Source organism: Oryctolagus cuniculus, chromosome 1 (genome assembly GCF_051225735.1).
Source record: "Oryctolagus cuniculus isolate XC-2025 breed Fujian yellow rabbit chromosome 1, ASM5122573v1, whole genome shotgun sequence".
Lineage (NCBI taxonomy): Eukaryota > Metazoa > Chordata > Mammalia > Lagomorpha > Leporidae > Oryctolagus > Oryctolagus cuniculus.
Genome location: NC_142867.1, coordinates 184622290 through 184693221, shown reverse-complemented (window position 1 = coordinate 184693221; position 70932 = coordinate 184622290). Strand labels below are relative to the sequence as shown.

Genomic DNA, 70932 nt, shown 5'->3' with positions numbered 1-70932 from the left:
CAGCAAAAAATAGTAAAGAAGTAGACTTTATTATGATGAATGTACATAACTTTAAAAAATTTAATAGATAATAAGCGCAATATTTCTTGAAATGGAAATGTGAGCCTGATTTCCAATCTTAATACAATGTAAAAGTGAACATCTGCTATGTGAAAAGTATGTCTTATAAAAATAGGATACAATAATAAATAAATAAGTAAATAAATAAATAAATAAATAAATACATTCAGTAAATAAATAATATCAGAGCTTTCATCCCCTAGGAATCAACACCCCAGAGCTGAGTGCGTTTCGCATATACTTCCTTAATATATGAACAAAGTGGTTGCTGAATTAATTCAACAAGTTCCCTGATGTGACTAAAGCAGAAAGAAGAGCCTTTAGAAATGACCGAATACACATGTACAAGTGTGATGGGGCGATCAGTCAACGAGAACCATCTCAGGATGACGCCAGGTCTCCATCCTTGCTTCTTAAGCTTTCCTGCAAGTCTGCTGTTGACGAGAAGGCTCTCCTGATCTCCATTCTGACGAGTTCCCAGGCACAGCCACTGTGTTTCTTCTCGTCCAGGTAGAGACGGATTCTCTGGAAGTACCTCTTCAGCATCAGCGTTGGGCTGTCAGCCGTCAGGACAGAGTCTTCCTCTCCCATGGCCTGTACCAAGCAGGTCTCCAGGCCTTGCAGCTGCTGATGAAGTGCAGTGTGCAGTTCCTCCAGGAGGGTGTTGTTCCAGGCAGCAGAGGAGTGCGCTGTGTGGAGGAGGTTGAAGATCTGCTGCAGCATCTCGTGCAGGACAGACACGGTCTGGTTCTTCTGGAACTGGCTGCCGTTCACCACCTCCCGCGGGAACTGGAAGTCTCTTCTGTCCTTGAGACACAAGACAGGGGAGACCCTCCTCATCTGGTCCAGAAGCACCAAGGTCGTCCTGCTCAGAGGGGCAGAGTTGTGAGGCAGGTCACAGCCCAGAGATCCAACAGGGCCATAGCTGCACAGCACCAGGGCCGTCAGCAGAGGGAGTAGCTGGGCCATGGGGAAATGAGGCTGCTGCTGTCCTGGCTGGGCTGGGGTCTGGGTGAACCTTGGACCCTAGGTTCTCTGAAGACATTCTGTCTGTGCAGGGCTTTTATATCATAAAGAAAAGATTTTCATTTTCTGGACATTTCTCTATCTGTGCTTTTACTTCCCTTTTTTGTTTTCATTTTTGTATTTTCCATATGGCCTAATAAAGTGACATCAGGCTACATCATTATATTCTCAATAGAAGTTTAAATTTTCCAATAAACTTCAGGTGTGGCAATCCAAAGAGAGATGTACAGAGAAAATTTGAAACATCAGTTAGAATTACGTTTGTCTGTAAACAGTGAACGAGCTTCTCCACTGTTTCTCTTCCTTCCAGAACACACTCATGTAGGTCCATGTGGTTATGCTTTACTGGAGCTTCAAGTTTAGGAACAGTGTAGACATTGCCCTTCTTTGTAGTGTTTGCTTACTGCAGATTGGCAGTGTTCCTAAGGCTGTGACAATGCCTTTAGGAAGAATCTGGTTGTTTTGAGGAACATATGATGTAGTTATTCTAAACCCAAGATAATACCATTTCCCAAGAATCAACTCATAGAAGAGGCAGTTATCAAGTTATCACATCAGATAATACTCTCTCCTCTAGAGTGTCAGGGTTGACTTACAGATGCATTCACTGATAACAGCTTGCCACATCTTGATGACTTTAGAATGCCTCTACTAAGGAGGGAATTTTTTCTCTATTGACAGAATAATAAATACACCAAGATGCTTGCTCTGCCCCTAGAGATTTGTGTGAAGGACCCTGGCACCCAGAAGTGACCTCGTCCTCTCCTGACCCCATGTTCTCAGGTATCAAAAATGTCAACAGCCTTCAGATGCTAATAGCTAACATTTGTTCTGCCTATGTAGTTGGAAGACTTTCCCAACTATACTGATTTTGTAAATAATTATTCAGTAGTGCATAATTTTTATTTTGTTAAATATGGTGTTTGCTGTCCAAAGCTTTTACTTAAACCACTGAGGCCAGTGTTGCGGCTCAATAGGCTAATCCTCCGCCTTGCGGCGCTGGCACACTGGGTTCTAGTCCCGGTCAGGGCACTGGATTCTGTCCCGGTTGCCTCTCTTCCAGGCCAGCTCTTTGCTGTGGCCCGGGAGTGCAGTGGAGGAGGCCCAAGTGCTTGGGCCCTGCACCTGCATGGGAGACCAGGAGAAGCACCTGGCTTCTGTCTTCGGATCAGTGCAGTGCGCTGGCCACAGCGCGCCGGCCGCAGCGGCCATTGGAGGGTGAACCAACGGTAAAGGAAGATCTTTCTCTCTGTCTCTCTCTCACTGTCCACTCTGCTGTCAAAACAAAACAAAACAAAACAAACAAACAACAACAAAACAAAAACAAAAACAAAAAAAAACCCACTGAACACTTGTTACCCTCAAAGTGTCCTCCACCTGCGGCGCCGGCATCCCATATGGGTGCCAGATTCTAGTCCCGGCTGCTCCTCTTCCAGTCCAGCTCTCTGCTGTGGCCCGGGAGGACAGTGGAAGATGGCCCAAGTGCTTGGGCCCCTGCACCCACATGAGAGACCAGGAAGAGGCTCCTGGCTCCTGGCTTCAGATCGGTGCAGTTCCGGCCGTTGTGGCCATTTGGGAAGTGAACCAACAGAAGGAAGACCTTTCTCTCTGTCTCTCTCTCTCTCACTGTCTATAACTCTACCTGGGGGGGGGGGGGAGTCCATGTTACAGAAACCAGAGGCCTTTGGTTATTCCTCCAGGCAGTGTGAGTCTATTGGTGACTTCTTTACACATAGTGGTTTACTGGGAAGAGCTGGTGGTGCTGCTGTTGTATCATCTTCTACTTTTTCTTGAGATTAATGCAGAACAAAGAAAAGTCAAAGAAAGACCAAGGGAGCTGCACCATTATGATGTATTATTTCAATACCTTATATTTTCATTTCTTTCTTATTTCAACTTTCCTAGAAAGCAAAACTTGCCAGTTGTTTTTGAGCAAAAGGAAAAAAATGCAACTCTGATAGTCATGAAAATGAAATAAGGGAAATGATCTATGATGACACAAGAGCAAAGAATAAATTAGTAGAATTCAGAACTACCACACTGGGAGCAGGGGACCGTGGGGGGGGGGGTGGTGGGGATGGAGCCATTGCTGATGAGCACAAAGGCAGGAAAGTAGCTGCTTATGCCGGAAGTTCCAAGATGAGTCCATCCCAGATCAGGGGACAGCCATCAGCTATGCAAGGCCAGCCTGACTCTACTTACATTCAATCCACCTGATATCAGCTTTGAAAAGAAAAGGTAGGAGTCATACCAACCACCTTGCAAGAGACTGAAAACCAGCCTCAGTCACTAGATAACTAATCTCTGGCAGGCCAGTGGATATTAGCCCTGTCTGAGCACTCTACCTGGTTAACAGTCCTCCCAGGCAATGAAAAGACTGTCTTGTGAAATCTAGAATTAATGTAGAACTGCATGATCCCAAGAGTCTATTTTAATCTGGAAAATAATAATAATGATAATATTGAAAATTATAGCACCAATATTTCTTGTATGTTAAAATTTTGTATCAGACATCCTTTTAATCTTTGGAAATATTAACCCTTTCAATAGTGCTATCAAGATTACATTGTTTATATAATAGGTTGGAGATAAATATATGTGTAGAGGGGTAGAATACAGATCTGAGGTCAAAATCTTGGAGAGAGTTGAGGTAATGACTTGTTTGGAAGAACTAATTATACAAATTGAAGAATAGATATGGCCATGGAATTTGTAAACCAAAGAGGGTCCATGGCACTAAATCCATAGAACAGAGAGGGTGAGTGACCAAGGATTCTGAGTTCTACTTCCAAGACTAAAGGTTCATTATGCCAGGGACTAGCGCTATTACATAGAAGGTTAAGCCCCCATTTGCAGTACTGGCAACTCATACAAGTGCCTGTTCAAGCCCTGGCTGCTCCACTTCCGATCCAGCTCCCTATTGATGCACCTGGGAAAGCAGCAGAAGATGGCCCAAGTATTTGAACCCCTGCACCCATGGGAGAGACCTAGGTGAAGCTCCTGGCTCCTGGCTTCTGCATGGCCCAGCCAGTGGTCATTGTGGCCATTCAGGGAGTAAGGATGGATGGAAGGTCTCTCTCTTTCTCTCTCTGTAACTCTGCCTTTCAAATAAATAAATCTTTATTAAAAAAAAAAAAAAAAAAGGTTTGCTGCCCCCATTGAGTGGAACTGCCTTTTTGTTATGTGTTTGTCAATCTTGGTCAGTAGATGGCGGTCCTCCTCTGTAAATCTAATAGTCTGCACAGTACAAGGAACTCTCTTCTCTTTCCTTTTTGCTGCAACTTCTGTTACATCACAGAAATATTTATCAGGAGGAAAAAAGGCATCTCGTATAGGAATTTCTGAGAAATGAGAAATTTCACTCAAATTTTGCTTTCAGTTGGTGTACAATGGGCATCTGGAATCCACAAGGAAACTGGGAGCAGATGTATGACTGGGCACCTAACAATCCAGAAACAGAAGAAAATAAACATAAAATGTACCAGAAGAAAACAATAGGGTTACAAGTGAAAATCAGGGAAATAGAAAATAGAAAAACTGTAAAGCAAATTAAAGGATCCAAAAGCTTGGTTTGAAAAATACATCCCCAAAAGCAAATATCATGATTTCTCTATTAGTTGCAGCTAATATAGAGAGAACAAAAAAAGTAATGTATATTGAGCTAAACTGACATCTTGTGATTTATTGTCTATAACTCTTGTTTATAGCCCTGTGGAATAGTGATCTATTTACATTTTACTTGTAGAGCTCTTTGTATAGAGCCTGTGATTATAAAATAAATTGAAAGTATGTTATTGCAAAAAAATTATTTTAGAAAAGGAAAGAGTAGGAAAGGAGGAAATTATAATTGTATTCTTGGAATTATATCTATGAAATTTATGAAATCTGTTTTCTATATATTAATAAGTTAAAAATGTAAAAAAAATTTTTTAAAATCTTAGTAACTTACAAAACTCTACAGGAAAAATAAGAGAAGAAATTATTTACCATATTTCTATTATTCATCCTTCCATTTATCCTGTCTTGTTTCTACCCCATAAATTCTTCCCAACTAGAAATCACTGAAGTAACCAGCTGTGTTTATGTTTCCAGATCTGCTGGATAGCTTAATCCTAACCTCACCTAAATGTACCACTCTGTTTTTGAACAATTTGTTTTCTTCTTCAGTGTTTTCTAACAATCATTTCCCCCGATTGCCTACTCCACCTGCATGCCATTGACAGATTCTGCTTGTCTCCCTTGAACTTACAAGTTGAAAATCTCATAAGATTTAGGTCATCTTCTCATTGCACACCCTACTCATAAGTAAATATCCATTACCATGCTCTAATTTCCAAGTATGTAACACACATTGCAAAGTACTATCTCTGGGTCATACACTGTTGAGGATTCCAGATCCACCACATATACATCTACCAATGGTATGTCTATCTGTAAATGCTTCATAGGAACTTTGTAGGGTACATCTGCTGTGTTCCTCTATTGACATCTCTCTTTCAAGCTTCTGGTGAGAGAATCCCTTGTTCTTCATGCTGCAATGGACATGAAACATAATAGAAATTCATTAAGCATGATTATCATTTGGTCCAAGGGGATATATTTAGCATGAAAACAATCACATAATCTTTTCCAAAACATGCAGTTTTTTTTAAAGTTTTTATTTATTTATTTGAAAGCCAGAGTTACACAGAGAGAGGAGAGGCAGAGAGAAAGAGAGAGAGGGAGAGAGAGAGAGAGAGAGTCTTCCATCCGATGGTTCACTCTCCAATTGGCAGCAATGGCCGGAGCTGTGCCGATTCGAAGCCAGGAGCCTCCTCCAGGTCTCCCATGTGGGTTCAGGGGCCCAAGGAATTGGGCCATCCTCCACTGCTTTCCCAGGCCATAGCAGAGAGCTGGATCAGAAGTGGAGAAGCTGGGACCCGAACTGGCACCCACATGGGGTGCCAGCACTTCAGGCCAGGGCATTAACCCGATGTGCCACAGCGCCAGCCCCGGCATGCGGTTTTTAAATATATCATATCTAGGATGTCTTAAAGTAAATAAATGAATATATGAATATACTAGAGTTCTTAAGCATATTAATTATAGTACCTTCAGGCCGGCACTGTGGCTCACTAGGCTAATCCTCCACCTGCGGCGCCGGCACCCCGGATTCTAGTCCCAGTTGGGGCGCCAGTTCTGTCCCAGTTGCTCCTCTTCCAGTCCAGCTCTCTGCTGTGGCCCGGGAAGGCAGTGGAGGATGGCCCAAGTGCTTGGGCCCTGCACCCACATAGGAGACCAGGAGGAAGCATCTGGCTCCTGGCTTCAGATTGGTGCAGCACGCCGGCCGTTGAGGCCATTTGTGGGGTGAACCAATGGAAAGAAGACCTTTCTTTCTGTCTCTGTCTCTCTCTCTCACTGTCTAACTCTGCCTGTAAAAAAAAAAAAAAAAAAAGATAGTACCTTCAAATTCTTCATTTGATAATATCAAAATTTCTGCCAAATCTAAATCCAGTTATAATGCTTACTTTGTCTTTTCAAATTATGTTTCACTTTTTAGTAGGCTGTAAATTTTCATTGAAAGTTGAACATGGTGGACTGAGTAAAAGGAACTGAGGTAAATCAGGTTTTTATGTATGATTTTGTATTTGTTTTCCTGTGAGTTAGGCTGAGTTTTGTTGTCATTTCCCTGCAGACTTCTTCCTAATAAATTCTGAAACTTGCAGTTCTTTTCAGTTGTAATCCCATGTAACGTAATTCCTGTCTTATAGGGTTGCTGTGTGGGTTAACTGAGGAAATCTATAATCAGAGCTTGGGACATAGGATGTGTTAAATAAAATATCTATGCCTATTTAAAAATACTAACAAACCAAATTCAACAGTATATTTAAGTGAATATATTACATGATCAAGTGGCATTTATTCCTGGAATGCAAGGATGGTTCAACACATGAAAAAAATCATTAGTGTAATACATCATAATAACAAAATGAAGGAAAAAAACACATAACTATCTCAACTGGTACAGCAAATGAATTTGATGAAATTCAATATCCCTTAATTATAAATACACTCAATGAACATGGAATGGAAGGAGACCACCTCTTTTAAACCACATATGTAAAACCTACAACTGCTGTTATACTCAGTCATGAAAAACTGAAAACTTTTCCTTTAAGATCAGGAACAATGCAAGAATAGCACTTTGTCTCCTCGTATTCAACATAGTACTCAAGATCCTACCCAGAGCAATTGGCAATAAAAATAAACAAAAGACATTAAAATTACAATGGAATAAGTAAAATTATCCATGCTTACCGGTTATACAATCTTGTATGTTGAAACTCTTAATGAGTCTAAACATACACACAGAGTCTGGTAGAACTAATAAATTAACTATATAAATGTGCAGGAGACAAAATGGACTCATGAAAATTAGTGGCATACCTGCTACAGTTTTGAGTTCCAAGTTCCTTGGTGCTGCAGCCCAGCCCAGATGTTGTAGACATTTAGGAAGTGAACAAGCAGATGGGAGTTCTGTCCATGTCATCAAGTCTTCTCTCTTTCTTTTGCTCTGTCAGTCTCTCTCTCTCTCTTTCTCTCTCTCTCTCTCTTCCCAAAATAAATACATAAATAAATACATAAAATAAACTCCAAAGTCTTATATTAATGGTTAATGACTTAATGTTAATGTACTAAAGGCAGAAACTTGACCTAATTATGTAGCTGGAAGGTGTGACTAATGGGAGATCTTTAGGTCACTGGGGACTTTCCCTTGGAAGGTAGTTCACATAAGAGGGTTTTTGTAATCTTACATGAGCATATTGCTTATCTCTGCTGTTTCATCTGCCAGATGCTCATTCCTCTGCACACACTCTGGCATTGTTAACCTCCCCCAGACACCAGCCTAATGAAGCCACTTGATCTTGGACAGGGACTTAACAAAGTGCAAACTAAAATATATATCTTCTTTTCTTCTGAGTTGCACCTATCAGTTATTCTACTTAAAATAATGAAATCCATCTATACACTAACAATAAACAATCTTAGAAGAATTAACGCCATTTACAAGAGCATCAAAATGAACTTAGGAACAACACTTAGGAACAAATTTAACCAAGGAGTAAAAATATTTCTATATGGAAAAGCATCAGATGTTTCTGAATGAAACGAAAGATGATAGAAACAAGTGAAGAGACGTTGTATATTCATGGATTGGAAGACAATATGTAGATGTTCACACCATCCAAAGCAATCTACAGATACTGTGCAAGACCTTGGGTTTTCTGAGCAAATGTGAATCCCACTCCTGCTGCAGTCTGCTCCTTGTGGAATCAGAAGGTGGATGCTCCCACACGGAGTCACAGAGGAGCTCTTGGGTTCTCCACCCGCTCACTTGGTTGGTGTAGTCGTGTGTACAGTGCTCCCTCTCTTCCTATGTTTCTGTACCTTGAGGGACGATATTGACCGCTGCAGGGCGGCGCTTGGCAGATAGGAGGGCCGAAGGTTCTTTGCGGTCAAACTGTCGCTGCTTCCACTGGTGCTGCACGGAGATCCGGCGCAGGTCCTGCACGGACACCGGGCGCCATTCCTGCCTCTCAGACTCCCTACCTCACAAGACCCAAAGCTCCTGGCTGGGGATAGTGTCCAGGCCAGCGGGCGGCGCCACATTCCTCCCACTACCATAGCCCTGGCCTCTGGTTGTCTAACACTTGTATATGGTTAACAAGTTAGAAACTCCAGAATATAAATCAAGATGCTGAAATAGAGATTTTTCAAGGCAAGGAGACAAAGATCACCAACAGCTCCACCTCTGAGACACAACAATTACAGCAAATCCCAACTCTTAATCATGCAACCATTAAAGTATGATATCAGAGTTTAAACAGCTGCATAAATTTTGGAGAGACAAATCCTACACAGCCTATATCATGCAGTATAATCTGCTCTTTGGGGAATCCACTAATGTTCATGATTTCATGAAGGTAATAGTCTCTACCCTACAACAGTTCTAAACTTAAGAAACAATGAAAAGTTCTAACATGACCTTCTAAGCTCAGCCAGGGAATTAAATGATTTTTGAAGTTCCAGGGGCAAAATGAGTGTAGTAGTGACTAAAGTTTAGAAATAAGACTAATAACTTTTCCCTCTGCTGCAGCCATCATGTATACCAGGATGGGTGCATACAAGTACATCCAAGAGCTATAATGAAATAAGCAGTTGGATGTGATGGTTTTCCTGAGGGTCTCCTGTTGGCAGTGCCGCCAGCTCTCCATGATGCACAGGGCGTCCAACAAGGCGCACAGAGTGGGTGGGATACAAGGCCAAGCAAGGTTATGTCACAATGTCACATACAGGATTTGTGTAAGCTGTGGTGGATGTAAGCGCCCAGTTCCTAAGGCTGCAACCTATGGCAAGCCTGTCCATCATGGTGTTAACCAGCTACAGTTTGCACAAAGCCTTCAGTCTGTGGTTGAGGAATGAGCTGGGTGCCACTGTGGAGCGCTGAGTCCTAAATTCATCCTGGGTTGGTGAAGATTCTGCTTACAAATTCTTTGAGGTTATCCTCATTGATCCATTCCATAAAGCTACCAGAGGAAATCCTGACACTAAGTGGATCACCAAACCAGTCCACAAGCACAGGGAAATGTGTGGGCTGACATCCCTAGGCTTGGAAAGGCACAAGTTCCACCACACTGTTGAGGTTTTTGTTGTGCATCCTGGAGAAGGCGCGATAGCTCCCAGCTGCACTGTTACCACTAACTCAAGTAATGTTTGTAAAACTCATATCTTTTTTTTTTAATTTTTATTTATTTTTATTTTTTAAACTTTTATTTAATGAATATAAATTTCCAAAGTACAGAATATGGATTACAATGGCTTCCCCCCATAACATCCCACCTACCCGCAACCCTCCCCTTTCCCACTCCCTCTCCCCTTCCATTCACATCAAGATTCATTTTCGATTCTCTTTATATACAGAAGATCAGTTTAGCATACATTAAGTAAAGATTTCAACAGTTTGCTCCCACACAGAAACATAAAGTGAAAAATACTGTTTGAGTACTAGTTATAGCATTAAATCTCAATGTACAGCACACTAAGGACAAAGATCCTACATGAGGAGTAAGTGCACAGTGACTCCTGTTGTTGACTTAACAAATTGACACTCTCGTTTATGGCATCAGTAATCACCCTAGGCTCTTGTCATGAGCTGCCAAGGCTATGGAAGCCCCCTGAGTTCACTGACTCTGATCATATTTAGACAAGGCCATGGTCAAAGTGGAAGTTCTCTCCTCCCTTCAGAGAAAGGTACCTCCTTCTTTGATGACCCGTTCTTTCCACTGGGATCTCACATGCGGAGATCTTTCATTCAGGTTTTTTTTTTTTCCCCAGAGTGTCTTGGCTTTCCACGCCTGAAATACTCTCATGGACTTTTCAGCCAGATCCGCATGCCTTAAGGGCTGATTCTGAGGCCAGAGTGCTGTTTAGGACATCTGCCATTCTATGGGTCTGCTGTGTATCTCACTTCCCATGTTGGATCATTCTCTCCCTTTTTTATTCTATCAGCTAGTATTTGTAGACACTATTCTTGTTTATGTGATCCCTTTGGTTCTTAGTCCTATCATTATGATCAATTGTGAACAGAAATTGATCACTGGGACTAGTGAGATGGCATTGGTACATGCCACCTTGATGGGATATGGGATTGAATTGGAATCCCCTGGTATGTTTCTAACTCTACCGTTTGAGGTAAGTCAGCTTGAGCATGTCCCGAATTGCACATCTCTTCCCTCTGTTATTCCCACTCTTATATTTAACAGTGATCACTTTTCAGTTAAGTTTCAGCACTTAAGAAGAATTGTGTATTGATTACAGTATTCAACCGAAAGTATTAAGTAGAACAAACAAAAAAAAATACTAAGAGGGATAACATATCAAGTTGCTCATCAACAGTCAGGGAGAGGGCTGATCAAGTCACCATTTCTCATAGTGTTCATTTCACTTTAACAGGTTTCCTTTTTGGTGCTCAGTTAGTTGTCACCTATCAAGGTGAACACCTATCAACACCTATTAAGGTCCCCTTAAGGGACAAATACCACTTGTAAAACTCATATCTAATAAATCATTTAGGACAGTCAACTGCTTAAAGGCGTTATTTGTCTGTTAAAAGTAGTCTCCCAATAATTTCATGAATTCTTTTTTGAATTATGAAAGTTAAAAGTGCAATAATGTTTGAAGACTAAGTTGTGTATCTTGTTCCTAATAAAATAAACTCTTTCTCTTATTAGGGAGTTAATATGTCAGTGTTTAAAACATGTTGTGTGATATAAATGTAAAATCAATTCTTTAAAAGATGGAAAAAAGAAATAAGATCAGTATGGCAAATAATTTCAAAATAGTAATCTTATTAAAATTCATTTGATTCCTGGTAAATATGTATATGTTGTTAATAAGGAAGGAATTAAATTGCAATAAGAGGTCCTAGGAAAATTAGCACCCCAAAACAAGGTAAATTTTCATATAATACATTTTTAGAATGCTGATGGAATATAGAATTAAATTTACAAATTGATATACAAGAAAATAAACTTATTAATAAAAAGAGCCAATTGACTAGAGAAAGGTGTGGTTATATGTCCTAGACAATGCCTAGAGAAATATACAGAGAACAGTTCAGCTTTTTGTGCACAGGTGAAATAAAAAACAAATGTCCTTCAAAGGAATGTAACTATAATTTCAGAAAATATGCAATGATTAGAAATGAAGAAATTTTAGGGGCCAGTGCTGTAGCTCAATTTGATAATCCTCCGCCTGCAGTGCCGGCATCCCATGTGGGCACCGGATTCTAGTCCTGGTTGCTCCTCTTCCAGTCCAGCTCTCTGATGTGGCCCAGGAAGGCAACGGAGGATGGCCCAAGTGCTTGGGCCCCTGCACCTGCATGGGAGACCAGGAGGAAGCATCTGGCTCCTGGCTTCAGATCAGCATAGTTCTGGCCGTAGAGGCCATTTGAGGGGTGAACCAACGAAAAGAAGACCTTTCTCTTTGTCTCTTTCTCTCACTGTCTAACTCTATCTGTCAAATAATTTTAAAAAAGAAAAGAAATGAAGAAATTTTAAATAAGTGATGTAAATGACAAACATAAAGCTAGAGTTAACAGATAAAGTCAAATAAAGAACTGAAATTAGCAAGCAAATAGGGTACTAATGAAATTTACTACAAAGCAATATTAATTAGAACAATGATGAATCACTGTTTTGATAAATAATTACTATTTCCAAATAAATAAATTAAATTTTAAACAGCACTTAAGTGAATGACAACTTAAATCAAATATTAAAAATATCCAATACTTGTGGTAAATATGATTAATAACAATGCTTTGGACACTTAAAATTTGCTATGGAAGTTTATCTTGACTCTTCATCTCCCACCCAAAAATTCAATAACTATGTCAGGTTATGAATATGCTAATTACCTTGGTAGTGGGAATCGTGACACAAGATATACTTGTACAACTTAAATAACATACACTTGTTTATTTGTTAAACCAGACATCAGTTTTTTTAAAAAAAAATTTCAAAAGTTTATTCCATTTAGTCCATTCTTTGAAAATTATTCTCAGAAACCATGGAAAAATGCATGAAAATGTTAACATTCTCATCCAGGTGTCAATTTATTTCTCAACTCCACTTTAAAAAATATCTTCCTCAGATGATTTTCTGTGCATAGTATACCCAGTTCTGTTTCCTGTGTTTCTCTTTTATACTATTCCCATCTCGTTTCTGTGCCAGTAATTCCACCCAACCAGAGCCTCCCAAGGTCACTGCCAGTGTCTGTGTTCAGGTCCACTGGTACAGTTCAGTCCTCCTCTTCCCTGAAAACACCGCTGCCTTCCCTCCATCAGACTCCCCCCATGCTTTTCCATATCTCTTTCCCTGGCTATTCCACCTCAGTGCCCTTTGCATGTTCCCCTTCTCTTCCCTCCCTTTGAATGTTGAGGGTCTACAGGTCAAAGTGTAGGACCTTGTCCCATTGTCTTTTCTGTTTACAAGGGAACACATCCATTCTATGCCTTCTTCAGCAAGCATATGATAAAAAATCCAAATCGATACTCTCACCCATGGCATCTTCTGTTCATTCTAGACCCGTATTTTAACCACCCATAAGATGTCTGCTCTTGTAAGTCTCTCAGGCACTTTACAAAGGACTTTTAGTATGTTTTTCCTTCTAAGAATCATTCATCCCCAATGCTTCTGGTGTCAGGAGATGCTTTCTGTTTGCCTCTCCTTGTAGTATTTAATAGAGTTGAAATAACATATACATTAGTAGGCATTTTCTGTCTCCTTTCTTGTAAGACTAGGAGTTTCTTTAAAACAAAGAAAAAATTTATTTTATTTATTTGAAAGGCAGAATTACAGAAACAGAGAGGAAGATAGGGAGATTTTCTATCCACTAGTTCACTCCCCAAATGGCTACAACTGCCAGGGCTGGGCCAAACAAGAGCCAGGAGCTAGGAGTTTCTTCCTAGTCTCCCCAATGGGTGCAGAGGCCCAAGCACTTGGGCTACCTTCTGCTGCTTTCCCATGTGCATTAGCAGGGGACTGGATTGGAAGGGCAGCAGCCAGGACTTGAACCTGCACCAATATGGGATGCCAGAATTGCAGGTGGCAGCTTAGCCCACTATGACACAACACCATGCCCAAGACTAGGAGTTTCAACACAGCAGGAACTGTTTGCTATAGTCACCTGCCTATATTTTTTGAAGGAAATTCCATTATTTGCCACTTAACCCAATTTATGTATATATTGATGTATTTTATCATCCTTTCTTCACTTTGGTTCCTGCTATGGTTTAGATATTAGTTTAAGTGTCTGCCAAGGGCCCATGGGTTAAAAATTTTACCCACAGAGTCTAGAGTTAATGGTACAACAAGGGTAGAAGGTTAATCCAAGTATGATGATTCAAGGGTGGGCTTTGGGAAGACTGTTGGGTCAGGTGCCATGTTCCAAATATGGTGATTTTAAAGGGACAGACAAACCCTCACTCTCCTTCTTGCCACAGGGTGCTATGGGTCATCTCAGTGCTGTAGCAGCAAAAAAATCACCAAAGGTCAAAGCAATGTGAATGCAAAATTTATGAACCAAAATAAATAATTTCTCTTTACAAAATTGGCTTCTCCAGGATACTTCAGTGTAGTAAATAAAAGCTGACCAGTACAATTTATAAGTTTATTGATTTCATTTTCAGAATAAATAAACAAGATGTTTTGTTCATAAGAATTTAATAAAAACAAAATACAAAGTTAATATTGATTGGAAACATTTTGTAAGTTTTAACACAATGTAAAGATGACATGTTATTATATGTAAAATAAATATTACAACTAGTATACATGTAAAAAAGAATGAAAATAAATAAATAAATAAATAAATCAGGGAAGCTTTCTCTGAAGAACTGATAGAACTAGAGAACATTTCTTCACATAAACTTACTTAATATATTTAAAAAGTACTGGATAAATTTAGTTCAGTAACTTTGGACTAAAGCAGAAACAAGCCTTTTGAAATGACCAAGGACACGTGTGAAAATGGGATGTGGGAATTAGTCAATGAGAACCATCTCAGGATGACGCCAGGTCTCCATCCTTGCTTCTTAAGCTTTCCTGCAAGTCTGCTGTTGACGAGAAGGCTCTCCTGATCTCCATTCTGACGAGTTCCCAGGCACAGCCACTGTGTTTCTTCTCGTCCAGGTAGAGACGGATTCTCTGGAAGTACCTCTTCAGCATCAGCGTTGGGCTGTCAGCCGTCAGGACAGAGTCTTCCTCTCCCATGGCCTGTACCAAGCAGGTCTCCAGGCCTTGCAGCTGCTGATGAAGTGCAGCATTCAGTTCCTCCAGGAGGGTGTTGTTCCAGGCAGCAGAGGAGTGCGCTGTGTGGAGCAGGTTGAAGATCTGCTGCAGCATCTCGTGCAGGACAGACACGGTCTGGTTCTTCTGGAACTGGCTGCCGTTCACCACCTCCCGCGGGAACTGGAAGTCTCTTCTGTCCTTGAGACACAAGACAGGGGAGACCCTCCTCATCTGGTCCAGAAGCACCAAGGTGGTCCTGCTCAGAGGGGCAGAGTTGTGAGGCAGGTCACAGCCCAGAGATCCAACAGGGCCATAGCTGCACAGCACCAGGGCCGTCAGCAGAGGGAGTAGCTGGGCCATGGGGAAATGAGGCTGCTGCTGTCCTGGCTGGGCTGGGGTCTGGGTGAACCTTGGACCCTAGGTTCTCTGAAGGCATTCTGGCTGTGCATGGCTTTTATATCATACAGGAAAGATTTTCATTTTCTGAACATTTCTCTATCTGTACTTTCACTTTCCCTTTTTGTTTTCATTTGTGTATTTTCTTATGGCCTAAGAAGATGACATCACACTAAACCACGAATTTTTCAAGTAGAAGATTAATTTTCCCAGTAAATTAAAAATATGCTCATCTACATAAATTTCACTCAATTAAATGTAAAACATCTTTGTTGCAAAATCAGAAATGTGTATATGTATGTGAGTAATTGTACATACAGGCATTTTTTTTCCCATAAAAATATTGCTGTTATTTGTTCTGGATCTACGTTTTAAACTTATCCTAGAATCCATTTTACCTTCCTCCTTACTTTACACAGAAGTATGGCTCCTTTGACCCTAGAAAATATGTTTAACAAATTCGCAGATCATCTGTGACAATTCAACTCTAGAATGGAGATTCTTTTTTTTTAGTAGCTGTTTTTATCACTGATGCACCTGCTGTTTATTAGCTAGTGGGTTCCTCTAATGTTTCTCTTCATTTAAAAGCATATTCACATAGGTCTGTGTGATTATGCTTTAACAGGGCTGCAAGGTCAGTACTGATGTAGACGCTGTCCAGTCTTTCCACTGTCTCCTTATTACAGATCTCCAACGTTCCTTAGGCTTTTGGCAACACTCTCAGAAGGAATCCTGGTTCTTCCCATGTGCACAAGGGAATGGAAATTGTAATTCCAAGATACCACTTGCCCAGCACTCAGAAGGAACTCATCACATCTGGCAAAACCCTCACTCTCCTCTGGAATGATAGACTTCACCCCGAGCTCCTCCAAGGTTCATTCCCAGAGGACAGGCTCACCATAACCTGGTGACCTTCGAACTCCTCTACTGAAGAGGATCTTATTTCTTCATTGTAAAAATGATAAACTTCCCAAACTTCCAATCTTGTAAACCTCCGAGTGCTTGTGTGAAAAACTCAGGATATCAAAGTTCACCTCCTCCTCCTCACCTGGCCAACTTTCCCTGGTTATCAAAAATGTCAACAGCCCTCAGATGCCAAGAGTGAAAGTTTGTTTTGTCTAAGTAGGTGGGAGGAATTGTGGTACTGTAATAATTTTTCCTTCAGGGATCAAGTGGTTTCTTTCTTTCTTTTTTTTTTTTTTTGACAGGCAGAGTGGACAGTGAGAGAGAGAGACAGAGAGAAAGGTCTTCCTTTGCCATTGGTTCACCCTCCAATGGCTGCCGCGGCCGGCGCGCTGCAGCCGGCGCACCGCGCTGATCCAATGGCAGGAGCCAGGTACTTATCCTGGTCTCCCATGGGGTGCAGGGCCCAAGGACTTGGGCCATCCTCCACTGCACTCCCGGGCCACAGCAGAGAGCTGGCCTGGAAGAGGGGCAACTGGGACAGAATCCGGCACCCCGACCGGGACTAGAACCCGGTGTGCTGGCGCCGCAAGGCAGAGGATTAGCCTAGTGAGCCGCGGCGCCGGCCCAAGTGGTTTCTATTTTGACAACCACAACTTTTAATGCTCTACTCTGTTCCTTAAAGTACGAATACTTGATGACCCAGGAGTTTCGGAGCTGGAGAGTCAGTCACAGATGACATTGTCTTTCATTAGAAGTTTACATGAAAGGAACAAGCGACCTTCTTTCCTTTCCTTTTTTTTCATTTTATATTTAAAAAACAATGACAATTTTTATAACTTCTTTTTTATATAGTAGTTATTGGCCAAGATTTGTCTTACTGTTTTGTGTTACTTTCCATCCTGGGGTTAATACAACCCGAGGGAAGAAAGGGACAAGCTGAGGCCTACAATGTGGCATAGCAGATAAAGTCACCACCCGTGATGCCAGCAAGCCATATGGGCACCAGTTCAAGTCCTGACTGTTCCACTTCTGGCCCAGCTCCCTGCTAATACCCTGGGAAAGCAGTGGAAGATGGCCTAAGTTTTTGTGACCCTACCATCCATGTGGGAGACACAGATGAAGCTGACATAGGCCTAGCCTAGCCTGGGCTGTTAAGGCCATTTGAGGAGTGAACCAGCAGATGGGAGATCTGTCTCTGTCTCTCCTTCTCTCTCTCTGCCTTTTGGATAAATAAATAAATCTTAAAAAATGAAAAAAGAAAAAACAAAACAACAGGTAAAGGGGCTGTATCATTTTTCCCATAATTTTCAACACATAAGATTTTCTTACTTTCTCATTTTGAATTTCTTACAAAATAAAACTTGACAGTTATTTATGGGCAAAATAAATATGTCTTAATGTGATCAAAATTAAAGAAGAGAATTGACTTTTTTCTGACAACTTGCAGAGTGTAAATTAGTAAATTTTAATGCTGCAAATTTGGGGACCAGCACTGATGCAGAGGGAAAGAACGGAGGCCAATGTTGAAGGGCACAAAGCCAGGAAAGTGGGAAGTCCTGCCAGAGGCTCCAGAATGCCACCTTTGGGCTCGCTGGACAGCTCTTTGCTGGCCAACCTTGTCCCTTCTGGTCAAGAGGGGTTTTCATATTGTTTGGTTTTAGAGGAAGCTGCATTGTACCCAGAACTGAAGAGATCCCTTGAGTCGAACTGTCCCCATGAGTAATTTTCTCTGTGTTGTGATTTCTTGCTGAGTCCTAAGGAACAAACAAGTCTGAGGCTGGCACTGGAAAAATTCTTCCCTTCACGTGCTCTGCAGGTTGCTGTGATATCCAAGTGGCCCACGCAGGGGACGCTGGTGTTACCCACATCTCTGTAGAAGCACTCTGCTCTCAGAATCCACTTCATCTGCTTTCCCTCTGAATCAGAATTACCTGAACAGTCGACTCATTGCTGCTCGCTAGTATTGCTCCATCTCCTGAGCACCTGCTGCTCCTTGTTCCTGGCAACACTTTAAGCAACTGTTTTTTTCCCAAGTTCTCATGATGAGTGGGCTCTCTCATGTCTTTATGTTTCTGCATGTGGGCTTTGCATTTTTTGAACAAATGAGAGTCATGTGGCTAGGACAGTCTCTTCCTAGTGCAATAAGAATGTAGGAACCTCTGTAACTGGCACAAATGAGTTCCTAGATTATTTTTTTTTAATTTATTTATTTACTTGAAAGTCAGAATTACACAGAGAGGAGAGGCAAAGAGATAGAGAGAGGTCTTCCATCTGCTGGTTCACTCCTCAGTTGGCTGCAATGGCTGGAGCTGCGCCGATCCAAAGCCAGGAGCCAGGAGTCTCCTCCAGGTCTCCCACATGGGTGCAAGGGCCCAAGGACTTGGGCCATCTTCTACTGCTTTCCCAGGCCATAGCAGCAAGCTAGATCGGAAGTAGAGCAGCCGGGACTCGAACCGGCGCCCAAATGGGATGCCAGCACTGCAGGCGGCAGCCTTACCCAGTACACTTACCCAGTACAACACTGGCCCTGAGTTTCTGGATTCTTTAGCAGTTCATTGAGTGTAGTGGGCAAGGATGCCCTCTGCTTACTGTGTTTGTGGGCATATTAGTGGGTCTTGACCACTACGGCTTAGGACTCAGGAGGTAGGAAGGGTCGAGATACGGCCATGTGCACACTCTTGTTCCTGAGGCTCAAAAAATGTTGCAGTTGGGGTCGGCACTGTGGCCCAGCAGGATAAGCTGCTTCTTACAGCACTGGCATCCTATATGGGCACCTGTTAAAGTCCCAACTGCTCCACTTCCCATCCAGCTCCCTGATAATGCATATGGGAAAGCAACAGAAGATGGCCCTAGTCCTTGGGCCCTTGCACCCATGTGGAAGATCTGGAGGAGGCTCCTGGCTCCTGGTCTCAGCCTGGCCTAGCCCTGGATGTTGTGGCCATTTGGTGAGTGAACCAGCAGATGGAGAAATCTCTTTGTTGCTGTTTCTGTCTCCCACTTTCTCTGTCACTCTTTCAAAAAAAATTAAAAGAAAAAAGAGGGAGAGAGAGAGAAAGAGAGGGAGGGAGGGGGGAGGGAAAGAGAAAGAGAAAAAAGAAAAGAAAAGAAAAGAAAGAAAAAGAGAGAGAGAAGAAAAGAGAGAAAGAAAGGCACTAAGAAATCATAAAAGCAGAATCAGGTGAATCAAGAAATGTCCAGATTTCTCTGCTGTAAAACTGGTTCCTGGGGGGTTGGTGCTGTGGTGCAGTAGGTTAATCCTCCACTTGCGGTGCTGGCATCCCCTATGGTCACTGGGTCTAGTCCTGGCTGCTCCTCTTCCAACCCAGCTCTCTGCTATGGCCTGGGAAAGAGTAGAAGATGGCCCAAGTGCTTGGGACCTTGCAACCATGTGGAAGACCCGGAAGAAGCTCCTGGCTCCTGGTTTCAGATCGGCGCAGCTTCTGCTGTTGTGGTCATTTGGGGCGTGAACCAGCGGAAGGAGGACTATTCTTTGTCTCCTCTCCCTCTCACTGTCTATAACTCTACCTCTCAAATAAATAAATAAAATCTTAAAAAAAAAAAAAACTGGGTCCTGAAGAAGTGGTAGAGGAGGAAACGAGTGGGAGAAAGATGCCTTGATTTGCAAATTAGAACCTACTACCCCATCAACAGGGGCATAACAATCTAAAGGTTGGGTCTCTAACCCACAGCAGAGATTTGAGACTAGCCAGCTTAACATTCTTGCCTGCAACCTGAGTAGCTTGCACCTGAGTGATCTCACACACTTCCTGAATTACAACATGCCAGCGTTTATCTCACCATCTCTCAATTTTATCCAGCTACGTACTCCTCAGGTGTTGGCAATCATTGTCTTCTCTAACGCCCTTTACTTATGTCTGTGCTCAACTTCTGAGTCAATGTGGAAGTGGTGTCACTCAAAATGATAGAATTTGGTCCTGACTTTAAAGGCAAGGGACAGGATCTGTTAGTAGAAGGCATTTGTAAAACTGACAACTTACTCTTAAAAGACCATCAAATAGGAGGTTTTTTTCTTGGTTTCTTATACAATTCCACACCCAGGGGTGCAGGTTCTCCTGCCTCCTTGTGTCCAGCAGACCCTCCCAAGGGGGAGTGATGCATCAGGACGCTGTGGAAGGCTGAGCAGATCATAGCCCAGGGACTCCTTCTGACAGTTTCTCTCCCCCAGACAGTTGCCCATTGCCCACAGAGGACATGCTGTACCTGAAACTGGAACTATTTCAACTCTCTAAGATACGAAAAAGGGAATAAAATATGTCATTACAAGAAAAAGCCTCACTTTTGGCTCTGAAGAAAAGCCAGTGCAGGGAGACAGCCCTCTACAACAAAAAGGAACCGTCTCTAGACCTGGCGCTGTCTTTGTCCATCTTGACCAGTAGGTGGCGACGTTGTTCTGAAAAATCTCAGCCCCTAGAGTGTATTACACTTCTTTTTGCTACAGCTACAGTTACGTCACTGTGACAGGGGCATTCCCTCATCCAGTCATGAGGATAACTCCTTATTTAGACGTTCTGACGAACAGAACTTTCACTTTTAACTGCTGGTTTTGTACTCTTAAGGAGAAAGAGAAGAGAAAACAAGGAAGAGAAACAGCTGTGTGACTACACAGTGCAAGTATGTGAGGTGAGATTTAAAGGCCCACTCTCGGAATTTCTACCCTGGAGAAGACAATAACTGTTGTGCAATGGAAATGAAAAATGTGGTTCAGGAAAGGAGAGGCGACATGTGTCAGGGGTCAGAACCAGCCAGTAAATGCTACATGCATATCACTTCAGTCAACACACGAACGAAACTTGTCTCCCTGTGCTGGGAGAGTGCTCTCTGGTGTTCTCCAGAACATTTTGATTCTTTAATTCCTACTTCTAAACTCTTAGATTTATGCAGGCAGTTAACTGAGAGGCAGTGGGAAAGTCCACCCTTATGACAGATTTCTGTAGGAAAAGATAAGAAAAGCACTGCCATATTTTGAGCCCTGTGGAAAAAATACTCTTAAAATTTTAAAATTTTGACTTATAATGTTTAATATAACAAGTGTAGTCATATTTCCACACTATTTCACATTTGAGAAAGCTGAGACTCAAGAACTTAAATGAACTTCCTAAGATCACACAGTGTTGCTTCCAGAATCAAGATTGAATGTAGAACCTTGTTTTGCATATTATGAGCAATTTTAAAAGTTTGCTGTTTTAGAATTTTAAGATATACGTTGATCCCCAAATTAGACACAGAGCTTGCCCCTTGTCTTCTTTTTTGAAAAATTATGTTTATTTGAAAGAGAGAAAGAGAGAGAGATCCCACCTACAGATGCACTCCCCAAATGCTTGCAAAGGTTGCAGGTGGGACAAAACCATGAGTTGGAACTCAATCCAGGGCTCCCATGTATGTGCCAGGAACCCAATTACTTGAAGGATCACCACTGCCTCCTAGCAACCCCATTAGTAGGAAGCCAGAATCCTGAGCTATAGCCAGGAGCCAAAGCCAGGCACTTTGATGTGGTACACAGGTATGTCAACTGCTGCTCCAACTCTAAGCTTGAGAACAACAAATCTGAATGTTGAGTGTAAATTCTGAGGACAAGATTCAAGAGGCTCTTCCACAGATGCGGGCCCACCCCGCTGCTTTGGCAGTGCCCCCGTGCCTGTGGCGAGACCCCAGTGAACAAATGGTGCTAACTACAGAAATGCTTCCCACAGTGGACCAACACTAATGCATTTGAATAAGGAAAAAAAGTCACCAGCTTTCAGAAAACAATCACACAGTTCATCCACATCCCGTAGTTTTTATATGATGGCTCTCTTTTGCTACCTAGGCAAAGCTTTTACTATTGAGTGGAACAGGTGTGCACATCATATTGTAAAGTGACAGGAAATTCCTCTACTGGTTAATATTTGAAGTGATATTAGGATCAGTGATATTAGGAATGAATCCATGAATCTCAGATTATACTGTTGAGAGATTAATCCATGAATGCCAGGAGCTTTCTCTGATTACCCCTGAATTCCACGCCTATACTGGTAGCTCTTCCTTCCCCTGGAGTGGAGGACGTGAGACTAAGGACGCCGTGTTCTGCACTGTGGGCTGCAGGCTAGGAACACATCTTCCTGTTCCCAACTGCCATGTCCCATGGAATTCATGCCCTGCCTGAAGCCAGGATTTGTTTCCCTTGAAACAAATAAAGGGCAAGGAAACAGGCTTATGACAGCATTACAATTTCTTTCTTTCTTTCTTTCTTTCTTTCTTTCTTTCTTTCTTTCTTTCTTTGCATGAAGAGAAATCTTCGGAGAGAGGTAGGATTTCTGCATAGGTCAGAGTCTTGCACCACAGTCTTGGTCGATGTTGTCACACTTGGTTTCTATGGGATTGGTTTCTATGGGATGATGTCAGTAGCCCACGCAAAGACTCAACACTGATTTCTATTTCCTTTAGCTGCAGCCACTGTTATTTCATATGCAGTGGAAAGTCTCTCTTGCAGATGTTTCTTCGAAACCCAGAAATTTTATTAAACTTCTGCTTTCCACTTGTGGTGTTCTGCTCTCTAGGAAAACATTAAGCCTAAACCACAACAGAACCAAGAGCAGCAAGGTGAAAGCAGCCAGTGACAAGAGTCCCATGGGGAATTTTACCTTGGAGAGGAAGGAAAGTGTGATGATGTACGGATGGATCCTGAAGTGCTGAATGCAAGGGAGGCAATGTGCTAGGTTCCAGAATCAGGGAACACACAGCTCTTGCCAAGAATTTTCTTGCTGCTTCTGATTTGCTTTCTCTTTCAACTTGAGGTTAAAACCAAAACATACAACTGAAAACATAAAAGGCTTATGCCATTATTTTCCATAATTTTCTGATACAATCCTTTTTCTTTCCTCATCCAACATTCTTCAAAAGCTTTCATTGCATTTGGATAACTTCAAGTGAAGAGAAATGACTGCGAATCTGAATATGATGAAAGCAAAAGAAGGAAAGTGACTCCTCAGGTGAAAGAGGGGTTTTCTATTTACCCTGCCACCCACTCTTGTGTGATTGCTCCTACTGACTCTGCCAATTCAATGCCCACCAAGGTCTCTGATTTCCCAATGTTGTGGATGATTTTAATCTACAAAGTGGCTCACCAACATGCAATCTAATTAACATCGTTTTGATTAATGTGTCATTCACAATGATACATTTTCATTGTCAATACTTTAATATGCCATGATTTTAAGTAAATAAAATGTGAAACATATTAATATGATTTTCCAGTACATCAAGCCCATGAAGTCTATTCATATACAAACATGTTTCAAAAAAAGGAAATCTGTGCAGAGGGGAAGTATTCCATATTTCCCAGGACTAACCCTATTTTTCTTCCCCACTTCAGATAGTAAACCTGTCAAAATTATTTTTATGTGTGTTATAACTAACTTTTCTTACTTTTGACTTAGTCCATTGTGACTTTTGCTGATTAATTCTACCATATCAGGTCACATTAAGTCACCACTTCCATTTATTTTCCCAATGTGATAGGCAATTTCCATCCAAATTTTCCATGAGTCCACTGGTTTCTCCTCTAAGCAACTTAATTTCCTTTATAAACTTTTATCATCATGCTGCATTTCCTGTGTCAGGCTTTTCCAACTCTGCTTTGTGGCTCTACTCTGCCCTCCTTGTAGAAGTTGAATGATCTCAGAACAAGTTTAAGTTTTTTTCTCTTTCTACACTTTTTTCCTGTGTGATAACTTTCATTGCTGGGTTTGGTTGCCACAAATGCAACTGAATTCCTTGTAAATTACAAACTCATATATCCAAATGTCAATGGGTCTTTATACTTAGCTGCCTACCAGTCAACTTATAGATAATAGTTATGCTTTTATTTTTATTTCTTGACATACCTTACCCTGCTGAATTTTACTGGTTCATCCTTCTTTATATTACAGCATTTAACATATTAATTATGATTACTTTTTTATTTATTTCCTTAGAAATTCAAAGATACAAGCAAGCAGAAACTACTTGTTCTGTTCAGTACTGTACCTTGAGAAAAACATACAATTCTGCCTAGAAAAAGTCGTTTTACTATAACTTGAATATAATATTGATAGGTAAATAAATTATACCATTCATTCTTTAATCCAGTTATACAATAAGTCTTTTGGAGTTTTAAAAATAGATTTATTTATTTACTTATTTGAATGACAGAGTGACACAGAGAGAGGGAGAGAAAGAGAAGAGACGAGACAAGACGAGAAGAGAGAATCTTCTATCCCTTGTCCATTCCCCAAATGCCTGCAACAGCTGGAGCTGGGGCAGGCCAAAGGCAGAAGCCCTGAACCCCATTTGGGTCTCCAACGTGGGTAGCAGAGACTCAAGTACTTGGACCATCATCTGCTGGCTTTCCAGGCACACTAGCAGGAAGCTGCATTGGAAACAGAAGAGCTAGAACTCGATGTGGGCATCCCAAGTAATGGCTTAATTTGCTGAACTGCAACACTTTTCTTGGAGTTTCTTTGTTAAAGGACAAATAAATACAACAAGCTTTTTATAGAAATAATTTAATGAAAAAGCAAAATGGTAAATTGAGTAATTATAAAGATAATTTTTTATTATACACAGTGTAAGTCTCGTGATGATATATGGACAAAGATAAATTAAATCTCATAAATAAATAAATAAATAAATAAATAAATTTTAAATAGATAAATGGATAGATGCATCTTCATGGTCATCTGTAAGGGACCAGTGGTTGCAATGTTGAACAAGATGTTGCTTAGTAGTCCTGAAAACACCTGACAAACAGAATTCATGTTATCATTATTGCAGATGTAAGAATTAGTGAAATGGCAAATACTATGTATTAACCATCGAGAATCATTTCCATGTTGGCCCTGGTCTCATTCCTTGCGCCATAATCTTTCTTGCCAGATTCTTGATAAAGAGACGGCTCTCCTGGCTTCTGCTCTGACAACCTCCCAGGCACAAGGGCTGTATTTCTTCTCTGCCAGATAGACAGCAATTCCTTGGAAGTATTTCCTCACAGCCCATGCAGAGTCCTCATGCTTCAGGGGCATCTCCTCCGCCCCCGCTCCCTGCATCATGCAGACCTCCAGGTCACTCTGCTGCTCGAAGAGTCCAGTGCAGAGTCTGTCCAGGAGGGCCTTGTCCCAGGCAGCAGACGCCTCCTTGGTGCTGAACAGGTTGAGGAGCTGCTGGGTCATCTCATGGAGCACAGAGATGGCCTGTGTCCTCTGGGCCTGGTGTCCACCCAACTCCTCCAGGGGGCACTCAAAGTCATGTCTGTCCTGCAAGCAGGAGAGAGGGGAGACTCTCCTCATTTGTCCCAGGAGCATGGAGGACCTCCTGTCATTGAGGCTGTGGGTCTGAGGCAGATCACAGCCCAGAGAGCAGAGGGACTTGGAGCTGAGCACCAGCAGGGCCAGCAGTGAAGAGAAGGGCAAGGCCATGGGGGATCTTGCAGATGCTGCTGGCCTGGCTGAGGTGGCTGATCAGAGCCTCGGCCTCTAGGTTCTCTGAAGACCTTGCTCTGCTCAAGTGCCTTAAATAGAGGATGTGCTACTTTCCTTTTTCTGAATGCCTTTCCTCACTTTCTACTTCTGTTTTTGCTTTCTCTTATACACTCTCTGCATAGTGCGAGAGCAATATTTCTCAATCATTTTTTTCATCATTACCCTCCCTCTTCCTGGCTCCAGAGTCTTGTTAAGTACTTTTTCCTAATTCAACCTCAAAGAAAACTTAATAACACAAATCTACTGGATATATATTTATGCACTATCTCTATTTGTACTTTGTACACAAAAGTACAACAATTTGTTTCCATTCAGTGTAGGATTTAAAATGAGTAAACAGGTGCCAGCCCTGTGGTGTAGCAGGTAAAGCCTCTGCCTGCAGGGCCAGCATCCCATTTGGGCTCTGGTCAAGTCCCAACTACTCTACTTCCAATCCAGCTCCCTGCTAATGTACTTGAGAAAGCAGCGGAAGAAAGTCCAACTATTTGGGCCCCTGCACCCACATGGGAGACCTGGAAGAAACTCCTGGCTCCTGGCTTTGGATCAGCCCAGATTCAGCCATGTGGCCATTTGGAGAGTGAACCAGTGGATGGAAGATCTTTGTCTCTCTCTGCCTCTGCCTCTTTAACTTTGTTTTTCAAATAAATAAATAAATTTTTAAATAAAATGAAATAAGTAAATAGGGGCTGGCCTCGACATATAGTGGATTAAGTGAATGCCTGTGACTCCAACATCCCATAAAAGCCCTGGTTTGAGTCCTGGCAACTTTGCTTCTGATCCAGTCCCTGCTAGTGAACCTGAAAAAAGCAACAGAGGAGACCCAAATGGAGTTCCAGTCTCCTGCAGCTGTTTGGGAAGTGAACCAGCAAATGGACGATCTCTCTCTTTCCCTCCCTCCATCTCTGTAACTGTGCCTTTCAAATAAATCTTTTTAAACAATGGATAATACATACTTAAGATAAAAAAAATTTTAAAGCTATTAAAGGGGCCGGCGCTGTGGCGCAGTGGTTAAAGCTGCTGCCTGCAGTGCTATTGATATATGAGTTGATATATAAGTAAACTTGTTTTTACTTTTGATATCATTTACAAACTTATGCACTATGGTTTATTTACTTATAAATTACTCATTTACTTATGAGTTAGAGACTTTAGTATAATCTATGTTCTAATACAAATTATGATAAATCAAATTACATGTGCTAATTTGTAATTTAAAAATTATCTACCAGTGTAATGAAGTACTTAAAAATCTTTCAAAACTACTAAAAAGTTTCAGAAAATCCAATTATTTTTGTAACATTTATTTTTTATTTTTATTTTTAATATTTTTTAAAGATTTATTTATTTGAAAGTCAGAGTTACAGAGAGAAGTAGAGGCAAAGAGAGAGAGGTTTTCCATCCGCTGGTTCACTCTCCAAATGGCCATAACGGTTGGATTTGCGCTTATCCAAAGCCAGGAGCCAGGAGCTTCTTCCGGGTCTCCCACACAGGCCATCTTCTACTGCTTTCCCAGGCCAAAGCAGAGAGCTGGATCAGAAATGGAGCAGCCTGGACTCAAACTGGCACCCATATGGGATGCTGGCATTGCAGGCAGTGGCTTTACCTGCTACGCCACAATGCCATCCCCTATTTTAATTTTTTTAAAGGTCCTGCTCAAAACCTTTCAAGACCTTGTCTTATGTTCCTTTTCAACTGGCTATTAATTTGTGTCCTTTGAAATATCCCTTTTTTAAAAAAATTATCTATTAATTTGAAAGGCAGAGTTACAGAGAGGCAGAGGCAGAATGAGAGAGAGAGAGAAAAAAAGAGAGAGAAAGAGAGAGAGAGAGATTGTCCATCCACTGGTTCACTCCTCAGAATGCTGAAATGACTGGAGCTGTTCCCATCCAAAGCCAGGATCCAGGAGCTTCTTCCAGGTCCCCCACGTGGGTCCAGGGGCCCAAGGACTTGAGCCATCTTCTACTGCCTTCTCAGGCCATAGCAGAGAGCTGGATCAGAAGTGGAACAGCTGGGACTCAAATTGGCTTCCATATAGGATACTGGCACTGCAGGCCATGGCTTTTACCCATTACACCACAGCACCGGCCTGTAACATTTATTTTTAATGTAGGTTACTATTAGTTTTTCTTTGTGTGAGTAAATAATTTTTAATTTCACTAGCTGTTAAATACCCTGCCATCATCCCATATAGGCACCAGTTCAAATCCTGGTTGCTCAACTTCCAATCCAGCTCCCTGTCAATGCACCTGGGAAAGCAGCAGAAGGTAGCCCAGTACTTGAGCCTCTGCCACCCAAGTAGAAGACCTGGAGGAAGTTCCTGGCTCCTGGCTTTGGTCTGGCCTAGCCCCAGGTATTGAAACAATTTGGGGAATGAAACAGCAGATGAAAGACTCTCTCTCTCTCTCTCTCTCTCTCTCTCTGTGTGTGTGTGTGTGTGTGTCCTTCTCTAACTCTGCCTTTCAAATGAAATAAATAAATCTTTTTTTCTAAAAATGTAGTTAGTTGGACAGCCATACCTTTCTTCTTTATTGCCTCTCTTTTCCTTGCAGATTGCTAATGATGAGAAAATGCATTTCAACTTCCCTGCTGACAATGACCCAGACATAGGGGCTGTATTCTTTTTCCTTCAGATAGAGGATGACTTTTTGGAAATATTACTGAACAGCAATTCCCAAATAAGAACAAGAGGGATTTCCTACTTTTACCTGCTCGTGTTGCTCCCGACTGTGATCAAGGCTACAGAGGGCTGATCAAGGGGGATCTCACCCCGAACAGCCTGGTGTTGAAGTGGTTGAAGATCTGCAGGTGACTCGTGTCTTCTGGATTTGGGTGGCATTTGCTCTGATCCAGGGAAATGTGAAGTGGTTCCTGCCATTCAGGCATGACTTGGAGGCTATCCTTTACAGCTGTCTCAGCAGCATGAAGGTTTCCCTGTTTTCCACTCCCCAGCCAACTGAGCAGACAAGGTTGCTAGTGTCTGTCTGTCCCTCCTGTCATCAGCCACTAGAGCAGGCCCACTGTGAATTCTGTGATCCACCAGACAAGGCGCGCGAGCTCCCCTGTACACAGAGCGCAAAGCATCCCTAACTGCATGCCCAGGGCTGCAAGAGGGAGCCCAATTTGTCTCTTCTGAAGCTTCCTATTTGGGATTCCAGTGCTTTCAGTTTCAGTCTGGCAGACAACCGTCACTACTTCTTTTGTCAATTTTGTGCAGCCCAATGCAGAGGAGATATTTGTCTTAGGTAGTGAGCCCAGAAACTGATTTTTTTTTTTTATCATTCCTGTGTTTCAGGCTTTATTTCTGATAGAAACTTTAGTGAGTCTTGTTTTCACGGAGGAACCAGTTTTTATTCAGGAATTTAAGGGCTCTCATGAGAGCATTCTAGGCGTGGAAAGCCAAGACACTGAGGCAAAGAATGGCCTACATGAAAGATCTTTGTGAGTGAGATCCCAGTGGAAAGAAGAGACCATCAAAGGAGGAGGTACCATTTTCGGAAGGGAGGAGAGAACTTCCATTTTGATTATGGCCTTGTCTAAATAATGTCAGAGTTTATGGATTCAAAAGGCTTTCCTAGCCTTGGCATTTCATGACAAGAACCTCGGGTGGTCACTGACATCATAAATAAGAGTGTCAATTGTTAAATCAACAACAAGGGTCACTGTGCACTTGCTCCACATGTAGGACCTCTGTCCTTAATGAGTTGTACTATGAGAATTAATGGCAAAACTAGTCTTCAAACAGTACTTTATACTCCATGTGTCTGTGTGGGTGCAAACTGCTGAAATCTTAGTATAGAGTTGATCTTCTGTATATAAAAATAATTAAAAATAAATCTTAATGAAGAACAAGATGGGAGAGGGAGTAGGAGGTGGGACAGGAGTTAGGATGGGAGGGTGGGTATGGGAAGAAGAACAGCTATATTTCAAAAGCTGTACCTTTGAAATTTATATTTATTAAATAAAAGCTTTCTAAAATGTACTTCCATGCATTTATTAATATGATCAAGTAAGTTTTCTCCTTTGACTGCTATTGTGAATGACAGCATTAGTTGATTTCAATGGCCTGAAATTTACTTCAAGTAAATTCTCCTTTAAAATTATTTCATTGGACTTACTAAACATTGTTGAGAACCTTAATATTCATGAATGATATCAGTGTGTATTTTTCCTTTTGTGTGATTTATATGGCTTTGGTATTAGGGCAAAATTGATATTACAAAATGAGCTTGTAGGTGTTCATTCTGCTTCCATTTTCTTTAAATAATTTATATCACTTCTTTCCTAACTGCTCATTAGAAATTATCATTAAAGCTATCTGGACCTACTACTTTCCATTTTGAAAGGTATTAATTATGGATTCCATTTGTTTAATAGATATGAGTCTATTCAAATTATCTGTTTTATCTCGTCAAAAGTTTAATAGATGGCGTCTTTCAATGAATCAATCTGTATACTTAAGTGGTTAAAATTTTGCACCATAAAATCACTCATAATGTTTGATTTTTATCTTTCTACAGTGCATGAGATTAATAATTATGGTCCCATTTACATTTCTGACATCAGTAATTTGTGTCTGTTTTTCTTGATTAACATAGATAGCCAAATATAAACTTTGCTGGTTTTTTTTTTCAGAGGGTTAAAAAGGAATTTAAGGGCTCAAGATGGTACAGGTTGTAATTTTTGCAGATACCAGCTGTGTCTGGGGCACAGCACTTTCCACCCAGGAAAAGATAGGGGTGTGGCCACTCATTGGAGCCCCCAGAAAGAGCGACATGTGTACCCCTGTACTATTTGTCAGCGCTATTTTTTTTCAACCTTATAAGGTTAAAGTAGTTGAAAAATAATTTAGGTATATAAACTCACAGCATTATCTTAAGTTTAGATATTTTATTTATCCCCCAAAAAGACTTGTATATCATTTTATTTTCCCCGCTTCAAAGAAAGCAAATTAACTGTATGAATATTTTATTTTTTAAGATTTGTTTATTTATTTAAGAGGAAGACTTATACAGAGAGACAAAGAGAGACCTTCCAACCACGGGTTCACTCCTCAAATGGCCACAATGGCCAGAGCTGGGCAGATCCAAAGCCAAGAGCCAGGAGCTTCTTCTGGGTCTCCCACTCAGGTGCAGGGTCCCAAGGGCTTGGGCCATCTTCTACTGCTTTCCCAGGCCATAGCAGAGAGCTTGGATAAGAAGAGAGCAGCTGGGACACAAACTGGCGACCATATTAGATGCTGGCACTGCAGGAGGGGGCTTAACCTACCACAGTGTCAGCCCGAAATGCAACAATATTTTCAATAACACAACTGGTTTTACTGAGAATTGTCATGTCTGGCCATTTCATGTGACTCAATGACAATCCGAGGTACTTTTTATTTAACTTCAAGTTGCTGACATTTCTTTCACAGGAGTCCATCTTGATTCATATGGTTAAAAAAGAAAATGAGCAGGATTGTGTAGGCAGCCCAGGACCTTTAGCAGTCAGAACTTTTCATTTCCTTGGGCTACAATGTTACAGACTAAATGGCAGAGATGCTGAGCTTGAAGACTGTGGCCTGGTGGGAGGAGGTATCCCCAAGGAGCCAGCCTCTGTCCGAATATGAGCACACAGATGCAGTGCTGGAACATTACCAGACATAAGCCTTGTACTCAAGGAAATAGAAAATAGGTTTAGAAGATATTTGTGAGGTTGCATTGGCCAAGGGGATAGGCGAAGGTAAGACTAATGACTAAACAGAGGTATTAAAAAGATGCGCTGCTCGCTGAATTTTGGGAATGGCTTAGAAACAAGACATCTAAACCTTGTTCTAGACTAAACCTCTAAAAGAAAACATCACAAAATCAAACCAGAAAGTGTCCCTGATGAAAAAAACAAAACCACTTTTGATTATCCCACTCCTGTAAGAACCAGAAGGAACTCCTGTTCACTAATGCCAGTTTTTTTGCCAAAAATCTGAACTTCCTGCCATGGAAAACCCCCAGCTTAGTCAGCAATACAGTCACCACATAGAACCCCTATCCTTTTTTTTTTTTTTTTTTATGGTTGGCGCCGTGGCTCAATTTGATAATCCTCCACCTGCGGCATCGGCACCCCAGGTTCTAGTCCTGGTTGGGGCGCTGGATTCTGTCCTGGTTGCTCCTCTTCCAGTCCAGCTCTCTGCTGTGGCCTGGGAGGGCAGTGAAGGATGGCCCAGTTGCTTGGGCCCTGCACCCGCATGGGAGACCAAGAAGAAGCACCTGGCTTCTGGCTTCAGATCGGCGCAGCGCGCTGGCTGTAGCAGCCATCTGGGGGGTGAGGGGTGAACCAACGGAAGGAAGACCTTTCTCTCTGTCTCTCTCTCTCACTGTCTAACTCTGCCTGTCAAAAAAAAAAAAAGGATTTATTTATTGACTTGAAATGCAAAGTTACAGAAAGGCAGAGAGAGAGAGAGAGAGATGGGGGGGGGGGGTTCTTCCATCCACTGGTCCATTCCCCAGATGGCTGAGCTGATCCAAAGCCAGGATCCAGGAGCCAAGAGCTTCTCCAGGGTCTCCCATGAGGGTGCAGGGGCCCAAGGACTTGGACCATCTTCCACTGCTTTCCCAGGCCATAACAGAGAGCTGGATTGGAAGTAGGGCTGCCGGGACTCAAACCAGTTTCCATATGGGATGCTGGCACTGCAGGAGGCAGTTTTACCCACCACGCCACAGCGCGGGCCCCAGAACCCATATCTATCACATACACTTGAAGATCAAAATCTCACATGGTGCTTCAGACTGACATGTCTTAGTGCCCATGTCCTAGTAGCAAAGCAGTCTGGAAATCTACATTGCATTGCCTACATTGGTGGATTAGTTTTCCATGGATGTATAATGACTTGAAAACTCGGTAGCTTACAATAACAAATGTCTATTACCAACAGTTTTTGTGAAGCAGATTTATTGGGTTTGAGATCTGTAATGAGGTTGCAGTCAGGATGTCAGTCCAGGCTGCATTCACTTGGAAGCTTGACTTGAGCTGCAGGATCTACTGCTCACCAGGGTCACTCACATGGCTGTTGGCAGAAAGCCTTGGTGCCTAGTCACAGAAACATGAGCTTTTATGGAGTCTGATGATGTCTGTCACACATGGCAGCTTGCCCCTACCTGTCAGCAATAAAGGAGGCAAACAATGAGGAAACCAGAAATTCTTTTATGTCCCAGATTTCGATGTTATTTGTCATTACTGCAGCTATATGTTACATATTTGTTGTTAAATTTTTTTAGATGGGAATCACTCTATCCAGCACGTAGTCAAAAGAAGGGAATGGAGAAAAACGAGAAAAAGTTGTGAGTATTTTAAACAACCATAGCTGCAGAAGCAGGATTCACAATGTGTGCATGTTCCTTAGTGTAGAAAGGTTGTTCTATAGATGACAAGTAGCCACATCTATGATAGGTGATACCCAAGGATGACGGCCGTGTCCCCGTCTACCGCAGCTGGACGGTGGAAGTCCCTGCTCCCCAGTTCATCTGCAACCAGCTCCCCAGGCATCCCGGCTGGCTCCCGACCGACCGCGATCTGGAGGCCTCACGCGGGCGTGGCTGGCGCCCTCTCGCGCAGCCCCTGGGTATTCTAATCAAGCTCTGCAGCAGGAAAGCGTCTCCTCCGGAGCCTGGGGTAGGGGTCAGGACAATCCCACCCTTTCCCCACGTCCCCAAGCCCACCCTAACCCTCCAGCTCCTCTCTGGTCCCCGAGCTTTTCCGTCTCTTACTGGGACCACTCGCGCCCGACGTCTGGGGTGGGCGGCGAGCGGCGGGTGGGTTTCGGCGTTCTGTTCCCCCGGGGTCGCGCGCAGAGGGCGCTAGGATCTTGCAGCCCATCCTTTCCGCAGCAGACTGCCGGCGCTAGCGGCCCGCAACTCCAGTTCCTAACGACGCTTATTCGCCAGTCTCTTCCCAGCTTGCGCCCACAGGATTCCCTCGCTACCTTTAGGGGCCGGCTTCCCGGGAGGGGCCAGGGAAAAGGAAGTTAGGGAGCAGTGAGTGCAAAAAGGCCGTCGGCAACAGGGAGGATCAGGAGGAGCAGGGAAGGGGAGGGCTGAGAGGGAACTGATGACATCACTTGTACTCTTTAAGTGAGGCTCCACTCAGCCCGGGCTGCTGCGGTCAGGAATTTTTTCTGTTCGGTTTTTTTTTCCTCTTTGCAACTGAAGCAATGCAGAAGCTGTTTCTTAGTAGTTTGCCACCCTCCTTTTCGCTAGCTTACATTTACTTGGTCAAGATGTAGTACTTTTTTTTTTTTAATGTTAAACTTTTTTTAAAAAAAAGATTTATGTATTTATTTTGAAAATCACAGAGGAAGGGAGAGAGAGAGAGAGAGAATCTCCTCCATCTGCTGGTTCGCTCCCCAAATGACTACACTAGCCTGGGCTGAGCCAGCAGCCAGAAGTTTCATCCAGGTCTCCCACGGGCATGCTGTGGCCCAATAATTTGGTCCATTCTTGCTTTTCCCAGGCCATTAGCAGGGAGCTGGATCAGAAGTGGAGTAGCCAGGACTTGAACCGGCACCCAAATGAGATGCCAGCACTGCAGAAGGTGAATTTGCCTGTTGTGCCACAGCGCCAGCCCATATGGGATGCTGGTGTCACAAAATTCTGGATCCCAGATGCAGTACATTTTTAAAGAACTAGTGGATTGCATTTACTTATAACATTGCTTTAAGTACAAAAATGACATTTCATTTCATTGTGTTCCATTTTGCTGCCAGTGTTTTCACAGAATGGCTTGGAAGCTTCATATCTTTTCCCATGCTGGAGAACAGTTTATATAACAGAGGAAGTCTGTTACTGAGACCTGTCGCCTTTTTGTGTGTGTGTTGGGAGCAAACACAGTGGAGATTTTAGTACATTTTAATCACATCGAGAAGTTTGCTTACATATTCAAAGATTATTTAATTTAATTTAAAAATGTATGGGCACGAAGTTGAACATCTTTCTCCTTTAAAATTGAAACAAAAACTTCTCTGTGTCTTTAAATATGGTTTATTTTTATTCTAAAAGTATTTCTCCTTTCTCTCTGGATCTTTTACTTAAGTTTTTTATACTAGACTGATCTTTTAAAGAAATCATCTTTTATTTTAAAATCAAGGCTATTACTTTTTGTTTTCAAGTTCATTAGCTATTAGCTTCTGATTCTCTATTAATGCTTTATTTCTACTTTATTTTTGTTATTCTTTTCTAGCTTCTTGAGTTCAATGCTTAATTCACTTGTAATCATTTTTATTAAAAACACAGTCAGAAATACTGTTTCATAAAAGTTTGACCATATTCTTACATGCTTTTGAATGTATTTTTATTATTAATTTCTAACTTATAAATTTCCATTTTTGTTTCTTCTTTAACTGAAAAATTCAAAACCAACCCTCATACCTCCTTACTTTTTTCCTCCTTCTGTTTTTCTCTCCAATCCTGGACAAGTGTCAGGAGCTCAATCCAGGGCAACTGGTCAGTTTATTCAAAAAGTGATCCTGGACCACAGCCTCCCAATCCTCTACTATCTGTAAGGAGGGGAAAGAAGCCACTACACCATGCTATTCCAATTGAAATCACTCAAATTATTATATTTCTTTCTGTTCATTTTTTTAAAGATTTATTTATTTATTTATTTATTTGAAAGTCAGAATTACAAAGAGGCAGAGGCAGAGAGAGAGAGTTGTCCATCCACTGGTTCACTCCCGATGGCTGCGATGGCTGGAGCTGCGCCGATCTGAAGCCAGGAATCAAGAACTTCTTCTGGGTCTCCCATGTGGGTGTAGGGGTCCAAGGATGTGGGCCATCTTCTACTGCTTTCCCAGGCCATAGCAGAGAGCTGGATTGGAAGTGGAGCAGCCAGGACTCGAACTGGTGCCCATATGGGATGCTGGCACTGCAGGCGGCAGCTTTACCCACTATGCCATGGCACCGGCCCCTGTTCCTTTTATTTAAGTTAACTGTGTGCACAGTGTGTTACAGTAAATAATGCTATGTTATGAATGATCCAATCTTAGTTGCTTAAAAACATTTTTCTTGTACTCAAAGATTGTGAGTTGGGGATTGGACAAAGCATGGCAAGAATTACTTGTCTCCTCACAATACCAGATTTCAGCTGAGGAGCCTGGAAGGATTCAGGTGATTTTGCACTTTGCAGAATAGAATACGGTGGGAGACTTGGGATTTTTCTTCCTCAGATGTTTGGTGGCTCCTGCAGTCTGTCAGCTGGGACCTCAGCTGGGGCTGTCCTCTCCAGGAGGTCTGGGCTTTATTCACTGCATGACATCCCCAGCACGACTGCACTTTGAAGAGCAAGGTAGAAGTTATATTTTAGAACCTATGTATCGTTTCTGCCACATTCCAATTGTCACAAACACATTGAGATTCAAGAGAAGACCGATATTATGATATATGTTTTCATAGATGACTTAAAAAAAAGATTTATTTACTTATTTGGAAGGCAATGAAAGAAGGAGAGGGAGAGGGAGAGGGAGAGGGAGAGGGAGAAGGAGAGGGGGAGAGAGAGAATCTTCCATCCACTGGGTCACTCCCCAAATAGCCCCAATGACCAGGACTGGACAGGGCCAAAGCCAGGAGCTTCTTCCGGGTTTCCCACTTGAGTGCAGGGGCCTAAAGGCTTGGGCCATCTTCCACTGCCTTCCCGGGCACATTAGCAGGGAGCTGGATCTGAAGTGGAGCAGCCAGGAATCGAACTGAAACCCAGAGGGATGCCAGCACTGCAGGTGGTAGCTTTACTGCACTGGACCCCATAGGGCACTTCTAACATTCTAGAAAAACACATGTAATTAGAGATTGCCATCTTAGGAAAACAGAGATTGCTACAGCCTACTGCTTTACATGTAAAATACATTTAACACCTCCCAGTGTCATCTCATTATGGCATTTGGCAAAGATTCAAGTCCAGGGTTTGATCATCTACACAAGATCAAGGTGCGGATAGAGTTCTTGAGCTGTGGTTCTTCTCGCCCTGTTCTGTGAGTGCCACTCTTCTTGATGCGAAGACCCATAATCTAAGTACAGAAGTCATTTGTCCATTTATTCTGAACATGGAATGTTTAAGACAGGCATGAGGTAAGAATAACAAACACTTTCATTCAAATGGAAGGAAGCAGGAGGCACACAGTGGTCCTGGCCTACTGTAATTTTGGTATCCATTAGGGCTGGTGTTTTCAGTTTTTCAGCGATGGGTTTGTCCTATTGGAGTGACCTTTCACAGGTGATTTTCCTCCTCTTTGGCCCCCTGGTTCTACCTATGAAGTCACCCTTCCTTTCCACAGAAGTGGCTCATGTTTTTAATTGAACAGGCTTCTCAGCCTTCTTCCTTTCTGGAAGTTAGGGAGTCCAAACTTCATTTTTATGTTGCATTCTTTCTACTGCTTTCAGCTTAAATTTATATCATTACTGAAAATACTTGATGAGTTTTCTACGTCAATCTATAATGCATACTAATAAGTAGTAGGCCTATCTTTGAGCTACCTGTGAGGCTGCTGTGTTGCAAGAGCTTGGTTTCTTAGGGCCCTGTCATTTAGGGGAGAATATATTTGAGGCTTTCACTTAAGACTCTTAGAAGCTGTTCTGTTTAAAAGAATCTATGAAGTCCCACTTTAGCTTTTTCCTGAAGTTTTAAAAGATTTTACAGTCCCACATTCAATATGATCATTAGGACTTTTTATTTAGTTATTTTTCATTTCATTTTCAGTAACAAATTTCTGACCCATTATATTGTTTTGAAACAATGATTACAAAACGTGTCATACTAAGTAACAACTGACATTCTGCAAGTCAAGGACACAGAGAACAGAAGAAAGGATTGTCTCCGCTTCACAATGTCCAGGGTATGGACTGGCACAAGTGACTTGATGGTAGACACTATCACTTATATGTCTGGTGCCATCTGTGAGCCAGGACCTGTTGGTGCCCAATAAAGGAGCATCTGCTCATCACCTCTCCTATAGTTGTTTTTTCTGACAGCATGGTAATTCATTACAGTTACACTTTTTCAGGTATATTCAGGGCTAAAAAGTGAGTGGAGGGGTGGGAGTTGGACACTTGGGATGCCCACACTCGATATCAGAGGGCCAGTTTGAGTCCCAGCACCTCTGCTTCCTATCCAGCTTTGTCGATACATTCTGAAAAGCAGTGGATGGTGGCTTAAGTGTTGGGGCCCCTGCCACCCTCGTGGGAAACTAGGATGGAGTTCTATATTGCTGACTTTGGCGTAGTCAAACCCTGGTTGTTACAGGGATTTGGGAGTGAACCAGTGAACATTTGGGAGTGAACATGGAAGGTCTCTCTGTCCCTGCCTTTCAAGTAGATGAAAATAAACACACATTTAAAAAGTGAGTGGTGTAATGAGCAAGCTTTATCCCTTTTATGACCTACTGGAGCAGTTTTCAATGGTGGCAGGAGAGGGGGAGGGTGGGGATTTTGTTCACCACGATAATTTTGGCAGTGCCTGAATATGCCCAGTGATGGGTGCTGCTATTGGCTTCTAATGGTTAGAGGCCAAAGATGCTGCTAAATATACTACAGTGCACAGGACAGCACCCCATGGCAAGGACCTACTCAGCCTCCAATGTCAGTGCTGCTGAGACTGACGAACCTTAACCTAACTTTGGAAGTCATACAGCATTGTTTCCAACAAATCACTTTTACATACTTCCCTATATTTAATGGGAATTGAAGGATTAAATTTTTTGATAGACAAATGGCAACATTCTCGAAGCACATTTGGGAGGAACAATGTTGTGGTCATCTTTGCCCACAAAATACAATCTGTCACAGAACTTCCTCTAATTTCTTTTGCTGTGATGATTTTTATCATACTCATGTTTCAGGTTGTTTTCTGATTTTTAGAAGTCAAGTCTATAATATTTGCTTTGGACCTTCCAGAAAGTCTTCAAAGCTTGTTTCATATGCTGCTTTTCTCATTTCCAGATGTGGATACAAGATGTGTTCCTAGCACTGAATTTTTAACACTCAAAATATCTACACTGTAACTATGAGACTGTTATGGACAAACAGAAGCCTCCACCCTCTTTTTGTCCTTCCATATTAGTTGAAGGAAGTAGAGCTTTCTTTTCTAAAATTTTCAGGTGTTTTAAAAATAGCTAAACTCATCTCTAGTGTCTAAAATAAAAGGGTCCCCTGCCAGCTTCCTCACCTCAAAAAGGAAAGTTTAGCACCAGATTTCTCCTCTGACCACTGGCAGCACAGTTGGGGCTGGAAGGCCATGTCTCTTCTCTCTGGGAATTCTTATACCCCTGTCTTTCCTGGAGTTGTAATGAAACCCATTAGATACAGACCACTAGGAACAGTTCTCCTGGTGATTTTGACCTGGTAAGCAAATCAAATCCGCTTTCTTAACCTTTTCAGTAAGTGGGAAGACTCACCATGAAGAACCATGATGAGGCCCAGGAGATTTCTATAGCATTTGGCTTGCACCAAATGATTCTAAAGTGGAAGTAGGGTAAAAGGGTATGAGCGCAGGATTAAAGTGAGGTAATTAGTGTGAACTAGTGCTTATTTTGGAGGTTCTAGGAACACAGTGAAGCTGAGGTAGTCCTTAGCATAGGAGCAACATGAGATGGTGTCATGTGACTGCCTACAGTGCTTTAGTTGTTTTAGGAACAATACAGTATGATTACAAACAGGACTAAAAAGGAGAATGGTGTCCTTATTTTCTTGGAAAACATGCTACAATAAATATGGAATATAGTGTATGAAGCCACGTGATACGAAGTTTCACATCTGGCTGGAACTCAGTTGCTGCTCCATTCTGTCAAAGTAATATGTGGCTCAGATCCTTCAGGCTAGAAGAGGATGATCAGGGCTATGATATCAAACCAAAGTCTTTTCATCTGTGCCAGAGTACAATGTTTCTCAGCACTGTCCTTGATGTTATTAACACAAGTAGTTCTTACATGTTAAATGTCCAATTTGTGGAGAATAGAATTGTTGGAAAATTAAACTGGAGCACTACTGAGATTTTTTTTTCTTCCTGTGATCCTGAACACCAATAGTGGGACAGTGAAAGATTGAGGAGCACTACAGGGAAGTTACTATTTCTGTGCAGGGATGGAGTAAAGGAGTACACAGGTTGTCTTATTTTTCTTGTGCCTGATACCCATCATCTCAAACATGTCCCTAACAATCTCCTGGTCATTTCTTATCATTGGCCTAATACTGCCATGTCCACTCATCTCCCTAAAAACATCTTGGACATCTCTCTGGTTAAAAACTTGTTTGTGCTCCAAAACTGGTTAATAGCTGTAGTGAGATGGCTTCAATTCTGTTATTTTCCTGAAGCCCTCTACTGCTCCCATCTTCCACAAGATCAAGACTTCAGCAGCCTTAGGTTACTCTCAGAGCTGTAATCCTAACTGTTGCCTGGGCCAGATGGTGCTTCCCTGTATCTGTATATACTCAAATCTTCACAGAGGTAGGGTATCAACTGCAAATTTGACCAGCAAAGAAAGCAAACTATCCAAAATCCCTTCCTACACACTGGGTTTAGGGGCTGCTTTGAGAGGGATCTCCTTGATCTTTGTCTGCACATAGAGGTATTTCCAGATGATGACTACCAGCCTGTTGCACAGGGCCAGACTAGATACCAGGTAAGTAGTGAGGGTAAAGAGGAAATGAAGATATCACAATCTAGCAAGTAAAAAACATGGGCAGATCAATGGAATCCATAACTTACTTGTCTTTCGGGGTAAATTATGGTAAGGCCAGGACATGAATGAGATCATTAATGAAGAGCCAGCCTAATAGGCTAGAAAACCCTCTTTCCTCAATCTTCGAGCCCATGTGATAAAGTCTTCAAGTGTGCATATACCTTTGATGTATGAAAGGTTTATGAAATCTCTGTGATTGTCTCATATAAAGAATGATTAATAAAAAAAACTAAACACTGTCCAACAGAAATGTTACACTGAATTAAACTATGATTTCATACTGGGTAAATTTAGGTTCATGATTTAACATGAATAAGAAGTTTTTAATAGATCCGTAGTCTTGGCAGGAAGAAGTTTTGACTTCTAAATGGTTAAGTGTATTCCCCAAGCAACAACTGGTTCAATCAGAAGTTTGATCTGACCCCCATATACATAAACATGGACCTTACTGATTGGTTCTTGGGTGAAGTGAAGCAAATAATAAAAAAAATCTCTATTGTATCCATAAGAGGTGGTTAAGTCTTTCTTAGAATGGCCTTTTATACTGTATGAACACAGAATTAGAGAAGGGGCTGTACACAATCAAACACATAAAACTGGACTCACATGGCTCCTGTCATCAGCTTTATACTCATTGTGCCCTAAGACTGAATTAAATCTAATCTCATTCTTCCATTTCTGTATAGAAAAGAGGAGAATCCAGAGGTACCCTTCAGGAGGCACTAAGAATCACATTTTCAGTTACATCCATCCTGAGGATGCCTCGCTATGAGACAGTGTCTTGGAAAATGAGGAGATAGTTGATGCCACTCACTGTTCACATATGTGTGCTTATGTATGTGTGTCTTTGCCTGACTTATGTAAAAGTTGCATGGCTACAGCTGTAATAATTTGACCCTCATATTTATATGAACATATGTGTGTGATACAGAATGACTGCTAGCAGCTGACCCAAAGGTTTCTAAGTACCATCTCTGAGTTCAAAGAAAGACTAATTTTTGATTATGTGGTATGTTTTTCTTAATGCACATGAATTTGACAAATAGGGAAAACATCCTACATATTATCATTATTATTTTAAGATTTATTTTATTTCAAAGGCAGAGTTTCAGAAAGAGAGATCAATAGAGATCGTCTATCCACTGGCTCATTCCCCAAATGGCCATGAGAAGGGCTGGACCAGGCTGAAACCAGGCGCCAGGAGCTTCATACAGGTCTCCTACATTGGTGCAGGGTCCCAAGGGATTGGGCCATCTTCCCAAGCACATGAGCAGGGAGCTAGATCTGAAGCGGAACAGCTAGGACTCGAACCTGCTATGCTACAATACCAGTCCCATTATTTTCTTATATAGATTTATTTAAAAACTGAGATAGAGTTGTAATAATAGCTATCTGTCTTTGTAAAATGCATGTTACTTCTTTTTATCATCTAGGTACTTTAGCCTAGGGTCTGGCATATTTGAAAATTATTTGACAAATGTCTGTACATATGATATGTATAACATACCCAGAGAACTTATCTTTGGCATGTGGAATCATGGGTAATTTAAATTTTGTTTACTTTTATTTGCCTGCACTTTCTACAGTAGACATAACACTTTCATATCAGAACATGAACAAATGTTACCCTCTAAATACTTATCAGAAAAACCAAAACAACTGTTAACACAATGCTTTATGTGCTTGAAGGTTTTACCCTTTTCTGTGAATATTTTTCAGTCTAAATTTTCATTAAAAAAATTATCTGCTTAAGAAAATTTCTTTCTAGTCAGTCATTTCAGTTACCTAAAATTTCCAGCTTTGTAAGAAAGGAATTTCAGCTTTAATTAGGAGTATTAGTATAATATTTAATTAGGAGTATTAGTTATTTCTATAATTACAGAGACAGCTGGCAACCACAGAAAACTGGGAAGTAAAAGGATGGGAGATGAGGTGTGGGAGGCCTGTGGGTGGTATATATGGAAGAACTGGATGACTTGGTTTAGCATTACTTAATTACAAAGCAACAAGCAACAAGGTTAAATGTAATAGAAGACAGAAACCTTTTTCCACAAAAGAAAAGCTTGTACAGTCGAAAAGACAAGCAGGGCAAATACCAGTTTGGTATGTCATTATTAGCACTGAAAAAGTAATGCATCCAACACTAAATTTAAAAATAAATTATATCAAAATTCTCTCAAGGTCAAACTGCAAAAAGATGGACAGATTCCATCTCAACAATCAACTGAACAGCCCTGTGGTTATAAAACTATGGCGGGTTGAGAAAAAAAAAATCAATGCAAATACCAGTTAAATTACATTTATTATATAAAGAGATTCTATAATTTGATATGAAAAACAATGCAACTGCAATAGTTATCATAAGAGCAAAGAACATGAACATTTGACCCAAAAGGAAATACAGCTACCAGAAATACACAATTCAATCTCATTAATAATCAAAGAAATGACTGAGATGCCATTTCTTGCTTATTCAATACAGTTAACAGCAATTTCTACTTTTTTCTATTTTCTAAATGTATGCAAATATGCTATTTTTAGTAATAAAAAATGGAATTGTTAAAAAAAATAGTATGAAAACTTCTGCCAATGCAGAAATCATATAAACCATTAAAACGAATCAACACTTGTATGGGCAGTAAGTATAAAGTTCAGATCCCTGGAAGCCAATTCCTTTTACCTTGGTTCCTGAGTTTTACTATGGGATTGTCAATAAAGTTGTTCCTGATTTACACTCTGACAATCTACTAGGTATAGGGATATAGATATACCTATTTGAATATATATAAAAAATTTTTTCTTCAAATAACTATTCCCATAAACGATCTCCTCAGAATCACTTGTTAAAGAAGATTCCTACAATTCCATGTAAATCTTCCCCATGTAATTCTCAACCAATAGGGATATCACTGGTATTCAAGAGGCTGGAGGTCTACTTTAGTACCGCCTGCAACACAACTGTGTTTTAGGCTTTCTGTAGTTGGCTCTTAAGGGAATCTGAAGTTGGTCCTGTCCTCAAGACATGGCCAAAAGGACATTTTTCTGCTTTAATACAAAAGAGAGTATATCTACTACTTGCTCAGATCTTAACCTTGAGGCAGATAACACAGCTCAGAATGCACATGGGCTTGAGCAGCACCAGAGCAATCACCTGAAATCTCAAAATAATCATGGTAGGATGACTATACTGGGAGACTAAACTTAAAACCCTAGAGCTTTGTTCAGACTACATTTTTTTTAATATCCTAAGCCTTACTGAAAAGGTAGAAAATAGCAGAGCCTAAATTTATTGGGAAAAAGCAAATTCTATGAATTCTGAACTTTGCTAAATAACATGTATAAGAGCAACTCTAAAGAAAATATACAAGCAGAAAAATGTAAGTTTCATCTGAAGTAACAATTTATAGTCAAATGACAAATACAGTTGTCAATTTAGAATGTTGTAGCCCTTATCTAAATTCAGTATGACTATACAGATATTTATTCTCTGATACTGAATTCCCACTTAAATAGCTGATTAATGGAAACAATTCAAATTTAAGAACAATGTCACTATGGTTAAAACAGTCCAATTAATTTTAAAATTATATATGTGTGTACCTATTTGTCTTATTATGCATATATTTTCTTTCACCCTTCCACTGTCTCCAGGGAGAGAAACCAAATGCTGACTTAGGGCTAAACTGGTTTCTCTGGTTAATATTTTTGTTATTTCTCCTATCTGCCTAAGACCTAAGAAACTTCACATACTCCATATGCAACCACAAAACCAAATGAGTTGACATGTGTGAAAAACTCTGAAAAGAGGGAGGTAGCTAATAATTGGTGACTTTTCATTTATTATTTTAGGTTACAGCAGACCTCCCCTTGATGTTTTTCAAAGATGAAAATTTTGAAGGATAATGCACACAATTACATTTACTACAGTCACCTACAATTTGACTTAATAACACCACAAAGAGACATCTAATTTAAACATTGTTCTGCATATCTCCTTTCATTTGTTAAAACAGCTATGTTGAATACACTTTCAGAATGCATTTGTTAGCCACCTGATAAACAAAGCCAAACAAGACAAATAATGTTACCTTTTTATCTCACAACTACCAACCATTGTGAAGAAGATACAACTGAAGGGGAAATAGGAGATCATCCATGAAGAACTGCCAAGATATAACACCTTAGATCTAAGAATGATCTGAAGGTGCTGAGAGTGGCGACTCTCTAGAAGGTGATCCAGGGTTTTCTTCAGGGGGAAAAACCGTGAGGGTACAAGCTCGGATGCCACCGAGTGACTCTGGAAGGTCAAAAACTTTATGCCACTCATCTTTTTCTGGATCATATTTCTGGACAATTTCTACCATACAACGATTATTCCAAGAATATCCACCAACAACGTAGATTTTATTTTCAAAGACAGCAACTCCAACATCACTTTGACCTCTTAACATGGCAGCAATTGGTGTCCACTGGTCAAGCGTTGGTGAATAGTATTCACAGCTTAGAACATCATCATAATCACTTGTTCCTCTGAAGTGATTGCCACCGATGACATAGAGCTTATCTCCAACTGTACACATGCAATGCAATCCTCTGACTGTAGTCATTGGGGCCTTCTGTGTCCATTTGTCTGTATCCGGGTCAAAACACATGAGCTCATTTTGGAAAGTGTCATGGGTAATTCCTCCTGAAATATACATTAAGCCTCCATACACTGTTCCAGCATGGCCATAATGGGGTTCACTCATTTTTGCAACATAGCTCCACTCATTCATTCGTGGGTTGTAACATTCTACTGTGGCCAGTTCACCAGCTGCACTGCGCCCTCCAACTGCATACAAATGTCCTTTGAGAGCACTCAAGTGGAAGAAAGTGCGCTTTTCATTTAATGATGCAACTTGCATCCATTTATTATATCGAGGATCAAATCTAAAAACTGTATCGACAGCAGTTTTTCCTTTTGTATCATAATTACTTTGACCACCAACCACATAAAGGAAGTTTCCAATGACAGCAATGCCATGCTGGTAACGAGGAGCATCCATGGGGGCTAAAGATCTCCACTCTTGTGCTCTTTCATCATACATCCTTAATTCTTTACTGACAACCAGCTGTTGCCTCAACACTCCCCCTAAGGTAACCAAGTGCGTAGAGTCAGACCGAATGGCAGTTCTGTCAGACTGCATCACTGGCTGCATATATGGCATCATTTGGTAGTTGCTAGCTTCCAAAAGCAAGTTCACACAGGTATTGTCTGTTCTCATGAAATCCACGGTCTGCACATAATTGATGAGGTCCTGTGGTGTCATCAGTGGAAATCGAATATTCTTCATTAATTTTGCAGCATAATCCATCCGAGGATCTTCCAACCTTAGCCATCGACAGGCAGCCTTGAATAGTTCAAGTTCAGTACAGTGCTTTAGACTATTACTGGAAAGCACAAAGGCAAGCCGTTCAAAAGGGAGTTTTAGAAACTCTCCAGTACTCAGTAAAGCAGGGAAGTTCTTCAAGATGAAATTATTAACATATTTATCCACTTCTATTAGATTGTAGGTGTTAGCAATTCGTCCAACCTCAACGCAGTTATCCAAAGAGACTCCTGATATAAGAAATACTTTACAGAAATCCAAAACGGGTAAGATTTGTAAGAAGCTAGCAGCTTCAAGAGTGTCCTGAAGATTGTCCATGTTAAGAGAAAGTTTTGCAGTATAAATAAAATCAATGATTTTCTTCAGACCAACCTTGTTCACCCCATGAAGCTTAATGCACATTAAATCTTGCTCTTTCATTCCACCTGTGAACATAGCCTTGAAATAATCACTAGCAGAAGCCATCATCGCTCTGTGAACAGGGAAGATTTCATCTCCATCGCCCGGTACCAGGGTCACATCACAAAGCAAACCTTCTATTCTAAGCTGATCAAAGCCTTGCAGTACCACCGAACTGTGAGTATTGCTGGTAAAAAACCGTGTGGTTCCCGTCTTGCAAGGTTGCAGATGGGCAGAGACGCCCATTTCGCCGTTACCGAGAGACACTTTCATGTGAAAGCCTCCCTCTTGTACAGATGTATGCCGAAGAAAGCAATTATAACCCGAATGTTTTTCAGGAAACAGAGATGTCCACAGAGCTCACTTCCCCTAGCAAGGACGAGCAGTCACCGTGGCGCCCCTCAGGACACACCAGTCAGTCGTCCACTGGAAACTCTCCAGCGGCAGGGCCACAAACGGCGGTGGACCTCAAATCTAATTATTAGGCTGGCGATTCATCACCTTAAGGCAGTTAAATGACCCGGTTCACCTCGTCTGGCCTGCGCTGCCGCTCCTTCAGCAGTTCCGCTCGCAGCCGAGGGGGAGGTGCCGCCACGTACTGAGGCTCCGCCGCTCACTCTGCGGCGCGACCGGGCTCCTCCGCGGGCGGCCGCCTGCGCCTTCCGCTGTCACTCGACCGTCGCCGCGGCCACCGGCCAGTTTTGCAGCAAGGGCCTGGAACACCGCCTGGCCTTGGGCCTGGGCCGGGAACACAGAATTAGCCACTGACGCCGAGCCGATCCTTCCGGAAAGGCCTAGTCCCAGGATCCCCCGGGCTAGGAGCGTCCGTGGGAACTACTGCGCCTGCGCAGCCGTCTGCCCTGATTGGTGGGCGGGCTTGCCGACGTGTCCGGGAGGGGGAGGAAGAGCGGGATGGGCGGGGCGTGCGGGGGTTGGAGAAGCCGAGCGGTCGCAGGTGGGTGGTAGCGGGGCGCGGGGGAGTCTCCGTGTGCGTGAGGCTGGGTAGGCCGGAAGGAGTACCCGTAAGTTACACGCGCATTTGGTGTAGATGAGTCTGGATTCTTCTTTAAGGTGTAGGCTCGCTGGCCGCTTCTAACAATGAAATAAGAACGATTTTTGTATAAATTGAGAGGCCGCCTGGCAAAGTAACCGTAGGGGGAGGATGCTTAAATGATCTTTCTCTATAAAACACTTCATAAATTTTACCCGGTATAATTTAACAGACACTTCAATGATTTGGGTTCATATTTGAAATTTTTATCGTTGGAAACATAGTATTTGTCGCTAGTAAAATGTGACCATACGAATAGTAAAAACCTAGTATATTCATCATTTCTGGCTTAACAATGCAATGCCATCATAATTTTTTTTCAAGCTTTTGATTACCACTCACATTTTAAATGCACAATTTTCCACTAGTTACATAACATAGTTTCTTTGACCATTATTTTTACCTGGATATATACATTCTTAGCCTCTCTTGTCCTATAGAAACTAAAATCAACTTAATAGAAACTCACCCTGTTTTGGGTTATGTTTGGTAGAATATTGATTTAAGTCCATATTTCAGAAATACTGTCACGACAGTGTATTTCTCTGCTATTGATTTTTATCTTACTTTATTAACTTTCATTAATTACTATTTTAACTTTTGGCTTATGAATAAATGAATACTTTGATGCAATTTCTCCCAATATTTTCAAAGTCTGAGATTATTACTCCTCTAAATCCTTCCAGACTTTCTTTATGCCTATGTAAACTAAGGGAGTTACATTTAAAAAATTTTTATTTAAGGTATACAAGTTCCATGTATTTCATGTATACAGATTTAGGAACACAGTGATACTTCCTACCCACCCTCCCTCTGGCCCACGCTACAGCCCTTCCTCCTCAGCCTTCTCCTATTCTCACTCTGTTTTGTTTTTTTTTTTAATTTTATTTATTTGAAAGGCAGAGTTACAGAGAGGCAGGAGAGAGAGAGAGAGAGAGAGAGAGAGAAACAGATCTTCCATCTATTGGTTCATTCCCTAAATGTTTACAACAGCTGGAGCTGGGCTGTTCCAAAGTTAGGAGCCTGGAACCTGGAACTTCTTTCAGGTCTCCCACATGGATGCAGAGGCCTAAGCACTTGAACCATCTTCTGCTTTCCCAGACCACAGCAGAGAGCTGGCTTGGAAGTGGAGCAGCTGGAACTCGAACCAGTGCCCATATGGGATGCCGGCACTGCTGGCAGTGGATTTACCTGCCATGCCACAGTGCTAGCCCCTTCTGTTTACTTTATATTCATAAGGTTAACCCTACACTAAGAAAAGAGTTCAATAAATAGTATGAAAATAAAAAAAGCCACATTGTTCCTCAACAGTAGAGACAATGGCTGTAAACAATCATTGAATCTCCAACTGTCTATTTCACCCCAATACATTATATTTTAGGTACTCTATTAGTTACTACAGATAAGGGAAAACATATGGTATCTGTCATTTGGGGACTGACTTATTTCAAAAAATATAATGGTTTCCAGTTGCATCCATTTTGTTGCAAAAGAAAGGATTTCATTTTTAACAGCTGAATAGTACTCCATAGTGAGTATGTGTGTGTGTGTGTGTGTGTGTGTGTATACACCATAATTTCTTTATCCAGTCATCAGCTGATGGACATCTGGGTTGATTCCATATCTTAGCTATTGTAAATTGAGCTGCTATAAACATAAAGATACAGGGGCTAGCGCTATGGTTCACTTGGTTAATCCTCCGCCTGCGGTGCTGGAATCCCATATGGGCACCGGGTTCTAGTCCTGGTTGCTCCTCTTCCAGTCCAGCTCTCTGCTGTGGCCCGGGAAGGCAATGGAGAGGATAGCCCAAGTGTTTGGGCACCTGCACCCCTGTGGGAGACCAGGAAGAAGTACCTGGCTCCTGGCTTCAGATCTGCGTAGCTCCGGCTGTAGTGGCCATTTGGGGGGTGAACCAATGGAAGGAAGACCTTTCTCTCTGTCTCTCTTCCTCACTAACTCTGTCAAATAAATAAAAAATAATAAAAAATAGGGGTACAAATAACTCATATGCTGATTTCTTTTTGTGTGGGTAAATTCCCAGGAGTGGGATGGCTTGCTGGACCATATGGTAGGGCTGTATTCAGATTTGTAAAATATCTTGATACTGTTCTCCATAGTGGCTACACCTGTTTAAATTCCCACCAACAGTGGGTTAGGGCAGCTTTTCCCTACGTCCTCACTAGCACTTATTGTTTGTTGACTTCTGTATGAGAGCTGTTTTAACGGGGATGAGGTAAAACCTCATTGTGGTTTTTATTTACATTTCCTTGATAGTGATCCTGAGCATTTTTTCATGTGTCTGTTGGCCATTGAATTTCCTCTCTTGAAAAATGCCTGTTCAAGTCCTTTGTCCATTTCTTAACTGGATTGTTTGTTTTGCTGTTGAATTTTTGAGCTCTTTAGAGATTCTGGATATTAACCCTTTATCAGTTGCATAGGTACATTTTTTTAAAAAAATTTATATATTTATTTATTTCAAAATAAGAATTACAGAGAGAGAGAGAGAGAAAAGGAGAGGCAGAGAGAGAGGTCTTCCATCCGCTGGTTCACTCCCCAATTGGCCACAATGGCCCAAACTGCACTGATCTGAAGCCAGGAGCCAGGAACCTCTTCCAGGTCTCCCACATGGGTGCAGGGGCCCAAGGATTTGAGCCGTCCTCTACTGATTTCCCAGGCCATAGCAGAGAGCTGGATCAGAAGTGGAGCAGCTGGGACTCGAACTGGCGCCCATATGGGATACTGGCACCACAGGCGGTGGCTTTACCCACTTAGCCACAGTGCGGGTGCCTGCATAGTTACATTTTTATTACACTTTACCTATTTGAATATACAAGAATGCATATCTTATACATGATTCTGCATTTTCCTTTTTTTAACTTCATGCTCTCCCTGAGTTAGTATATACAGAGTTTCTTTAAGCTTTTATTATCTTTTAAAATTTATCATTTACTTGAAAGGCAGAATGACAGAGAGAGAGAGAGAGACGGAGAGATCTTCCATCCCCTGATTCATCCCCAAATGGCTTCAGTGACCAGGGCAGGGCCAGGCAGGAGCCAGGGGCATGAAATTTCATTCGAGTCTCCTCTTTCCATATCAGAGGCCCACGTATTTGGGCGATCTCTGTCGCTTTCCCGGGTGAATCGGCAGGCATTAGAAGGAACTGAATCAGAAGAGGAGCTAGGTTGGAAGTGGAGTAGCTGGGACTCCAACCACTGCTCTGTATGGGATGCCCGAGTTCCTGGCTGAGGCTTAATAGGCTGCACCACAAGGCCAGCCCTTTATAGTTTTAAGCAGTTGTTTTATTACCCACTGAATAGGTGGGTCATAAATTATATAACCAGTGTTTCTACTGATGGATGTTTAGTCTGTTTCAATTTTTTTCTATTGTTTCTGATAGATAACAGTAAGGTCTGCAAGGCTTAGACCACTGTGGTCCTCCAGTGTGGTGGAATGAGAAATACACAAGTCTGTGAGCTGCTCGCCTCTAGCCCGCTTTCACCCGACTCCCGGGCTCTGTGTGGTGACTCCGCGCCTCTTGCCCCCACCACACTCCTCCTCTCAGAAAGAATCCACAGCAGTACTCCAGAAGATGATCCAGGAGGTCAGAAGAAGTCGGTGTTTGGAAGGAAACTGACCTGGAGAAGTGCTTCCCGGGATTTATCTGCATTGGGAAGTCCTAGAAACTTGCTTCATGCAGGAGTTGGGGATGAAAGGATTCCCCTGAGCAGGGACAGCTCCATACTGCCTGCAAAGAGATACTTCCAAGGAATCAATCTCTATCTGGAAAAGAAAACAAGTACAGCTACTGTACCTGGAAGGTTGTCACGGAAAGAAATGTTCTCTGTTTCATGTCCAGCTTGCCAGCTAGATAATAGCTCTGGACCTCTGTGATTAATGAAATTATTATTACGTTAGTTTGTTTACTGAATGAAGAGAGAGAAAGCTCCTTTCTGTTGGTTTGCTCTCCAAATGCCCACATAGTCAAGGCTGGGCCAGGAACTCAATTCAGGCTTCTTTCATATGAGTGACAGAAACTCAATTACTTGAGCCATCATGCTGCTTCTCAGGGTATGCAGTGGCAAGAAGCTGGAATCAAGATCTGCAGCTGGGAACTGAAACCAAGTTCTCTGATGTGGGATACATGTGTCTTAACTGCTGGGTTCAACTCCTGCTCCTTGGTGGAATTATTCTTTTGGACAGATACACTTTATTATATTTCCACACATCTAGTCATCTTTTTAAAAAATGTTTATTTATTAATTTATTTGAGAGGCATAATTATAGACAGAAAGAGGGAGAGACATAGAGAGAGACGTCTTCCATCTGCTGGCTCACTCTCCAAATGGCTGCAACAGCCGGAACTAAGCCAATCTTAAGCCAGGAGCCAGGAGCTTCTTCCAGGCCTCCAATGTGCCTATAGCCCAAGCACTTGGGCTATCATCCACTGCTTTCTCAGGCCACTAGCAAGGAGCTGGATCAGAAGTGGAGCAGTCAGGACTCAAACTGGCCCCCATGTGGGATACTGGTTCTATAGGCTTAGCCTACCATGTCACAAGGCTGGCCACAAGTCTAGTCATTTTAAAAGACTATATCTTTCATGGCCAGTGCCGTGGCTCAACAGGCTAATCCTCCGCCTTGCGGTGCCAGCACACCGTGTTCTAGTCCCAGTTGGGGTGCCGGATTCTGTCCCAGTTGCCCCTCTTCCAGGCCAGCTCTCTGCTGTGGCCTGGGAGTGCAGTGGAGGATGGCCCAAGTACTTGGGCCCTGCACCCCATGGGAGACCAGGATAAGTACCTGGCTCCTGCCATCGGATCAGCGCGGTGCGCTGGCTGCAGCGCACGGGCCGTGGCGGCCATTGGAGGGTGAACCAACGGCAAAGGAAGACCTTTCTCTCTGTCTCTCACTCTCACTGTCCACTCTGCCTGTCAAAAAAAAAAAAAAAAAAAAGACTGTATCTTTCTACTTTCATCATGAAGTGAATCAAGTCAAATTTATCACAACACTTTTTGGTAGTGTTAAGGAACTATAAGTTAAAGAATCCAGTTCTTATGGGCATTTACCCCTTATAGATGGCATTACTAATTTACTTACCTATAGCATAAACTATAATTATTATATTTTAGTAATTTTGGTTGGATGATAAGCTCACCTTTACATTGTACTAATTGTGTAAAAACTGTTCACCTTTATATTCTTAAATTATTCTTTTCATTAAGGATTTACAATTCATTTTTTTTAAAGATTTTATTGATTTATTTGAGAAGTAGAGTTACATATAGTGAGAGGGAGAGAGAGCGATAGGTCTTCCATTTGCTGATTCACTCCCTAGATGGCCGCAACCACCAGAGCTGAGCCCATCCTAAGCCAGGAGCCAGGAGCTTCCTGCAGGTCTCTTACACAGGTGCAGGGGCCCAAGCACTTGGACCATCCTCCACTGCTTTCCCAGGCCATAGCAGAGAGCTGGATCAGAAGAGAAGCAGCTGGAACTAGAACTGGCGTCCATAAGGGATACCGGCACTGCAGGCGGAGGGTTAACCTATTATGCTACAGTACCAGCCCCAATACAGTTCATTTTCTAGAGCTAGATTTTGTACGAATCCTTTAGTAAAGTATTTATTTATTTGAAAGTCAGAGTTACAGAGCAGAAGGAGAGACAGAGAGATCTTCCACCTGCTGTTTCAATCCTCAGATGGCTGCAGTGGCAGACTGAGCTAGCTGAAGCTAGGAGTCAAGAGTTTTATCTGGGTCTCCCCATGTGAGTGGCAGAGGCCCAAACACTTGGGCCATCTTCCACTGCTTTTCCCAGGCCATTAGAGGGAGCTGGAACTGGTGTCCATATGGGATGCCAGCATCACAGACGGCAGCTTTACCTGGTACTCCACGGTGCTGGCTCTGTAAGAATTTATGCCCTTCTATTCCGTGATGTTTTGCTTGGTGATCTTTTCTGATTGCCTTTAGAACCTTTATAATGGTCAGGGGTTTCATAAAAACCATGAAATTTCATGGCTTTAAAAAATTAATAATAATAGTTAAATATTAATAATAAATATAAAATTCAGAGATACTTCATTCATCAGGTGGAAGAGTGAAACTGGATCAGAAAATTTCTCTTCCGTAAAACCTCAGGTAAAAGACAAAGATTGGATTAAAACCACAGAAAATACAGTTATAGCAACATCAAAAAGAGAGGCCCAAGGAGCAGGAAGAATACTTTTGCAAGTAAGAAAATAGATTTAAAAGAACAGAAATCCAACTTAGGGAACTATCCATAACTCACCATATGGGATTCTGCATGCAACTCTGTTGTGATTGGAAATAACTCAGCTTCTCTTAACCTCAGCTTTTCAAATGAAAAATGGAGTTTACAAAATTGTAGAGCTGACAAAAGTGCACTTTAAGCTACATAGGGTAGTTCTTTATGCAGTTACCATCTAACTTTGTCATTTGCTCAATGTAGATCTATGTCAGAACATTACATGTCTTTTTCTATAGAATGATTTGAAACTACCATCTCTTTCTCTGTAGCTGACTGACAGAAAAAATGAGCTAAATTCTGGCAAAACCTTTAACACGAAAAAAGAGGTATGCATCATATCCAAGATATGTATAATTTGTGTTAAGTTAGCATGGTGGCTTGAATCAGTACCTGAAGTTGGAAGGAATTTCATAGGACAGAATGGGAAAGATACTGTAGTCTGCTGCTGATTCGGGAGAGTCAGGAACCTGGCACAATTTTCCCGGCATCTCGCCCTGCTTTCCTGGATCTAGTCCTTTCGCATCGCAGTAGCTTCCTTCTCCAAGGCAGAAATCACTGGGCAGCCTCTTCACTTTCTTCTCCTGCACTGCCCTTTTAGCACAGCTGCTTCCTGTTCTGTACTTAAAGTAATGAAGGCTTTCCCAGAAAGACACAAATGAAAGTAAAAGTTCAACGATACTTCTAGGCTTTGCAGGGTGTATGTGAGAGAAGTCTCCTTTTATTATTTGAAAATTTTTAATAACATCAGGGCAATCCATGTAGTTTAAAGGAAACTGAAATCAGGATCACGGGACAGGGTGGGCTGATAAAACTCTTACAGGAACAGAGCCCCTGGATAGACAAGTGTGACAGTCAGAGACCACCTGTGTGGAGGGTAAGAACCTGATCTGTGCAGACGCGCTGCTCTCTGGGAATTTGCCTCTAGAGTTGAAGAGACTCCTTCACAGCAGGAATTGACAGTAATGTTGAAATAAGCCTCTTCTCACAGTCTTTGTAACAAAGTCTTTAGCATCAGAGAGGACAAGACCCTTCTGGACCATGGGTAGCTGTGGAGAGGAAAAAGACAAAGAGGAAGGCGTTGTGGCTTGGAGGGTAAAGCTGCCACCAGCAATGCTGGCATCCCATATGGATGCCCTTTTGAGACCCGATTGCTCCACTTCCGATCCAGCTCTCTGCTAATGTGCCTAAGAAAGGAGTGGAAGATGGCCCAAGTGCTTGGGCCCCTGCACTCATGTGGGAGATCCAGAAGTTCCTGACTCTTGGCTTCAGCCCTGTCCAACCCTGGTGGTTATGGCCATTAGGGGAATGAACCAGCAAATGGAAAATCAATCTCTCTCTCTCTGTCTCTCTCTCTCTCTGTCTCTCTCTCTCTCTCTCCCTCTCCTGTGTGTGTGTGTGTGTTCCTTGCTCAGTGTAACTCTTTCAAATAAATAAATATTATTTTTAGAAAAGGACCAGAACGTGTTCCCTTCCTCTAGTTTCCTGTGCAGACCCAAAGCTCCTGATTAATGACCCCCTTGACATCCTAATACTAAGAATGGGTAGAACCTGAAAGTCTGAAGGCGAAACTGCAAAGGTCCATATTTTGAGTGCAATCTTATGAGCCGGTGCATTACATGTTTCTGTGAATAGTAAATTCCCAGTTTCACAAACTCATTTTTTTATAACAGGCCTCTTGACTTCATGATTAAGAAAAGTATTAATTGTAACTTTGCATAAGGATTGGAACATCCCTTTCGCTATTGACACAGTAGTAAAAGAGAACAGCCTGTTCCACATCTGCCTGAAAATTCTTCGTTACTTTTTGTGAAAAGCACAGCTAATTACTGCTTTTTCACTGAACCTTATTCCTTGGCCAAGTGGTTCACTCACAATGCTAAATTCCTAGAGGCTGCTTCACAGTTGATTTAAAGCTATTTTTAAAGTGATTAGCCTAGATTAGAATTACTGATGTGTTCCTGTTCTGTCTTGTTCCTTCAAGAGTCCCTTGAACGAGAAGTCTTCACCTGATTCATCTCAGAATATATATCAAAGAAAGGTTTTGGACAGTTCTGACTTGAGGATTACCATGATAGCATCTAATTAAAACACACCAGAAGAGGCTCGCGCGGCCGGGGCGCTGCTGCTGCGGCTCTTGCCGGAGATGAGTTGAGCACCCCTCAGCGGAACGCCCGCCTCCCGCCCCCCGCCGCCCTGCTGCGTGCGCTCCCCCCCCCCCCCCCCCCCCCCCCCCCGCCAAGGCCGGCCTCATCTTGCTGGAGGCGGTGAAATGCAAGATCCAGGCGCCGCAGCAGCAGGTGGACTAGGCGGAGGACCGCGCACCCAGCCTGCCGCGGGAGCTGGACGGCGAGCGTGAGCGGAGCGAGAAAGCGGGGGGCGCTGTGGCAGCTCTAAATCCGCGCATCCAGCTTGTGGAGGAGCTGGACAGAGCTCGGGAGCGACGGGCCACAGCCGGGCAGAAGCTGGAAGAGGCCGAGAATGCTGTGGATGAGAGCGAGAGGGGAGTGAAGGCCCCATGATCGAACACCGGACCGTGAAAGATGAGGAGAAGGTGCAAGTCAAAGAAGCCAAGCACATCGCTGAGGAGGCGGACCGCAAGTTCCAGGAGGTGGCCGGGAACTTGGTCATTCTGGACAGCAAGCTGGAAAGGGCAGAAGAGCGTGACGAGGTGTCTGGGCTAAAATGTGGTGACCTGGAAGAAGAGCTCAAGAATGTCACTAATAATCCGAAGTCGCTTGAGGCCGCCTCTGAGAAGTATTCTGAAAGGAAGATAAATACAAAGAAGAAATTAAACTTCTGTCCGACAAGCTGAAAGAGGCCGAGACACCTGCCGGATTTGCAGAGAGAATGGCAGCCAAACTGGAAAAGACCATTGATTACCTGGAAGAAAAACTCGCCCAGGCGACAGAAGAGAACATGGGTTTTCATCAGATACTGGATGAGACGCTAAACAACTTAACTGTATATAACCCAAACCGAAGAGCCTCGTGCCAGCAGAAACTGTAGTGTTCCACGTGTTTGTCTTCTCTTGTAAGACGTTCCTACTGTTACCATATCTTTGCTTTGCTGGAAATGTCAAGCCAGTTAGGAATACATGACTAAATATTTTGTGTATCAGAGAAGCTTTGAGCACCAGTTCAATGTAATTCCTTCCTTTTTTCCCCAAATGGCACCAGCTTTTTCATCTCTATTTTTAGCCTGAAGTTGCATGTTTTCCTAACAGGATCTTTCCTACTGAGTATCCTCTCTTAAGACTGAGAGCATTTGATTCCTGGGCGAATAGACAACCCCCCGATTTTTTGAGAACACAGACTCCTCATAATCTATCTAGTCTTGGGTTGATTTAAAATGCTGGTGAACATAACCTTCTGGGCCCCTGTTGTGGAGACCACAGGAAGCTGGTGACTATGACATTAAAATGGGTGGGGATTTTCCATCCAGAGCAGGAAAAAAAGGGGAGGAGGGGCAAGCTATTGTGGGAAGTCGTAAATCATAGATCAGTCTAATCACTCTGGCCCTTTTCCACACGCCACTGTGCAGAACAAGCATTCTCTGAGCCACCAGCATGACAATGCTTGGGGAGCGGTCACCATCATTTCCCAAGGATTTTCTGGATAGTTCCTTGAGGTTATGCTTTTCTCTGAGTTTCCTTCATTCCCGAGTTGTTCTCTGAGGAGCAGGTGCCTTGTGCCAACAATGACCCATGCTTGTCTGGCATGCATATGAAGTTCAGTCCTGGTCAGGTCAGCCATATCAGAAGGCTGCTCGTCACCAATAAACTGAGCGAGCTTTTTTTCCCTTTTTTTTATTAACACATATTGGGCCGAAGAGGCCTGTCTGGGAGCCAGGAACGTTACTGGCTTCATGTCATCTCCATACTTGAGGAAATTGCAAAGGGAGGATTTCTGTATCTAGGACTTTGGAATTCTGTCATCAGGACCAAATTAATAAAAAGACCAAGAAACTCCTGATGAAACTGGATATGGAGTATTTGGTAGACAGCAGCTGCACATTTTCACTTTCTTACATTTCTGCTTTCTCAGTTAACATCCCAGACCTGAAGCATTTCATACTCTCAGACAGTGTGGGGGCCAATTCAAGTTTATGATTCTGACTGAAAAGCAGCCTGCTTCTAGCTTATCTGAACCCTCTGCTCCTCACTCCTCTGTATTAAGCATCACAGTACCCAAGAAATACACTAGCCAATTGTGCGTGGAATAAAACCCACAATTTTCTTTAGATTCTTGCAACTGTATCATATGTAATCGTGTCACTTTTTCTACATTTTGATCAAATAAATTTTTACAGAAACTAAAAATAAATAAATAAATAAATAAAATACACCAGAGACACTCTAGTCATCTTACATCAAACCTGTCTTTTGGCAGAGTTCCCAAAACAAAGAAAAGAAAATATTACTATGGACAAGTGAATTACTGTGAGTACAGCACAAATCCCTGTGAACAGGAGATAAACATCTATAACATGCATTTTGCTGGCTCAACAGTATACTGAAGGGTGCACATTGTGACACAGCAGGTTAAGTCACCTGTTGGGATGCCTACATCCCTTATCAGAGTGCCTGAGACCAAGTCCCACCTCTTCTTTCTGATCTAGCTTCCTGTTAAGAGTCTTTTGAAAGAGAGATCGTTACCTGTTTAAGCTCAGAATATATCTCTTTGATGTATATATTATTTTATATATATTCTTTGATATATTTATCAAAAAGTGGTTTGTGACAGCTTTTACTTGGTATTTACCATGATAGCTTCTAATTAAAACATACCAGAGACCCCCTGGCCATCCTTACATCAAACCTGTCTTTTGGTAGAGTTTCCAAATAAAAGAAGATACTACTAGGGGAGACTGAAAGACATTGGATTTTGGATCAAGAACCTGTGTTGCTTCCACCCACATGGGAGACTGGATGGAGTTCCTGGTTCCTCACTTAGGCCCAGTCAAGGCTATCGTGGGTATCTGTAGAATGAACCTGTGGATATAAGAAATCTCTCTCTCTCTCTCTCTCTCTCTCTCTCTCTCTCCCTTCCAATACATTTTTAAAATGAATAAATACACATTTAAAAGCAGATAAACCGAGACCCACAAAATTTAAGGAATGAGTTTCAAATCTCACTGCCTATAGTCAGTCAAATGGACTGTCTTTGTCAACATGTATAGATAGTATCTGAACGTTTTTCAGAGGGAGTTCAAGTGATTAGTCTGAAAGTTAATATATTATACTCTTCTTACATCAGAGATTCTAGTTCAACAAAAGTACAGGAACTAAGGTGAAGCCAGACAAGGATGGCCATATCAGTAAAGGACTATGTGGCACCCTGACCACACAGGGACCCTCCTCTAAAGGATGCCAGGCAGAGAATGTCAGAAAATCACACGGAGAGTTTCTTGACTCACTGGTTTCTCATTCTCTGCTATCTCATCACAAAACCTACTCATACTTTGGTAGCATCTAAAAGTTCTCTCTCATCAGACAGGGTGAGGTGAGTGATCTGTGAATCAGAATTGAGAAGTGATGTCTCTAGGGGCACCCATCCAGTCAGCGATGAGAAGCAGAGATAGAATTCACAGATATTTCTATTTATATGTTCAGTATGTTCAGTGTGCTTCTCTCCATGTTCAATTTAATCTAAATTCAGGGTTAATTTTTTTTTTTTGCATGCCAAACTAATGAAAACACCCAATATTTCTTCCTAGCTTTCTTTATGAAATTCGAGGGCCCCGGAGCATCATGGAGTTGAACTGAAAGAGAAAATCCAAAATGAAATCACTGGAGTAATGAAGAAAGGAACATCTTCAAGTCAGAGCTAAGGATGAGTGTAACCCCTGAAGCTTGCCAGGCTTGTCTGTCACTGCTCTGCTTCTGAATGTGCCTTGAACCTTCTGTCTTCTGAGAGATAGACACAAGTTCCCTTTTGAGGTCCCCGTCCAGAGTAGTGAGAACAAGACCCAGACCCTGAAGGGAAAATAAAGGAAACCACAGGAGCAGATGTTTTTTCAAGTGGGGAAGCTGGGGAAGATTCTGCTCTTTGTCGTTTTTGAAACCTTTGAATCCATCGAATTGTTATTCTGGTCACCTTATCTCTGACATCTACCTGCTCCTAGACCCTGCTACCTCCTCACTTTGAATTTTATCAATACTGCCAATGGATGCTTTTCTGACTCCCAATCTCTTTTACCACTGGACCTCATAATGTTGATGGATCATTTCATTCCACCATTTGCCTTTTACTTTCTACCCATAGCATGTAAAAATGCTAGGATCCTACACCCCACTTTGTCAACACAACTTCCTAACTTCTCTCACATTTCCAAAGTCCCTCTTTCCACCTCCAGTTATCCATGTTTCAAGGATGGATTCCATGGCCAAGTCACAAAGTTCTTTGGAGAAAATTCTCATGAAGGACAGGGAGAGGAAGTGCCAGCATCCCATATAGGTGGCGGTTCAATCCTGGCTGCTCCACTTCCGACCCAGCTCTCTGCTATGGCCTGGGAAAGCAGTAGAAGATGGCCCAAGTCCTTGGGCCCCTGCACCCACACGGGAGACCCGGAAGAAGCTCCTGGTTCCTGGCTTTGGATCGGCTCACTCTGGCCGTTGTGGCTATTTGGAGAGTGTACTAGCAGATGGAAGAACTCTCACTCTCTCTTCTTCTCTTTCTTTTCTCTCTCTATTTCTCCCCCCACCACCACCACTCTGTAAAATTGCCTTTCAAATAAATAAATAAATCTTAAAAAGAAAAAGAGGAAAAACAGAGCTTGTCCTATTCTGGGCAGAGATCGTCAAGCTAGTACAGAATCTGTAAGCTTCAAGAAAGCTCACCTTTGCTTAGGTTCTAAGTTCCTCATGTGATTGCAATATAGAATATATAGTGGTTTTGTAACAGTTTTTATTGGGAAATTTGAGATTTCAAAAATACCAATGTCCTGCCAGCTTAAGCACACATTGTAGAACTGAACTTTGAAGTACTGTGCAAGATTTTTCCTTCATGCCATCATTTGTGTGTGTGTGTGTGTGTGTTTAAGATTTATTTTACTTATTTGAAAGAGTCACAGAGAGAGGTAGAGACAGAGAGAGAGATCTTCTGGGTATCCCATGTTGGTGCAGGGGCCCAAGGACTTGGGCCATCTTCCACTGCTTTCCCAGGCCACAGCAGAGAGATGGATCGGGGAGGAGCAGCCAGGACTAGAACCAGTGCCCATATAGGATGCCGGCACTTCAGGCCAGGGTTTTAACCCGCTGCACCACAGCGCTGGCCCCTGTGGTGGTTTTTGTTTGTTTGTTTGTTTGTTTTGGTGAGAATCCTTGGGATGACACCTTTGGTTACAAGTTGTTTAAAAAAATAAATTTCAGAGATTGTATACTTTAATAATCTAATTACCAAATTTTCCCTTTTCTAATATAATTTTAGTGTTGTTATTAAAGGCAAACTTCATTTTATCATAAGTGTGGGTATGCTGAAAATTCTTCTATTTTTACTATCATTCCTTACATTCTTTCTGTTTATATTTCATCATATTTTTGAGCACCAATTTCATGAACATCATAAATTCTTGAGAATGCATGTTTAACCAAGTTGAAATGAATTTAATAGTATGAGACAATCCCTTTCTGTTATGGGAAAGTGAAACTGGATCAGAGAATGTGTTTCCCAACCTCCAAGGAAAAGAATAAAATTAGGTGAAAATCTAATTGTGTCAGAAAAAAATTCAAGTAGCATCAAACAATAAAAGGAAGACAAGGAAACAAGATACTTTAATAATTTGGGTTCAAAGCATGTTTTAAAATTTAACAGAATTCCAAAATATGAATTTTAATCAATTATTTGTACCATGCAATATAGAACTCCACATTGAACCAAGATTTGTCCAGGACATATGGGTGGTCTTGGCTACTTCACTAAAATCTCTGAGCCTCATTTTTTCTCAAGATAAAATAAGGTGAGAATAATTCTAGAACGGTTGCAGTAAACAAGCTAAAACATTTCAAAGCATTTAGCAGAGTATCTTTTCAGAGCAATGGCTTACATATGCGGGAGAGGACCTAAGTGTGAAGCTGCTCTATTTGTTTCTTATTGACTGTATCAGAACAGTGAACTCGGCTGGCGCCGCAGCTCAATAGACTAATCCTCCGCCTTGTGGCGCTGGCACACGGTGTTCTAGTCCCGGTAGGGGCACCAGATTCTGTCCCGGCTGCCCCTCTTCCAGGCCAGCTCTCTGCTGTGGCCAGGGAGTGCAGTGGAGGATGGCCCAAGTGCTTGAGCCTTGCAACCGCATGGAAGACCAGGAGAGGCAGCAGAGCGCCGGCCACAAAGGAAGACCTTTCTCTCTGTCTCTCTCTCTCTCACTGTCCACTCTGTCTGTCAAAAAACAAAACTAAACAAAAAACAGTGAACTCTTCTACCTGTCTCTCGGTAATGACCACAAAAACGTGAGAGTCTAAAAGATAGAATTATGCGAAGTTTCCTGGAGAAGGCTGAAAAACGGTCACCCTTCACACCAGAGACAGCCAATTTTTATGTCCACTTATAAATGGTGGCTTGTATCTCTCTGGCAGAGAGATGGTTACTCTAATAAACTGAGGGTGAAGGATATACAATAGAGAGGCTGATTCCCTATGTGGAACTGTTCCTTCCTCCCTTCTTTTCTGGCTAGTTTTCTTTTCAAGAGTTTCCTCCTTCCCCAATGTAGAAATCCCCAGTGGGCAGTGCTCTTCTCTCCTCATTAACCTGCACTGCCCAGTCATACAGCTGCTTCTTGTTCCTCTGTGGCTTCCGGGTATCAGTTTTCTCTGAAGCAAACACAACCACCAACTGAAAGTAAAAGTTGAATTAAATTTCTACATTTTTTTAGAAACTCCCCTGTGAAAGATCTTTTTATTTTCTTCTTGTGAGTATTTGTGGAAATGAGGGAATGCCCTTGTTACAATGATGCAACACTAGCGGAGGAAAGAAGGAAACAGAAAAGAGATTTTACAGGGGCAGTAGTGGGTAGTGGGGGAAGAGCCATTAAAATTTAAGGGTACAGAGGAAGAACGCCGCCTACTGGGCACAACAAAGACACAGACCAACTCTGGAGGACAGACGTTTCTGTTCTATGCAGATTCTGTCTCCTTGCAGATTTTTCTCCAGGATGAAAAGAGGCTGTTTCTTGGACAGAACTGACTTGAATGTGGGAAGAAGCCGTTTATCTTGGAAAAATCACTCCAAGCTTCAAGCGCCGCATGCTGCCTTTGGCCAATGGCAGCCACGTGGAGGGAGAAAAGGGTCAAAATGTACTCCTGGTCGCCAGCCTGCTCAGTAGACCTGAAAAAAAAAATCACTCCTTTACACAGTGTACCTACACTAGCACAGGAGCCTGTCAATCAGGGTGAAGAACTTCAGGGGGGAATCAGGAATAATCTGGTGGCACACTAACTCTGGGGAGTAAGTTGCCAATTTTACAAATTAATTCCTTCTATCAGATCACATTGCCTGACGCTAGAATCGGGGGAAAATTTTTACTACTACTCTGACCAATCAGCTTGCATCCTCTCCACCTTGACTCAGTAGTTAACTGACAGCCTGTGCAGTACCTATTTGGGTCGGACAGGACATATTACCCTACCTTCCATGATGTAACTGAAGGAGTTAACCAGAAAGTGTGTGTGGGAATTGCTCAGTAGCAGGGGCTGGCTTCAATTTAGGCAGGGTCTCACCGATCTTTGCCTCAGGTTATATATCCAATTTTCTTTCCAAATTGAAGGCAGAGGGGTGGGGGCCTGGGGAGTTGGGAGACCAAATTTTATATTGAGTTATTTTCGTCCCTTTCCTTTTTCTTCCCCTTCTAATGTGAGGGACCATTTTAGGCACATGGAAAGGAGCTTTTCTGGACTTACCTGGCTCCCTCTCTGTGACGTCCTAAAACCTTCCTTTCTTTGCCGCTTTGAAAATGCCACTTTACTATTTCATTGTTTCCATTATAACACTAAACGTAACAACTCTATGACTTCCTATTGTCTCCTGGCCCTGAAAAATCTGTATTTTCGCTTCCTGGTTTATATCCCAGAGTTACTAACTTGTTAAGGATAAGACAGTGTAGAACGCTGCGCTGGGCTTGTGGGTAGCGGGAGGAGCGCGGCGCCGACCGCGGGCCCAGCACAAGTGCTGCAGCGGAGCCAAACTTGGTTCCTCCGGGCGCCTCTGGTCTTACGAAGGGGAAGCGGGAGGTCGGAAGGGCGCCCGGAGCCCATGGAGAACCTGCAGGGAGTCACCATGCAGTACCAGCTGGAATTTGTGTGAAAGCGGCCACCCCTCGGCTCTCCTGCTTACCAAGCTCCGCCGTGCAGCCTTCAAGATTATTCCGCTGGACACAGAAGCACAGGAAGAGAGGGAGCCCTGCCCACAGGAGTGAGCTGGTGGAGAACCCAGGGGCTTCTCTGTGCCCCAGTTTAGTTTAGCAGCTTCCACCTTCCGATTCTAAAACGAAGAGACTGCACCAGGAGCGGGACTCAACATTTGCTCAGAAAACCTAAGCGCACAGCATGAAAAAGCCGACCGCGGCTTGCGAACGTGAGATGCGTGTGCCGGAAGAACTGCAGGTCTTCGTGAGATAGTGCTATACCCATGCGAAGCCTCGAGTGCCCCGCTTCTTCAGATCCTTCCCATTAGAAGGGGTGAAGTTGAAACGGATAGTGACAACTCAGAATTCTGTGGAAACCTGGCCAATAGCAGTGCCCCTGGCATGAGTGACATGGCAGCCTGCAGAATACGGGAAAGGAAATGGATTATTCCGATGTCTGCCACAAACTTCTGTGTCCTCCCGAAGACACAAGCCAATCCTCACAGCACAGGGAAAATTAGTGATGGGGCCAATGCCACCCAAGGATCTCTTAAATTACAAGCATGATGTAGCTTCCTTTAAAAATGAGACAAAAAGAAGCAATATTTGGACAGAAGGGGCACAGGCATGTGCAAGTAGAGGCAGAGCCTTCCTAGCAGGACAGATATTAGTACAATACATATTGGAAGATCACAATTTCTAATGGCAACAAAGACTTTGTGAAAATTTATTTAGTGAGTTAATTGAAAAGAGTATACTGGCCGGCACTGCTGTGCAGTGGGTTAAAGCCCTGGCCTGCAGTGACTGCATCCCATATGGATGCTGGTGGCTGCTCCACTTCCAATCCAGTTCCCTGCTAATGCACCTGGGAAAGCAACGGAGGATGGCCCAAGTGCTTGGGCCCCTGCACCTGTATAAGTGACCCAGAAGAAGCTCCTGGCTTCTGGCTTTGGATTGGCTTTGCTCCACCCCTGACAACCATTTAGGGAGTGATTCAGTAGATGAAAGACCTCTCTGTCCCTCTCTCTCTCTCCCTCTCTTTGTAACTCTGTCTTTCAAATAAATAAAATAAATCTTATAAAAGAAAGAAAGAAAAGAGCACATTGGTGGATCCATTTTCTGTTTTCACTGAAGGTGCACATGGCACTGAGAAGATGCACTTAGTCAAGAGTTTGGAACACTTGCTAAGGATTAAGTCCAAAGAAGGAGGAACACAAGACATGGATAGATAACAAATTAAAACCATTTGCCATTAATGTGAGTGTCTATAAGTCTGTTGAATCAGAGCTTGACAATTTATCATGAAGCTGGTGGATAATGTAGACTGCACAATACAAAAAAAAAAGGAAATGGATAAACAAACAAAAAAAATGTCTTTAAATTTTGCTATAAAAGGGACCCTTTTATAAAAGGACCCTCCCTATAAAAGGGAGCCTGTGGAGGAAGTCAGCACATGGCTTTCATGGATTCCATGTGAAGCAAGCTATCCTTATCTTGCATTGCACTGATGGTAAACATTCAGCCCCATAGACAGCAGACCAGGCCCCTGGGGAGTAGCGTGAAGCAGGAACATGAGGACCTTTGGCACACACAGATGGTGAGCCTGAGTTCCAAAGTCAGAAGGAAAACGCTTCACATGTTTGCCTGGGTCATGCATGTTGGGTGCACAAATAGGGCATTGCCTAAGAAGTGAAGAATTTTTTATTTCTAATTTGGTAAATGTTTTCAAATCTAAAGGATATCCTAATGAAAATAATGGCATAGGAACAAATGTGGGTGAATCATCTATTTAATAATAGTAAAAACAACTCACTCCTTTCTATAATGCACAAAATTAATGAGATCTGGGCTAGGTAATAGGTCAATCCTCAAGTTTTTACTTTCTTTTTATTTATTTATTTGAAAGGCAGAGTTACAGAGAGGCAGAGGCAGAGAGAGAGAGAGAGAGAGAGAGAGAGAGAGAGAGAGAGAGAGAGAGAGAAAGATCTTCCATCCACTGGTTCACTCCCCAAATGGCTGCAATGGCTGGAAATGGGCCGATCTAAAGCCAGGAGCTGGGAGCTTTTTCCAGGTTGCCCACACAGGTTCAGGGGATTAAGCACTTGGTCCGTCTTCCTCTCCTTTCCCAGGAGAGGAAGGCTATAAGCAGAAAGCTGGGTCAGAAGAGGTGCAGCAGGGTCTTGAACCAGCGACCATATGGGCTGCCAGTGCTGCAGGTGGAGGCTTAGCCTACTATGCCACAGCACTAGCTCTTGCCATTTTTTTTTTTTTTTGATGAGGAATCTTTCCTTTGTCTTTTCAAATCAGATTATTCCCATGTAGCCTTCTCCTCTTTCCAGGATTCTTTCTTGGAAGCATTCTTTCTGATTAAATTTTGTAAACCTAAACTGTTTTTCCAGTATGAATAATACCTTTATCATGTAGTGAGTTAATGTTGATTTTTTTGGGGCCAGCTCTGTGGTGCAGTAGGTTAATCCTCCACCTGCAGTGCTGGCATCCCATATGGGCACCAGTTCTAGTCCCGTCTGCTCCTCTTCCAATCCAGCTCTCTGCTATGCCCTGGGAAAGCATTAGAACATGGCCCAAGTCCTTGGGCCCCTGCACCCGCGTGGGAGACCAGGAAGATGCCCCTGGTTCCTGGCTTCGGATTGGCGCAGCTCTGGCCATTGCAGCCATCTGGGGAGTGAACCAGAGGATGGAAGACCTCTCTCTTTGTCTCTATCTCTCTGTAACTCTGTCTTTCAAATAAATAAAATAAATCCTTAAAAAATGTTGATTTTAATGATACATTTATTTCAGTCTGAGGTTATGAATTTTTATTAGGGTTAGGTTAGAAAAATAAAGTACAAAACAGTGTGGCTGAGTTTGTGCTTAAAGTTAACATCTCCTTTATAAGCAGCCTTTTAAATACAGTCACCACTTCCATACAGAAAGTACATAAGATTCTTCAATCTTGGTCATATATCAGGTCTCTTCAACACTTACATCTCAACTGTTGGTTGGAAAGATAAAGATGTGAAGAGATTTCTCACTGGACAGTGCAAAGCCAAGCCTGAGCTTGAGGTTAGAAATGGAGTTGTCATCTTTGGAAATAAGAACATTAAGGCCTGTATGCGGTCTCCTGTGGGATCAGGTGGGACCTGAAGAAGAGAGGTCAGAGTTCATACAATGAGATTTTCATCAATGGAAATTTTTAGATGCCTTTTATTTATTCTTGAACTCACAGGAGAACTCAAGAGGCCAAAATAACAAGGCTTACAAGAATCACCAATTAATTGCCAATTATGGTATTTAAATATGTTTTGATGAAGAAATTATAAGATTATTTTCAACTGCACTTAGGACAATTTAAAAGGTATTTTATCTACATTTTCATTAGTACTTGAAGTTAATTCCTTTATATGATGTTCTTTTATGTCTAAAAAATAATAGGAACATGTTGGCATGTGAGATGGAACTCAGAATTCTTGTCAGTTCACTCTACACTCTATTGATGTAAGGTCATAGTTTCTCTTTGGCTGGAAATCTGATGTCATTTCTTTTCTTTAATGGGACCTTCTAGACAAGCCATGATGTCATCTAGCCTTAAGATTTTTGGGTACATTTGGAATAGTTCTTACTTCCTGATTTATATTGCCTTCCAAACAGGTTTTTTTTTTTTTTTTTTTTTTTTTTTGGACAGGCAGAGTGGACAGTGAGAGAGAGAGACAGAGAGAAAGGTCTTCCTTTGCCGTTGGTTCACCCTCCAATGGCTGCCGCGGCCGGCGCGCTGCGGAGGCGCACTGCGCTGATCCAATGGCAGGAGCCAGGTACTTATCCTGGTCTCCCATGGGGTGCAGGGCCCAAGTACTTGGGCCATCCACCGCTACACTCCCAGGCCACAGCAGAGAGCTGGCCTGGAAGAGGGGCAACCGGGACAGAATCCGGAGCCCTGACTGGGACTAGAACCCGGTGTGCCGGTGCCGCAAGGCGGAGGATTAGCTTAGTGAGCCGCGGCGCTGGCCACCAGTTTTATAAGTAAGTGCAAGTAAAGTTTTTGAGAGGAGTGAGTTAATATCTGTGGGACCTTAAAAGAGTGCCAGGTCCACAGTTGGCATTTAGTAAAATTCAGTGTTACTATTTTAATACCATGATTATTACAATTACCCAGAATAAAAGCAAAATCTTTGGGATCATATACTTTTTTCTGTTTTAATTCTAGATTTCCCAAGCCACTCTTTGCATTGCCTGGGAGGATTATTAACCTGATAGAGTTCTCAGACAAGGCTAACATCCACTATCCTTAGTGATCTAGTGACTGGGACTGGTTTTCAGTCTCTTGTGAGGTGGTTGATGTGGCTTCTCTCTTCGGTCCTCAGAACTGACCGCATGTGGGTTGAATGGAAGCAGAGTCAGATGGGTGCTTTGCACAGCTGAGGGCTCTCCCCTGACCTGGGAGGGCTCGTCTTGGAGCCTCTGACAGAAGCACCCACGTTCCCAACTTTGTGCCCCTCGGCAATGGCTTCCATTTGCTGCTTCTGCCACAGCCCCTGGTCCCCAGTGTGCAGCTCTGAATTTGCTAATTTACACTTTGCCTGTATGTCACCCTAGATCACCTCCTTTATTTCACATTCAGGGTGCTCAGAGTTATTTTTGTTTTCTTTTTGCTCACGAACAACTGAGCTTTGCTTTCTAGGAAACTAAAATGAGAAACAAATACTCCAGAGTAATGAAAATTATAGAGAAAAATGGATTAGCATCTTTGCCTTTCTTTTACTTCCATTTGCTTTTATTATCCTTAGGACAAAGTGGAAGGCACATAATATAATAATAGCAAGATAAACCTTGCTCTTAACCCATCATGTAAAAAGACATTGTAAAAATTAAAGAATCATCAATTATTAAAGGAAAGCACTCCATTTCTCTCTGGCTTGACTGCTGAGCCCTGGATTCTGAGCCTGAACCTGACAGAGAAGAACAAAGGAGACTGATGGAGTCATGCTGACTGAAGTGACACCAGAAGGTCCCTTGTTTCTCTAATAATCGGATGAACTTCTAATGAGACACAGCATTGTGTTCAACTCACAAATTCTGAGGGTATCAAGTAGTTGAAATAATTGAAAAGTAGAAGCTATTTGGTATAGTAAAAATTATTTGACTACTAAAGTTTAAATTATTATAACTGGAAAACTCCTCCACATACTTAGGGGAAAGAAAACTGTCTCTATTAGAATCCGAAGAGTACTGATGCTTTTTGATAGCAGGAGATGTCAGTGAGTAGAGGCAGAGGTCACTGCTGAGGTGAGGGTTCCATCACACACTCTAAAGGCAAGGATGGGGACTCTGGAGGATTCAGTGTTTTGCCATCAAGGAAACAAGTCCCTCCTCAGTAAGGAGTTCTACAGTCAATGGGAAGTGGTGAGGCTGCTCTCAGGGGTTGAGTCTGGAGGAGTTTGGGTGGAGGACACTTTGTCACTCTAGAGGAGAGGCTGTTGCCAAGTGTGATCCCCTTGAGTGAGGTGGTGCTGGGAAATAAATTATCTTGGATTTTTTTTAAGATTTATTTTATTTATTTTGAGCCAGGCCAAAACCAGAAGCCAGGAGTTTCTTCTAGTTCTCCCACATGGATACATCTTCTTCTGCTTTCCCAGGTGCATTAGCAGAGAGTTGGATCCAAAGTGGAGCAGTCAGGACTCGAACAAGGCTCAAACAGGATGCCAGCATTACAGGTGGTGACTTAACCTGTTAAGCCACAATGCCAGCCCCATTATCTTGGAATTGGAATCTGTACAGCTTTATGCATCTAAAAACATCCTGGATTCCTGCTTTGAATGTTGTCACAACCTGTGGTGCACTATTGTTCTGCAGTAAGAAGATGGTAGAAGGAAGTATGCTGCCTACATTAGTCCTGACCTTGTGGCCCCAATGGACCTGCACTAATGCGCTCTAGAAGAAAGAAGAAAAACAGAGAAGCTCATTTACTTATAGTCATCAGCCTTGTCTATGGAAAAAAACACCAGCAAAAAAAATCTCTGTTCTTCTTCCAGAGTTGATTTGCCAAACATGGTCTTGGAATTGCCAACCAAATACGCAAACCTGTATGAATGAGGAAACCAGGCTGCCTGTGTGTAATATGAAGGTTGAAAATGGAGCTGAGGATCATAACTGAAAATTTGTTTCAAGAACAGAGAAAATCAACATTTATCCATAGTTTTTCAAAGATTTATTTTACTTATTTGAAAGTCAGAGTTACAGAGAGAGAAGGAAAGAAGGAGAAAGAGAGAGAATCTTTTACCAGCTGGTTCACTCCCCAAATGACCACAATGTTTGGAGCTAGGCCAAGCCTAAGTCAGGAGTCAAGATCTTCATATGGGTATCCCATAGGAGTGGCAGGAGCCCAAGTATTTGGGCCATAGTCCAATGCTTTCCGAAGCACATTAGCAGGGAGTTGGATTGGAAGTGGAGCAGCAGGAAATTGAACTGGTACTCATATGGGCTGCTGACATCTTAGACAGAAGCTTAACTCAATGTGCCCCAATATTTATATATTTTTGAAAGTAATATATGTGTGTGTGTGTGTGTGTATGATTGCATGCACATATACATTTACTCCTGATTTTAGGACAAACATGTTTTTATTTAATCTATATGTATTTCTTTGGATTGGAAAACATCTAAAGTTTGTTGGGGAATTTAAAAAACACATAAAGTTTATCCTAATGTCATTTTCTTAGGCAACATGGAGAACACACAAATGAAAACAAAAAAGGGAAGTGAAAATACAGATAGAGAAATGTTCAGAAAATGAAAATCTTTTCTGTGGTATAAAAAAACCCTGCACAGACAGAATGTCTTCAGAGAACCTAGGGTCCAAGGTTCACCCAGACCCCAGCTCAGCCAGGACAGCAGCAGCCTCATTTCCCCATGGCTCAGCTGCTCCCGCTGCTGACAGCCCTGGTGCTGTGCAGCTATGGCCCTGTTGGATCTCTGGGCTGTGACCTGCCTCACAACTCTGTCCCACTGAGCAGGAAGACCTTGGTGCTTCTGGACCAGATGAGGAGGGTCTCCCCTGTCTTGTGTCTCAAGGACAGAAGAGACTTCCAGTTCCCGCGGGAGGTG

At 42.3% G+C, this 70932-nt stretch overlaps 5 protein-coding genes, 2 long non-coding RNA genes and 2 pseudogenes across 9 annotated transcripts in view; 4 read left to right on the top strand and 5 right to left on the bottom strand.

The window, feature by feature from the left end:
- Positions 1-441: 441 nt before the first annotated feature.
- On the bottom strand, positions 442-1029 carry LOC100353888 (interferon omega-1-like). Its single transcript, XM_002708058.5, has one exon. It carries the CDS (start codon positions 1027-1029, stop codon positions 442-444), a length of 588 nt encoding a protein of 195 aa, XP_002708104.2.
- An 8211-nt stretch (positions 1030-9240) lies between these two features.
- Positions 9241-9828, top strand: LOC100354149 (large ribosomal subunit protein eL15 pseudogene; annotated as a pseudogene).
- A 4862-nt stretch (positions 9829-14690) lies between these two features.
- Positions 14691-15278, bottom strand: LOC100354397 (interferon omega-1). Its single transcript, XM_002708059.5, has one exon. It carries the CDS (start codon positions 15276-15278, stop codon positions 14691-14693), a length of 588 nt encoding a protein of 195 aa, XP_002708105.2.
- Positions 15279-25102: 9824 nt separating this feature from the next.
- Positions 25103-25672, bottom strand: LOC100354654 (interferon alpha-21). The gene has a single exon (XM_002708060.3). The coding sequence runs from the start codon at positions 25670-25672 to the stop codon at positions 25103-25105; it is 570 nt and encodes a 189-aa protein (XP_002708106.1).
- Positions 25673-32639: 6967 nt separating this feature from the next.
- Positions 32640-33816, bottom strand: LOC108176426 (uncharacterized). The gene is made up of 2 exons (XR_001793049.4): positions 33472-33816; positions 32640-32862 (listed from the first exon to the last, which is right to left on the bottom strand). It is a non-coding gene; the product is annotated as an uncharacterized LOC108176426 (long non-coding RNA).
- Positions 33817-42707: 8891 nt separating this feature from the next.
- On the bottom strand, positions 42708-47047 carry KLHL9 (kelch like family member 9). Its single transcript, XM_008254033.5, has one exon. The coding sequence runs from the start codon at positions 46463-46465 to the stop codon at positions 44612-44614; it is 1854 nt and encodes a 617-aa protein (XP_008252255.2). The 5' UTR covers positions 46466-47047; the 3' UTR covers positions 42708-44611.
- A 41-nt stretch (positions 47048-47088) lies between these two features.
- Positions 47089-54953, top strand: LOC149128784 (uncharacterized). Of its 2 annotated transcripts, none has more exons than XR_016224022.1 (2): positions 47089-47147; positions 50641-54953. It is a non-coding gene; the product is annotated as an uncharacterized LOC149128784 (long non-coding RNA). The 2 variants fall into 2 exon arrangements; XR_016224023.1 differs by having other exon boundaries at positions 47119-47214; positions 50641-51461.
- Positions 54954-55449: 496 nt separating this feature from the next.
- LOC138844440 (tropomyosin alpha-4 chain pseudogene) lies at positions 55450-60654 on the top strand (annotated as a pseudogene). The gene is made up of 2 exons (XR_016215154.1): positions 55450-55497; positions 55740-60654. The product of XR_016215154.1 is annotated as a tropomyosin alpha-4 chain pseudogene (transcript).
- A 10083-nt stretch (positions 60655-70737) lies between these two features.
- LOC100354910 (interferon omega-1) overlaps positions 70738-70932 on the top strand; it is a 588-nt gene continuing 393 nt past the window's right edge. Inside the window, exon 1 of the mRNA XM_002708061.2 lies at positions 70738-70932. This exon is cut by the window's right edge and continues 393 nt beyond it. Coding sequence (XP_002708107.2) covers positions 70738-70932 — 195 coding nt within the window.

What these genes read in the sequence shown, in the direction of transcription:
- LOC100353888 (XM_002708058.5), bottom strand. Translation starts at nt 1,029, where the DNA reads ATGGCCCAGCTACTCCCTCTGCTGACGGCCCTGGTGCTGTGCAGCTAT.
- LOC100354397 (XM_002708059.5), bottom strand. Translation starts at nt 15,278, where the DNA reads ATGGCCCAGCTACTCCCTCTGCTGACGGCCCTGGTGCTGTGCAGCTAT.
- LOC100354654 (XM_002708060.3), bottom strand. Translation starts at nt 25,672, where the DNA reads ATGGCCTTGCCCTTCTCTTCACTGCTGGCCCTGCTGGTGCTCAGCTCC.
- KLHL9 (XM_008254033.5), bottom strand. Translation starts at nt 46,465, where the DNA reads ATGAAAGTGTCTCTCGGTAACGGCGAAATGGGCGTCTCTGCCCATCTG.